The sequence below is a fragment of the Panicum hallii genome, chromosome 2, assembly GCF_002211085.1.
Source record: "Panicum hallii strain FIL2 chromosome 2, PHallii_v3.1, whole genome shotgun sequence".
In the NCBI taxonomy this organism is placed as follows: Eukaryota; Viridiplantae; Streptophyta; class Magnoliopsida; order Poales; family Poaceae; genus Panicum; species Panicum hallii.
In genome coordinates this window covers 45586886-45642493 of record NC_038043.1, presented here as the reverse complement: position 1 = coordinate 45642493, position 55608 = coordinate 45586886, and the positions used below count along the sequence as shown (strand labels likewise).

The 55608-nt window shown below is 47.5% G+C and overlaps 5 protein-coding genes across 12 annotated transcripts; 2 read left to right on the top strand and 3 right to left on the bottom strand.

Moving 5' to 3' along the window:
• Window positions 1-3362: 3362 nt before the first annotated feature.
• LOC112880535 (phosphatidylinositol 4-kinase gamma 7-like) lies at window positions 3363-7599 on the top strand. Of its 2 annotated transcripts, none has more exons than XM_025945198.1 (2): window positions 3363-3594; window positions 5023-7599. In XM_025945198.1, the coding sequence occupies exon 2, from the start codon at window positions 5213-5215 to the stop codon at window positions 7172-7174; it is 1962 nt and encodes a 653-aa protein (XP_025800983.1). In that variant the 5' UTR covers window positions 3363-3594; window positions 5023-5212; the 3' UTR covers window positions 7175-7599. The 2 variants fall into 2 exon arrangements, with proteins under 2 accessions (XP_025800983.1, XP_025800984.1); XM_025945199.1 differs by having other exon boundaries at window positions 3363-3816.
• A 1601-nt stretch (window positions 7600-9200) lies between these two features.
• Window positions 9201-10604, bottom strand: LOC112880537. Its single transcript, XM_025945202.1, has 4 exons — window positions 10462-10604; window positions 10203-10338; window positions 9764-9813; window positions 9201-9652 (listed from the first exon to the last, which is right to left on the bottom strand). Exons 1-4 carry the CDS (start codon window positions 10537-10539, stop codon window positions 9485-9487), a joined length of 432 nt encoding a protein of 143 aa, XP_025800987.1. The 5' UTR covers window positions 10540-10604; the 3' UTR covers window positions 9201-9484.
• An 8126-nt stretch (window positions 10605-18730) lies between these two features.
• LOC112880536 (transcription factor bHLH49-like) lies at window positions 18731-29331 on the bottom strand. Of its 7 annotated transcripts, none has more exons than XM_025945200.1 (9): window positions 24605-24759; window positions 23906-24457; window positions 21508-23831; window positions 21149-21370; window positions 20964-21029; window positions 20806-20874; window positions 20496-20567; window positions 20222-20398; window positions 18731-19490 (listed from the first exon to the last, which is right to left on the bottom strand). In XM_025945200.1, exons 3-9 carry the CDS (start codon window positions 22093-22095, stop codon window positions 19326-19328), a joined length of 1359 nt encoding a protein of 452 aa, XP_025800985.1. In that variant the 5' UTR covers window positions 22096-23831; window positions 23906-24457; window positions 24605-24759; the 3' UTR covers window positions 18731-19325. The 7 variants fall into 7 exon arrangements, 2 of the variants coding, with proteins under 2 accessions (XP_025800985.1, XP_025800986.1); XM_025945201.1 differs by having other exon boundaries at window positions 18731-19439; XR_003226356.1 differs by lacking the exons at window positions 18731-19490; window positions 20222-20398; window positions 20496-20567; ... (1 more) ...; window positions 20964-21029; window positions 21149-21370 and adding exons at window positions 26067-26133; window positions 27443-29331 and having other exon boundaries at window positions 23521-23831; window positions 24605-24914.
• Window positions 29332-36759: 7428 nt separating this feature from the next.
• On the top strand, window positions 36760-37700 carry LOC112879386 (bZIP transcription factor 2-like). Its single transcript, XM_025943628.1, has one exon. The coding sequence runs from the start codon at window positions 37070-37072 to the stop codon at window positions 37613-37615; it is 546 nt and encodes a 181-aa protein (XP_025799413.1). The 5' UTR covers window positions 36760-37069; the 3' UTR covers window positions 37616-37700.
• Window positions 37701-39416: 1716 nt separating this feature from the next.
• LOC112879385 lies at window positions 39417-43108 on the bottom strand. The gene is made up of 5 exons (XM_025943627.1): window positions 42917-43108; window positions 42713-42795; window positions 41324-41427; window positions 39967-40021; window positions 39417-39892 (listed from the first exon to the last, which is right to left on the bottom strand). Exons 1-5 carry the CDS (start codon window positions 43043-43045, stop codon window positions 39679-39681), a joined length of 585 nt encoding a protein of 194 aa, XP_025799412.1. The 5' UTR covers window positions 43046-43108; the 3' UTR covers window positions 39417-39678.
• Between the last annotated feature and the right edge of the window lie 12500 nt (window positions 43109-55608).

The following is a 55608-nucleotide window of genomic DNA, read 5'->3' as shown; positions in this document are numbered from 1 at the left end:
CCTCGCGATCGGATCCGGTGGTCGGCGTAATCCATCCACGTCAGCGTAACTTTAACCCTAGTTTCTTGGCTGTGGCATCTGCGGTCGGAGATTGCAGGGAGGACGCGGTGTTAATGGAGCGCCCGGTCGATGCGTGCAGTGGGCTTCACTGCCAGTACTCCGGAGTCGTGTGCCGTATGTAGAGGGCGTCACGGTCGTAGCGGTGCGCGAGGCAAGTGTCAGGCCAGGGTTAATTGGCCGCTACAGCGGCAGTCAGAGCGTGGGGGCGTGAGGACGTGGGCACGGCGACGAACCTTTCATGGCCCGCCGCGCGCATTGGTTCTTTGCCTCCTCTCGACCCGTCAGGATCCTTTGCTTCCTGCGTTGCTACCAGGCAACCGTACGCAGTATCAATTGCTAGCAGGTACTACCGTCCACCGGCGCTGTAGCCGGTTAAAATCCCGTGCTCGTGTGCCATGGCTGATATGGATGGAATGCTACATCTTCAGTGAGTGTTTAAGCCAGATTTCGGTCACCGGATTGGTGGCTACGGATTTCGCCAACATTGGCCAAATGAGAAGTTTGTAAGTTCAAATTTGGCATCCAACCAAGTGGTGGCCAAAATTGCAATCAAACCAAAACACACGATCTTGAAGTGCGTCTTTAAATATAAACTTGCACCAAAGCCCCTCTAGTATGGTTGCAAGGTAGCGGGGAGTCGGTAAAACCTGAAAAATTGTGTTGATCGGCTCCCACAGTTTTTAATTTATTTTCCTCCTTAAATGGTGGAGCTGCTTCGTCTTGCAACATACAATACTTTGGCAGTTGAAATGGGAGCTTTTTGGGCAATACCAAAGGGCACTTAGCAGAGCGTTTTCTATTCGTGTAGGAGCAGTGTGCTAATTAAGAATACGACGGGTTTTCACATAGCTTCGATGAATAGCAAATTCGATATATTATGACCTGTGATTACAGGCTTACGGGCCGTAACCATTTTTAGCAGCTTATAGAAGACTGTAAATTGTCGGGGCCAATAAAGAGTGAATTTGTTTTGGGACGAGACAACGATAGCATCAAACCTTATTTTCTGGTGGTTCAAACATGTCGCTTTGGTGGCAGTGGGGTGGGGCTGCGGCACTTCGATCTCCTGCCGGTCAATAACATGTTTGTTAGTGCCTCGCTACCTAGCCCTTCTTCCTTTCCTGCCAAGTGATTCTCTTGGCCCAAGCCTGATGAATAATGGTCGGGCAGGTAGCTCTGTCTCATCTTTCACGGACAGACATGCACGTTCTTTGCTCTAGGTCCACGAATAGAGATCGAACTTGTCTTTTATTTACTATACAATATACTTCTAACTTCTGCACCTACTCGAGTATATGCTAGTTGTACATATCATTTTTTTTCACAAAAAAAGGAAGTCATATATCAATATCTCGACCTCATTTCTTCTGACTGCATGGCGTCGCTAATTAGCAAACTAAAATAAGATCGCTTTATCTGCGCCAATTCTCGAGAAGAAGTCGTCCAGTCGTGTTAGCCACATCGCCGGCACTGGCGGGGGTGTCAACGCTCGAGTCTGGCCAGGTACTGTGGTCCATGCGTGTGCATGGCTGCATGCATCAAGCAGAAACGGACAGCTGAGAGCCTGAGAAGTGAGAACAGCTAGCCGCCTAACAGTGACGGGAATAGTCAATCACTCCACTAAACATCAGGTAAGTGCATCTGCATACTTGTTCAGAATATGACCAATATAATCGTCAGGCTGATTCAACAGGACAACAGGTGGTCAGGTCTCAGGTGCTCGTGCAGCTAGACTTTCGAACTCCAAGCTGATTAGATTAGAGGTCGATCGAACGGGTTAAGGGATGAAGGCACGCAAAAGTTTAAGGAAATGTCAGCATCATCCCACGATGTTTTGCCCCAAATTTACGCCAAATGTACTAGGCATCTGCACAGCCGTTTAGACTTCCCGGTCAATTTCAGCCACAAGCACACGTCAAAAAAAAGAAAAGCATCAGAGCTCACGAGCGGACCATGGAGTCATGGACTAGGGCGGCCAGATTTTTCCTGCCTCCTTCCCTGGCTCCTCCTCGACGATCGCGCGCCACCACGGGAGCGCACCCCGCGCTGCCGCCTCCGCGCCGGCAGCGCCCGGGGCTCTCGCGCGGCTCGGTCTCACCGCGCACCGCGGGTGAGCGGCCGGCGCCTGGGCGCACCCGCTGCCACGCGGGCCCCGCCCGCGGTGCGCTCACCGCCCTATCGCCCGGCGCCATGTGGAGGCCGTCGTACTGGGGATTCTAGAGCCTTCCGATCCCAAAGCAAACAGACGGAGTGATGGGCCCTTAATTAATTCACTTTGCTGTCCTTTCTCCCCTCTATAACTTTTATGTTCTCGAGAAATTATTCGCTGTCTTCTGCGCGCTAGGCATCAAAGTATCAGGGCTCGTTTTGCACAAAAGTACATCGATAATTTTTGTTTTCTGAACAGGGACTTGGAGTCACCTTTTCCATATGGGCCCTGGGTAATTAGCGATTTTCACTAGATAATAAATGCTGACCAATCGCCGTAGGATTAGGACTGTTCATAATGGCATTACCCAAAAGCGAAGCAAGGCTTTCTAGTCTCCTGATTCCAGCCACGTCTGCCATGTGTGATACTTTGTTAGCACTTTAGCTTTCAATTTATTTTAGTTAGCAAGTTTGTTACCAACTAGTTCGGCTGCTAAAAGTATAATAGCTTGCCACGCTTTAAATATGACTGCCAACTACGCCTAGCTCTCATAACTTAGTTGTTTTTGTTTTAGGAGCTAAGCAATATGTTCAGTTAGCTGTGCATGAATACATGACTAGCTCTATTTATTTATATATTGCTTTCGATTGGTGTTTAGAGAAAATATATAAAGTGGTGTCAACTCAAATTATTTCCAGAAAAGATGTTGACAAATTGGTAGAGTTTGAAGACATCATAATTCAAAGATACAACAACTAAGAATACAGGGTGGATTGAGCTAAACAATTAAAGCTTCTATATATCCTTATTTCACACTACACTATTTCCATTGTCAAATTTGTTTCTCTCATCTTGTGATATGGGCAAGCACAAAAGAAAAAAAAGAAGCTTTCAAATTTCCACACGAACCCAAAACTATCCGAATAAGCTAACCTCATCAATCTTGTCTTGTGCAATTTATGCAGCCAATTGCGCCAGCGATATACATTTTGGTACCATATTGTGCGAATCGCAATTTTCTTGTCGTGATTCCTGAAGACAAAGCGCAATTAGTACAGGTCTAGGAAATACCGGAACTTCGAGGGACTCACTCGAAAATGTGCGAGGCTATAAGATTGCGAGGAGGGGTCACGTTAACCGCGGTTATCTCATTAACCCGTCTCTTGGGTCTACGACGAGTTAAGCCCGGAGGGAAAAGGACAAATCACACAAAGAGCGGAAAAAAGGCACACAGATCGCGCCACCGTGGGACGCGTACGGCGCACCGCCCGGCCGCCGGATCTGCGCCGGCGACGCGACCGGACGTCGGATCTCCGCCGCCGCAGGAGGAGGGAGGCGGCGCTCTGGCCGTTCCTTGCTCGCGAGCGCTCGGATCCGTCCCGCCGGTGAGTACCTCACCTCACTCCTCGGCCTGTGATCTGACGGGAGCCAGAGCCGCAGCGGGCGGGGGGCTTGTGCGGGCTTGGGTAATCTCCGGATTTTGCGGAGCTGTCTGATCGAAATGAGAACCTGCGACTCCGAGTTGTTTCGTGTTGCTTCCATCTCGAGTCGATCCAGCGCGTGAGTGAAGACCGCCGGCGTCGTCTCAAAATTTTCATCGGTGAATGGTACAGGATTTCAAAATGCTCAGGAGGCGTGTTTTGGTTTTGTGATTTTTGGTGTTATTCAATTGGAAATGTGTGGGATTTGGGGCTAGCGTAATACCTGAGGAAACGTGTAGGATCTATGCGTAGTTCGTATTCTAAAGCCGTTTACTCGATGCTTTGTCGGGTTGATCATAAGGAGTGTGTAGATTCCAGTAAAATGGTATTTGGATTTGTGTGCTTAGGTCCTATTTTGTCTGTTTCCCGCTGGTGTGAAACTGTATGAGCTGTTTGAACAATTTGATCGGGTCAGCGAAGGGGGAATTTATTAAACTCTTGAGATCTTTTTATATCTGCGTGGGGAAATGATTTATTATGAGTATTTTGTGGAACAATCAATCGAACTGTGAATTTCTTACAGAGCTTCCCACCATTAGTTCATCCTAGTGCATTTCTGCTTGCATGCAAGTATGCAACTCAAATCTGCCTACACCCTGAAGCGATTGAGATCATTTTAGGTAGCTATTCCTCTTAATCACCTGTTTGTCTTACAGACCTACCATAGGGACATAGCCTTGTTTCTTTTACGTGATTCTCATGAGCTACTATCACCTTCTGTTCAAAAAGGGAAAAGTGATCTCAATCTATATTCAAATGGTCATTTTTCCTGATAAAGGCTAATTAAATGTTGTTTTTTCATTTTGGTGAAGAATAGGACAAGGATACAGTTGCGTTCTTATATGTGAGATGTTGAATGCCACTCAATTCATTCTACTGCCTCCCTGATATTGAGATCTAAGCTTACTGTCATTTTTAGTTAATGTTGTCATGGGCAAACCAAAATATTATTGATCAATATGTTCCTTTTAAGAAACTTGAAACCCAGATGCAAGGTTTCTACAAGTTCTCTGTAAAATCTGTCCTACTTGTTCTGATCAACAGCTGTAGTAGGTTTATCCCTCATAAACTTGTGAAACCATGCTACCTCTTGCTCTGTAAAAGAGTGTTACAACCTGTCAGCAAACATGATGGTAGAAAGAATATTGTTTAGGGGGGGTGTAATTGAGATGCTCTATCAGTATGTTACATGCTTGTTAATCCATTTGTATCAAAGTTTATCCCGCTGTTTTGTATTTCCTATCTTTGTCTTGAATCTTACATTTATCAATGCATGGAAGCTTGTTATGTGCAATATGTTGATTATCCATTTTTCTCTTTTTTAACTCTCAGGATACATATCAACCAACGGTTCAGTGATATCGAGCTTCTAGTTGATGCAAAGGTGGTGAAAACATCTTCTCTTCTCCAAGACTATCTGCAAGTTGCAAGAGTTTGTCCACGCCTTGCTGCTTATTTGCTTGCTTCTCTGGTGGAGTGCACGAGGAGTTAGCAGATAAAGGCGGCTCCTTTCAGCTCTTCTATGTCCAGGGACTTGGACTGTCCTGTTCAGACACAGATGGCTGTGGCAGTCCTAGATCGGAGCTTCAGCAGTGGTTATCCTGGAGGTAGCAGAACTGAGGGGAGGCAACCGAGCTGGAAGAGAGTCTTTGTCCAAACTGACAATGGTTCTGTCCTAGGCATCGAGTTGGAGAGGGGTGAAAATGTGCAAGCTGTGAAAAAGAAGCTGCAGATAGCCCTCAACGTGCCCACTGATGAGAGCTCTCTGACCTTTGGTGATCTGGTTCTGAGTAATGATCTTAGCAGCATTCGCAATGACTCGCCTTTGCTTCTCAAAAGGAATCAGATTCACCGAAGCAACTCCACACCTTGCCTCTCCCCTACTGGAAAGGATGTTTGGAAGCGAGACAGGAGTGGGCCTATTGAAATACTTGGCTGTTCAAGCCCTTCCTCTCGGATGAAGCAGCTTGCTAAGGATGTCATCAAAGCCATAAGGAATGGTGTTGACCCAGTAGCAGTTAACAGTGGGATGGGTGGTGCTTACTACTTCAAGAACATCTGGGGAGAGCGTGTTGCAATTGTCAAGCCAACTGATGAGGAACCATTTGCCCCAAACAACCCAAAAGGTTTTGTGGGGAAGGCACTGGGACAGCCAGGCCTCAAAAGATCTGTGCGGGTTGGTGAGACAGGTTTCCGAGAGGTTGCTGCTTACCTCCTCGATTATGATCACTTTGCAAATGTTCCTCCCACCATGCTGGTCATGATAACACACACCGTGTTCAATGTGAATGACTGTGTTGGGTGCAAAAGCAAAGTCTTCTGCAACAAGTCAGAAGCTGTGAGCAAGATTGCATCATTGCAGCAGTTCATTCCTCATGATTTTGATGCCAGTGACCATGGGACGTCAAGCTTCCCTGTATCTGCAGTGCATAGGATTGGCATACTTGACATTAGAATCTTCAACACTGATAGGCATGCTGGAAATCTTCTGGTCAGGAAGCTTGGTCCTGGGGCTGACAATTTTGGAGAGCAGACAGAACTCATTCCTATTGACCATGGTCTTTGTCTGCCAGAATGCCTAGAAGACCCTTACTTTGAGTGGATCCACTGGCCTCAGGCATCAGTTCCTTTCTCTGAGGAGGAGCTTGATTACATTGCAAGACTTGATCCTGTAAAAGACGCTGAAATGCTCCGGATGGAGCTACCCATGATACGTGAGGCGTGCATCAGAGTGCTGGTGCTGTCAACAATATTTCTCAAGGAAGCTGCAGCATTTGGCCTCTGCCTGTCTGAGATTGGAGAGATGATGAGCAGGCAGTTCACTGGAAAAGAAGAGGAACCAAGTGAGCTTGAGCTTCTCTGCATGGAAGCAAGGAAATGGGTCGAGGAAAGAGAGTTGTTTCTTCCTGATGAAGCCGGAGTTGAAGATGACGATGATGACTTCACCCAGTTCCCTCTTGACAGCGAGGATGATTCTGACGATGCCTTTGAATTACCAGCCTTCAGCAAGTTCAGGAGCATGAAGACAAGTTCCAGGAATCCACTGTCCAAGTTAGATGAGTGTGATGAGGAAGACGAAGAGGAGGACGAGGATGACGCCTACACTACCGGGGAGGATGCTTACACCTTGACCAGTCAATTACCCCAGAAGATTTCTTCTATGTCAAAGCTATCCTCGTCCATGAAGGGGCTTGGTTTCGTTGGGAAATCTAAATCCTACCATACAGGTGCCCCAAAGGGTAAAGTGGGTAAAACTAACTACCGTGGCAAAGCTAGTGAGCACCAGTCCGGGAGCAGGAGCGCCAATGAGCTGCTCCCGCCCAGCGCCAGTTTTGTGAAGGTGTCGGACATGGGCCCTAGAGAGTGGAGTGCGTTCCTCAACATGTTCCAGGAGCTGCTCCCAAGCGCCTTCCGTGCCCGGAAGCACACTGCTGGTGGCGGCCCGCGTCAGATGCCGAGGCTGGGCACGTCTTGCCAGTTTTGAAAGCAGTAGAAGAGAAGCTACCAAGGTAATGTAGTTGGTCGAGCTCTGGTTTGCAGCAGCAGTTGCAGCAGGCAGGTACTATATACCTTTAGGTTTATGGAGCCGGTAGAGGTGGTTCGAGAATAAGACCGTCCGTCCTTGGCATATGAGATGAGAGGCTGCAGGAGAGGGGCGTGTCTGTGCATAGCGTTTGACATATGGGATGCCTTGTTCTTTCCTTCTTTGTATGTATATAGTGCTCCTACTACCTCGCAACACCGGGCTCGATCTCGGCCCTTACCTGATGGTGGTGGTGGTGAGCGTGCCGGGGCGTCGCCTCGTGTGTCTCGGCTTTGCCGCTGTACCATTCTGGAGACGCTTACCAAGTTACCATGATATGAACTATGATATGGCTATATATATGCATAAATATCACCTGCTGTCTCCATCTGCAGTTTCTGTCTCTGTATTCCTCTTCATTGGAGCTTGCTTGTGTCCTAGACGTGCTGAAAATTACGTTGATACTTCGAAGGAATGATCTGGAACTTTGCTTCAGAGAGTGTCAAAAGAATGCCCACAGATCTGCGTCCCATGTGCTGCGCGTACTCCGCAGCTGCATGAATGGTCGATCACATCGGCGTGGGGCTCACCCGTTCACGTCGAACTCGCCTCAAGATATGGTTTATTAACATCCACTGATTTGACTAGTTAGTATAATCTTTTTTTGTGTTATGATATCCTGCAATATCTTGCCGCGAAAGGAGCCAATCTTCAGACTCGGTTCCCTGCTGCGACGTAAGCGCCTGGAGAGGAGTTCGAGCCCGGGGGCTGTTCCTGATGCCGCCAGCAGCATCGCCTGCGATCTGTGGGCTCCGGAGAGGGTGTCGTCGCACGTCTGGTCTGGTCTCGTCACCGGTGGTGCTATCTGTTATCCATAACATGATTGACCCTTGAACCTTTTTTATTGCCGTCGGGTTAGGTGGCCGGTCCGCATCACGGCTCAGTCAAAGCGCATGCTCTTTTTCCACGCCGAAAAAAGTGAGATAAAACTCGGAGCAGGAGAATGACCGGTCTGGTCTGGGGGCGGAGGACGAGACGACGACGTCCATCGCCGGCGGTGCCATCCATCTGCCGAGTCCAACGGCGACATGTGGCCCGTCGCCGTCGCTCGCCGATGGATCGATGGGTGTACGCGTACGCCGCTCTTGCCTCGACGGTGAGCGAGCGGTGAGCGGCTGGGGCGACAGCGAGATGGCGAGGCCGCCCGCCACTATCGCTGGCCCCGCCGCGTCACCGCAGGCTTATCCCGGCGGCAGCATGGGGCCCAAAGTGCAAAAAGCTCGCGTGGTCCGCTTCGCCACGGCAGCCATTGGCCCGGCACCGGCAGGCAAGCAGGCCGAAGATTCGGAAGCGTCGCCGTCGCCGCAGGCCCGCAGCTCCAGTTGCTAGTTGGGGTCGCCTCGCTGGGATGCCTCTTTGCTTTCCTGCAGAGCAGCGGCGGCGGCGGCACGGTGGGCGCATGTTGGCGTGTACTGTAGGGGAGACGCCACGAACTACATGATTCTTGCAATTGGTACATACTGATTCCCCTTTTTTGAGGGAGAGGAAGGTACAGACTGATTCAGGCAGCATGAAGAAAAGTTTTAGGCAAGCTCCAGAGCCCAAATTAAACTGCCAAGAATAAACTACCCACCTGAGGTGTCTCTGCCTCCACTGAAACTTATAATCTGTAGACCGCGGTTCAGGTCAAACTCTCTAAATTTTTTATTTTGGTGCCTCAACCTCAACTTTTTCTCTGAGAGCATGAGAGGTACTGGAGCCTTTAGAAAATCGGTATGAGGATCTAAAATATAGCACAAACCCAAATCTAGGCCCAATATGGATCGGCCATCATCCTTTTTACACCACCCTGTAAGATATGTAGTGGGCCGGTGCTTCGGCCCAAGAAGGCCGAAACATCATCTCTCACCGCAACTGAAAGTCTGGACAGAGCTCCATAACTGTTGCCTGTTGGCACACATCCTGCAAACCTGAACCTGATTCGTGATTACCTGAAGATCACCATCAGCCTCTATTGTCTGCAACTTCAGAAGTTCTGCTGAGAAATTACAGATGCTCTCGATCCAAGCACATTACAACCAAAACTGCCCGTTCCAGTGAACTCAGATGGGTCCACGAGTGCCAAGAACGGGCTACATGTGGCTTGTAGAGCGAGCTCCTAACTAGCTAAGCTAACCATTAGCTAATGGCTACTGTGGTTAGATGTATCTATAAAGCAAGAGGACCCAGCCTGTGTCATGCTTCAGGAGCTCTGCCCGAGATTTACAATACCTAGGGCTTCTTGGCGAGATCGTCCAGCGGAGCGTCGTTGTTGATGGGTCGGTGGTGACGGGCATCCAGCTTGAAGTTGTAATCCATGCCGAGGACCTCAGGGGCCTCGGCAGCCGTGTCGCCTTGCCTTGGTGCCGGAAACATGGCATGTCCCTTGCTCCTATTACCCTGAAAGATGATTGCAGACATAAGCAAACACAGCAGACAGTGGTCAGCAAATGTGTGCTGCAGTCCTGCAGAAAGGCATGAAACTCTGAACTGAGAGAGCAATGGCCTTACCGAGTCATGTACAGCTTCAGCAGCAGGTGCATCTGCCTCTTGATTTGCTCCTGCAACAACGAGAAAATGTTGCATTTCAGACCATTGTTCAATCCTCGAAGTTCATGCTATGCTTCTACACCTACTGGTGGTTTGCATTCAGAAAAGCAGCAACTACACTTGACTACGCAATGAGCAGTGATAGTAGAAGATTAGGTGACTAGTTGGAAGACATCGCTTATCAGAGGCTAGAAACCAAGGAGAAGTATTTGCCTGCTTCATTTTCAGTTATTCCTTGGTGGGTGAGTTCTCGGAGTGCGGTAATCGGCACTGAAGGGCACGAGGCCGGCAAATCTGTGCTTGCCGCCGCCGCTCTCACGCCCGGTACTCCCACCACTCAACCCGACAACAGTAACCTCTACAGTTTTCTCCTCTTCATGGACATGGAGAGTGTTTGCACCTGTGCTCTTGGCTCCCTCTCCTTCCACCACCTCATCGTTCTTGGCGGCATCTCCATGCCCAAGAGCTGCCATTATCTTCCGGCCTCTCAACCATTTCCGGCCCGTTAACAGTACCGCATTTTCCCCCAATCGTTCCTGCATTATTTCCGGGGGAAAAAGAAGTCAGAAACTGGCATTGAGAATATTTGTTCCTAGTTATTCTTACAGTTACAGCCTGCTGCTGCCATGAACTGAAGGTACCTGCAAAACTGTACTAACCTTGTGTGCTTCAGCGGCGGTGGCAGACAGCGCAGACAAAGAGAGCAGAAGCGCCAGAAGAACACCTGCGCGCCTCATCTTGCCACCCACACCCTTGCTCCTCAGCAGCTTCGCAACTTGCAGTCTTGCACGGAGCCGCTGATTCAGACCCAGAAGCAAAGGAAAGGAGGGGTTTAGGTGGCAGGTGCCGGGTTTTATAAAAGGAGCACGGAGCCAGCAGGCAGGCACAGTCACCCTGGCTCGCAGCTGCAGATGAACTGAACCCACAGTGATCGGCTGAGAACTGAACTCCGATGCTAGTCAAAGCGAGCCAGTGCGTATTCAAATGCCCGTTCTGACACGCCCTCCCTCTAGAAAACCAAACTGTCCTTGGTCGCTCGTGCCTTTCCGTTTTTCTTTAACCCGCGGCTCGTCTCGCGTCCCGCGCACCGATGCGGTGGTCCTCGCGCGCCGGTTGGCCTGCACATGGAGGATGTCAAAACGTGAGGCCGGGAGCTCAGCCGATCTCCGGCGCGCGCACGGCGGCACCGGCCGCCCACTCGGGCCGACCGTCGCGGGCTCCGATTCCCTCGCATTGAGGCGCCTGCCGATCCAGTGCGCGCATCTCTCGCCGCGACCGATGCGGGTGGAACGGGAGGAGCTTGCAGCTAGCTCCCCGGATGCGCCGTGGCGCGCTCGGCGAGGAGGAAGGAGGGGGAAGTGGAGGCATGAGCTGCGAGACGCACGCGTCGTCCTGCCGTGTCTTCGGATCGACGAACCTTGCGTCCACGGGGCGCGGTGAAAAACATCGGCAGTCTCGTCGCGTGAGAGATCCAGCTCCCTGTAGCGCAGTACTTTTTTTTTTTTGGGGCGCGTGCAGGGAGATCACTAGCTACGGTCTCGGATTCCTTCACAGATCCGTCACTGTGCTACGAGTTCTAATCAACACCAAGATCTGCGCTTAATTACTTGCACGACACGGAGTTAAACAAACAAGACGGCCGCTTTTGTTTACGCCTGTGTCCGTTCGACGTGGCGCCGCGCCATTGGTCCCGACCAAGGCCGGGCCCACCTTGCAGCGTGATCGATCCGGAGGTCCAAGTGGCGGCAGTGGATGTGGGGGGGGGGGGGGAGAGGAGAGGAGGAGGAGTAGATTATTAAAGCTGATCGGGGAGGTTTAGTTTGAGGTTACCCAAGTGGTGCGAGGCCACGTTACGTAACAGTCAAGATCGGTGGCCCTAGTAAGCAGTAATCTTTTAGGGCCTAATGCTTGTTTTTGTTTTGTTTTGGTCTCGGCTCAGCGCTGAGCGCTCCCCGGTCAAAGATCTGGCGCCAACTGCGTCGTCGTGCTGACCGGATTAAAAATGCGCGCGAGAGATCAGGCGAGGGTTAGCAGCCCGGGACACTGAACGTGGGGCCTGTCCGGAGCGCGGGCCCGCATGTCAGTGACGGAGTTAGCCATTGTTAGCTGTTTATCAGCAGATGACAGTGGGGCTGCTGGCTTTGCTGCTGCTCCAGCGCCTGAGCCCGGCTCCGGCGTCCCAGATCTTTGACTCAGAGCCGCACGGGCGGGCGGGTGCGCGCGGCAGCTGGAATTCTCGTGCGGAGGGTTGAGAGGGAGGCGCCAGCATGAACGTACGATCACAAGGGGCCACCGTTCTGTGCTGGCCTGCTTGTCGTCTGCTCGTGTCGCTCGGGCTCCGGCTCGAAACGTACCTGACTACTTGAACACCCCGGGCACTTCCGGAGCACGTGAGCGCGTTTCCCGATGACGCGCGCACGGTCTCGTTCGTTGTCAGACTGAAAGAGGCTGCGGGCGGCTAGGCAAAGGCAAGCGAAGACGGCGTCCGGGACGTGCGAAGCCTGCTGTTCGTGTCCGGTGCTGCGGCGGCGAGGCATCTGGCGGCGCGTCGGAACGGGGGCGGGAGGCGTCACGTCGAGGCGTGCTGCGCGCGCGGCCTTTTGTTGACGCAGCGCGCGCACGACGTCGTCACGGCGGCGAGATCGCCGCGCGCACGGGCGCAGGGGCGGGCGTGCGTGCGGCAGCGCCCGTGCCGGCGGCGTGCGGCAGGACCACCATGTCTGGCGTCTGGACTCTGGACCTCCGCGGGTCCGGGGTGTGAAGTCGCTATTGGCGCGAGTGGAATGCACGGGAGGGGGTGGAAGAGACCCGGCCGGAAGAAGAGGCTCTCTCTATTGGCGCGAGTGCAGGCGTGCAGGCCACCAGGACTAGGAGAGTTGCCGTGGGCGCGTCGCAGGCTTGGGCCATGTTGAGAAATGGAAATTTGCGGACCGGACCGGATGGGCTTGCATGGCCGACGGGGCGGTGGGCAACCTCCACTATTATTGGGCTGTGGTCTGTAGCCCGCCGGCGGGGAGGCGTAACTTCAGCTTCGTATTCAGCCCACATGAACGGGCCCGTATGACGACCATATGACCAGTATTCGGCCCATAAACTTCAGCTTAGCCAGTCCACCTCAACTGTCGCCTAACGACAATCGTGGCTCATAGAAAGACCGGTGGAAATGTACGTCCCACATGCACGTATTTTAAAAAATTTATTAAAAATAATTTGATTACATCGAACAACTACAGAAAGTAAAATTTTTATTAATACCGAGCAATTCACTCCACTTCAATATTCATACAGGAAATTTAAATATTATTCCATTACATACACACTACATATGATCCTAGATCATTTTATCCATAACAAATACTATTATCACGCAGCATATGCCTATCACGCGTTTCCAAGATATCTCTGTATATAATATTTTTCATACTCTTTTCAATGGGATCAATCTTCATGTTTCTTTTTGCAAGAATCCATGTTCTCTCGACAAACACGTCTTGAGAGAGTACAACTTCCATGCCTTGCCAAATCCCTTATTTTATGGTATCTTTTTCTTTCCTTCTCCCTTTTCTGCTCCTCTAGGTGAGCTCATCATTAATTGCTGATGTGTATCGTAAGTACCAAACGGTGCACCACACACGCACCATCTATCACAATTGCAATATTATTAGTTTGTAAAATGCAAATCATAGTATAGTACAAAAGATAAATGTATTGGAAAAAAAGTAGAAACCTTCGTTGCTCACAATGGTTGCACCAGCATAACATACATATCGATCTTTACTTCTCTTTCCGGGCACTCCGATTAGCCTTCTTCTTGTCCGTCATCCCTTTATATCCTTTATTTATTCGCCTTCTCTCTATCTTTATCAGACACTTTCTGAATTGCAAGAGTATTGCAAAATTAGCAACAATAACGCAAAAAGTTAGTACATTATAATGAGACTTACAAACAAGCAATAATATTGTCAAACTTATACGAGTTAAAAATAAGGTGCATGGGGCACTGGTATCCTCTATTACTGTCCTTGCAAAAGAATTATGGTGACGCAACCAACTATCACCAAGATCCTCTGTTCCACAAAAATTCGATGTACATGTTATATGCTAAATACCATCTTTTTTCTATAAGAAGTGACACACAAACTTGTGATAGGAGCCCTTGTTGTTCCAATGTCTACTGATGGCACGCCATTTATATGTAACGTACAAGATTTAAACAAGGTAATCATAAAGCATGCATAAGAACAAATTAACTACCCAATCTATTACAAATTAATACCTAATGTGTCTACAATAATGTTGCTTCTATTTGGTTGGTTGACAACAGAAGCCACACCAATAGGTAATACATTTTGAGTTAGCATCATCATCATTCCATCAGCCTCTCACCCATTATCCCTGGACGGTAGATGAAATACCGACCACCCCAAGGGCCCGACTGGACGGCACGGCGGCACCGTTGGCGGCGGCCACGCCGCCGAGGCCTCCAAGTGCTGGCGGCTGGCGCTCGAATAGTTCGCGACGTGTTCCGGCTTCGCGGTCCGCACCGGCGTGGTCGACGCCATCGCGGCGGCGCGTGCTGCCGGAGCTGCACGTACTCCACCCTGATGGCCGGGGGTCGATGGAACCACAGCACGAGCGCCGTCGCATCACCACCGGGTGACGCGCTTACGGGGGCCAGATCAGATTCCCAGCAAGCCCTGATTTTAATTCGAGAACGGCAACGAACCTCGGCCGGTGGCGAGGCTGCAGTACTGCACGCTCGATCTCTGAAACCGAGAAAAAAAAGCAACCCCTGATTGGGTTGACATGAACATCGATACTGTAAATATGACATGGTGAATGGATGGACACAATGGAGCCATCCCGTCACAAATTTCAGATTTCTGATTCTCCAATAATCCTTCCTTGGGTGCTGACCAGTCATGGACAGCGAACCTCCTTGAAGTTTTCATACAAATCACGGATCAATAGCACGGTTTTACTTTGTATCCTGTGGAAACTTTGGAAATGCAGGAACGCCAAAGTTTTCATGCATGAGAATGAGTCGAATCTTCAGATATCAATAGCACGGGTTGGTCTCGTTCTTGTTGAGCCGCAGGATGTTCACCGAGACAGATGGAACACGACAGCGCCGTGGATTAGGGAGGACGAGGCTTCCTGGCCATTCAGAACTGGGGGACGACGATCGAGCTAGGGGCGGCAAGCGCAACGAGGTGGCAGTGGCACCTCCGGCGAGCGGATTGATGACTCCGGCCGCAGAGTCATCGTGGAAGACTCCGATGGCTAGGGCGGCGATTCATGGGCGGCGCCGCTGCCACCGCGGCGCACAAGAGCTCAGCCCGTCGTGGAGGGGAACCGCAGGAGATGCGTCGCGTACTCACGATCGCGCGGGGAAGGCGGAGAGGCCTCCCTACTCACAGCTATCCGCGCCGATCTCGGCCACACAAGCCCGATCTGACGTCCGAGATAGGCCCAGGGGTGGACGGTATTTCATGTACCGTCCACCCTGGACGGTAGATGAAACACCAACCACCCCTAGATCCCGACTAGGCGGCACCATTGGCGACGGCCACGCCGCCGAGGCCTCCACCGCCAGCTCTCCCACGAACGAGATGGTCCGCAACGTGTTCCACCTTCCCAGGGAGCACTGCTGTCTTCATCCACGTGCCGGTCGCCGTTGCGGCGTCGAGGTTCGACGCCAAAACACGGCCGGCGACGACGGCGAGGTGCAGCGCTTGCCGGTGGAGCTACGTACTCTCCCGGATGGACAGGCTCGATGCCACAGCAGCATGAGCGCCGCCGGAGCACCACGTAAGGTGTGCTTTCGGTTACCCGGCGCGCTCGCGGTGACGTACCGACGCGCGAGGAGTTGGAGGAGAGGTGTCGTCGCGCGCGCCGATGACTGGCATGACCAGGCCGGCATCCTTAGCTTCTGTTCCCCCTCATGATCAAGAACAAACTCTGTCAGTCAAAAGTCAAAACATCCCAGAGCAAGTCTTATCTTCAATGCGAGAACTCCGAACCTCTCGGCCATGTCCTATCTTTGCACTCCCATTTGAAACTGAACATACATACCCATAAAAACTGGCTGTAGATTCTCGAAATCAGTTCGTTCTAAATAAGAACAGGTTGTAGCGACGCAAAGTACTCAAGCTTTGCTTGTTCTCTTTTCCCTCTCACTACGAAGTAGGCATGCCCGGCGGTCTCACCACTGCGCTGCCTGCGAACGCCCGTGCGTCAATACTCAATTGTGAAGCTGCATGCTCTCTGAAGTCTGAACCGAGGAAGACGCAAGTACTACTGGGTTGACAACTTGACACTGCATGAATACATGACTAGTACAAATATGACATGATGAATGGACTCGATGGAGCCATTCTTATTCCATCAGACCTGCCATGGTGTTCATCCATCAAACCAAAATACCCCGGCGAAGTATATAAGCGGATTACACATCGAACAGGACATTGTGTGCAACTCATTAATACCTTATTACTGCACGTCGCGGCATGAAACCAAGAACAAAGCAGCATCTTGATCAATCTACTGCATACCTAACTCAAGCTTCTGAAGCCTAGACTAACCGAGCCAATTGAGGCACCGCGCAAACTCGCTCCCCTCAAATTCAGATTGATCACCAGGGAGAACGCAAAACAGTCAACAGATGCAGTGCAGATCCTTGAGGCCCGCCGGGAGCTTCAAGTACCGTACCGGCGGCCACGCAATTTCTGCCGCTGCCGCCGACGCACCCGGCCGGCCGGTTCTGCGGCACAGACCCGGGGCGCGGTGTGCTCCTGCGATGCCCGCCGAGCACCAGCAAGACGATGCTCGCCGATCGAGGACGTAACCCACCATACCTGTATTATGTGCCAGCTAGATGGCACACTCGTCGACCATCTTTACCGACGAGCGCGGCGGCGAGGTTCGACGAGGCGCCGCCTGCTGCCCAGATGGATGGACGGGCACGGCCAAGCCCACGATCAGTCTCTACTCTCTAAACTCCATGCCCGGCACTTATTTCTGGCTGCCTGGCTGGCAGCTTCCGGCTCCGCCTCCGTCGCCGTCGGCCATTCTTGGGGCAGCTTCCTTTCTGGGTGGCCCCGCGCGCGGCTCATGTGAGCTTTGCGCATCAACGCTGCAACGGCGCGTCGTCGAGGCCTCGAGGGGAACAGAACGCGGGCGGCCCATTGCGAGGGGAAGACGAAAAGGGCCCTCGCTGCCCGTTATCCAAGTCTACCTGGACCGCACAACTGCGATCCGATGGCTGGGAGAGGCGTAGGAGGCGGACGATATTTCTTTTCATTTACGGTCCACCCCGGGACGTCAAACGAAACACCGTCCGCTCCTGGTTCAGCCGGCCGGCACCATTGACGGCAGCCACGCCGTCCTGGCCTCCACCGCCAGCTCTCCTTGGCTCTTGAAGGTGCGAGGGCGTGTTATGTACTTCTGGAGCGCCAGGGAGGAGGCGGCGCCATCTGTCTGCTTCGTCGTGGACAGGAGGGCGCCGTCGCGGCACCGCGGTTCGGCGCGCCACGCCGCCGGCACGGGCACCGACCGCGATGCGCGAGCTGCGGAGCTCGTCGCTCTGATGGGATGCGTTCAACGGCTAAGGGGGTGGAAAATGTGCTCGCGCGTCGCCGTAGAGACGAATTTCCTCGTCGCGCTGCGGTGCTGCAGGGGTTGGGCGGCTGCCTGCGCTGGACCGGAGACTGGACTGGTTGAGCTCTCGCTGACCCCCGAAAGGCGGCACAAGCAGGTCGTGTTGCAGGCGTGCGCGGCGGGGATGATCCTGGACGGGCAAGCCTGGACCGGGAGAGGCCGCCGTCGCCTCGTCGAACCGAGATCACCGCGGTGCGTGCTCCGATCCGTGGCCGGTGCGCGAGAACTTGGAGGTCGCCATGGATATTTGGACCGGACGCGGGCTCTGCCCGCGCTGCAATCGCTGGTTTGCACGGGCGCGGCGTCAGCTGTTCGAATTCTTTGAAAAGAAAACCATGCAAGGTTTACTTGAAAGCTGAGATCAGTTGGTCCCAAATACGAAAGAGTTTGAGCGGAAGCGCATGCCGGAGGAGAAGAGGCCGCACGGCGCGACGAGCCACGGGTGGAGGGGCGCCGGCGCCGACGACTGTCACGGCCCGGACCTTGGGCCAGTATTAGGATCTGTGTCTTGGGTTTATCTGTGGGCCTGCTTGCTCTTTTCCATGTATGTTGGGCTTTAGAGTGAGTTGGTCCATGTCGAGCATGTTACATGGGGGTGTTCCTCCGCAGCCCAGCCGCTCTGCAGTCGGCCCGGGCGGGGGCGTACCCAGCGGAAACGTGCCGAATCCCACCGGCAGCAAGGATCGGAATGCGCGACGAGCCCACGCTCAGACGCTTGTCCGATCCGGCGTCGCGGTCGCCGGAGGCCGCACCCGCGAACCCACGAGCGGGCTGGCCGCACGCGGGCGGAATCGCGCCAGCGTACGGCCTCGCGCGCAGGGGTTCCGGCACGGCACGCCTCGGGCGGATACAAGGGGCAGCGCCTAGCCTTGTCCTGGAACCGTACGTGGCGACACCGGCAGAATATGTCCGAGCCGCATGTCTTGTCGCCCGCGTCAGGTTGTCCGCATCGGAGGCAGCCGTGGAGTGAGCAGAAGTTTCACCGTGCGTGACCAGTCACAAGTTTGTTTTCAGGCCATGGCTAGCCGCAAGTTGGGGTGAAAAATGATTCTGCTCGGTACGGGTTCCGACGGAATGAGCTCATCTCTTACGAGACTGGGAGTTGAAAGATCTTTGTCCTAGCCGTGACACGGCACACATTCTTCTCCCTACAGCTCATCTACCGTGCACCTACCATTTGCCCCAATCTGTGATGGCAGATCTTTTTTTTGAAAAACTATCTGCGATGAAAGATCTTCTCACCACAAGAGGGAACATCTGACACTGTAGTAGTGTAGTACATGCATAATTTGTCAAATGTTTTGATCTTTTTTAACATAAAAAACATCGCCCCCATTTAGGAGTGTTTGAGCATCCAAGCAAAAGCAACCGAACGAACGAACACAACCAAAGCCCTTCGCATTACATCCTGCACACACACACACCCCTCACACACAGAGCAGCAGCAGCAGCAGCGCTTCATCTGCTCGCTACAAACACAGCCACTGCTCCGGCACTGTGCGCCATGAATGGGCGGGCGCTACCACCCCAGGCAGAAGCAGAATTTCCAGCCCTCCAGCCCGGCAGCGTCACAGAGAGAGAGAGAGAGATTCCCCATCCGCTCTGTCACCCCTCCCAATCGCTGGCTGCTTCCCTCCGTGGGGGCTCTTTTCAGTTCTGAACACAATAAAAACCCGGCCGTGGCGACGCAGTCGAAGGCAGCTCCTGTAGCAACGCGATGAGCTGGCGCTGCGGCCAGCCAGCGCTGCTGCGGCAGCAGCAGGGGCCAGTTCATGTGTGCGCCCTGCTGCCCCCCTGCGCTCCTGCATGTTCGTCGATCAGATGGAAAAGCCTTGCTCGTATGTGCACTGGGCCAGCCTGTTGGTCACATTTGGAACCCGTCCTGCGACGGCCTGATGCTCAAGTCCGGCGGCCCCAGGGGCGACGGGTACCCCATCTGCGCGACGTCGCTGAATGACCCATTCAATGCGTGGGGCATCTGCTCCAGGAATCGGAAACGGAAATTTAGGGTGTGTTCGTTTCCCTGCCTCTAAATTTTAGAGGAGTCACATCAAAGAGAATCTTGTCATTTAGAAGTATTAAATAAAGTCTAATTACAAAACTAATTGCAGAACCCCAGGTCTAATTCGCGAGACGAATCTAATGAGGTATATTAATCCATGATTAGTGGATAATTACTGTAGCATCACTGTGGCAAATTATGGATTATTTAGGCTCATTAAATTTGTCTCGCGAATTAACACCCATCTGTCAAAAAAAATTTATAAAAAGATTTTATTTAATACTTCTAAATGATAAGATTCTCTTTGATGTGATGGGTCTAAAATTTAGAGGGGAGGAAACGAACACCCCCTTAGTCAGCCTGCTGCTTGGATGAACAACTTGTGATGAGTGTTATTACTGGTTCGAATTGCATGTATCGTATTTCCTAGGATTTTGGTGTCACAAGTTTGCTCAAGAATACTAGAATGGATGAGCATTTGGATAGAAGAGCCTATGCGTTTGAGGAATCTATGGATTGTCTGTCTGCTACAAAGAATGCACTGTATGTAGGTGCTGAGCTAGTTTATTGAATATTAATTAAAGGGTTGTTGACTGTCAAGTGCAATCTTTGGGGAAAATTTATGTTGCTACATGATAGATTAAGGAGCTATATGTCAACTGCTAGCTGAATACTAAAGTGAGTACGGTTGTCTGTGTTGAGAATTTAACAAAAAGGATATAGTATGATGTGTGCAATTGTTTTGAGAAGATGCTAACCTGAGATCCGTCTTTTGCATTTAGCTGTGCCTGAATGATTCTCCTGAAAACGTCTGGATTGGCCATGCCAGCAGCGCCCCCCTGAATGAGGCCTGGTTGCGATAGCTGTAGTTGTGGGTGCATCATCTCGGGGGAGAATCCGAGGGAAGATGAAGGGACACCAGGGAAGCGAAGAAGCTGAAGATAGGAAGAAGGAAAAAAAATCTGGCTCTGTTACATTCTTATTTGTATAATTAATTAACAAAGGAGGATGAGATTGCAAGAAGCATCATACATCTTTCGACAGAAGCCCTTCTATGTTGAGGTCAAGCCTTGGGTTTACTGTCGCCAACTTCATCGATAAGAACTGTGAAATAAAGATGAGCTCGATCAGTATTTTTTTCTGCATGCCATCAGTAAGCAATCGCAGTTACAGGAAATATTACTCATAGTCAGGTCTCAGTATCTAGCGATTACTTTTGTTCAAAAAAAGAAATATCTAGCGATTACTGCGTTTTCAGTGACCTCTGCTCATAGCCAAATCCTTAATGAATTCAGACAAAGTTGCGAAGATTTTGACATATTGGGGGGATGTTAATTATCACCTCGACTTGTCTTTGCAGGGACTGAACATAGTTGATGATCTCGTCAAGCATTACCGCCTTTCCAGTGACCTGAATTCAGTTCATGAAACATAAAGTTGTTAGAATTGTTATGAAAAATATACAGTAACACACAACTTCGTTTCCCCAGAAAAACTTACTTTACTGCAACCGGGAACAAGGTCCTGCAGAAGTTTCATCCTCTCGCTAATCTTCTCCCTTCTCAACTGCAGAAAAGATGCAGCCACCAGAATTTTCAGAACCAGCCATGTCAATTTCAGAGTGCATCCAAAGTTGCAGACTAAACGGTAAAAACTGGGACGCCACTCGGCGATCGAATCCGTACCCTTTCTGCAAGGCTGTGGCTGTTGGTCGCCTGTCCGCGCCGAGCCCGGACATGAATGTAGTCTTCCTTCTGGGACTCGGAGGTCTCTTTCGCTCCCTTCCCTTTCGACTTGCCGGTGGTTGTTGCCGGGCTGCTCTCCTCGCCTTTGTCCTTGCTCTGCACGCTCTCGTTCGCCGAATCCGCAGGCAGGTTGGAGGACTGAACCTGATCGCCTCCCATCACCTTTCATCAGACAGAAACACAGAGATGCATCCATCCATTTAACATCTAGTTCGTGTACAAGTTAACTTGGCTACTCGACAGACTTCTCAAATGACGCTGGGAATGTTTCGGACACGAGCAGCAAGAACGGTGCTCACCTCGTTAGGCCTTCTCCTCTTCTTGGAGTCCGACGTCCCTTTGGACGAGCAGTCCCCGCCGGCCGCCTCCGAGCTCGGCATCGCGTCGTGGCCGTTCCTGCCGAGCTCCGGCTCGCCCTTCTCGTTGCCGTCCTTCCTATGGTGATCCAAGAGCGCCTCCGAGGAGCCACTGAACGCGCTGTTCATGTTCTGATCAGCCGCACCGAAGCCGGCGCCGGCGCCCATCACCCCGCCGCCGCCGCCGCCGAAGCAGGACGCCCGCGCGGCGCGCTCGATGAAGCCGGAGTCCACGGGGAAATGGCCGAGGCCCTGCGGGAGGAACCCGGGCACCGGCGCCAAGAAGCCGCCGCCGCCCCGCGCGGCGGACATGGCGCCGCCGACGTCGGAGAGCGCCATGGCCTGGGACGTGGACGCCCACAGGCCGGCGGACGCGAAGGAGGAGTCCATCATGTGGCCCTGCTGCTGCTGCGCCGGCGGGCACGCGAAGGCGGCGGCGCTGAATTGGGTCTGCCACTCCACCGGGATGCCGGCGCCGGCGGAGGACGCGTTGCCCTCCATCCCTTTCTCGCAGCTCTCGTTCATGTCCATCGGCCACGATCTTTGACCGCGCAGAAGGGGGAGCGAGTAGAGTGCCCGAGCAGCTAGCACTGAACTCACCGAAGGTCAATGGACGAATGGGAGACGAGAAAGGCTAGAGAAGAAGAGCTAGCTCCTCCATTGGCCAGCGAGCGGCATAGGCAGGCAATATGATAGCCGGGGCAAGCACGCAAGCAAGAAGCTCTCGTCACGGCCTATGGCAGGAAAAGGAAAGATGCCCAGCCACTGGAGATTCTGATGCTATCTGTTCCGGCGAGGAGGCATAGGAAGAAGAGCTACGAAAGAGGGGAGGGCCTAGACTATATTAGAGAGAGAGAGAGAGAGAGAGAGAGAGAGAGAGAGAGAAGGGTTGTAGGCAAAGGCTTGTCAGATTTATAGGGCTACTAGCAGTTGTTCACTAGCACTTGTAGTTTCAGCAGTAGTGGGTACTGGGCAGCACACGAGCCACAGCCCACAGCCCCAAGGATGTTGATCACAGCGGCAGGCAAGAGGCAAGGCGATGTTGCAGCTGCAGGCAGGAACCGCTTTACTCCTTCCTCCTAATCACCACCACCATGGCCATGGTGTTGTTTAACCCTTGATGGAGCTTATTTTTAAGTGCCCCTGGCGGCCTCGCCTTTATCTTTGTTAACAGCTCTTTAATCATGCTGTTTACCTTTGCTTTTGTTTACTTACTCCATACTACACGCACACACACAGTCAGAGTCACAGAGAGCAAGCGTAAAGAGGAAGGGGAGCTGAGCTGAGCTGAGCCGATCGAGAGCTCTTCACAGCTAGCGTACTGTAGCAACGAGGAGCAGAGCATTGCCATGCCATCCCGGCCGGCATCCCTGACAGTGCCAACCCTCACGGGCATTTGTTTATGGGCGCCAACCGCTCGCTTTCCTCAAGGCGCCTGGCTGTAAATTATGCCACCCGAATCATTATTTGACTGTTGCAAGTTTTTTATGCCCGGAACGACGATTTATTTACACGCCCTCCGTGATCGGCATGATTAGTTTTGTTGAAGAAAATGGTGGTCAACATTAGCAGGGGGGTGCCGATCGAGGCATTAGCTACTTGCGTTACCCCAACAGCAAAGCAAACCTACTTTCATTGCAACCATACAAAACTCCCACCCCTTTCGTTCCCATTTTCCCCACTAATCTAATCTTCAGGTAATTCAGGCCTCTCCCTCCCTCTCTCTCTAACAGTTGGTTATGAATTTCAGTTACAAACAAGAAGAGATTAGTAATAAACCAACAGGAAATTGTGTTCTTTAGATTAGTGCAAGCTTGAAGCAGCTGCTGAAGGAGATGCGGTCCAAGGGTTCAGATTCTCCTAATCTCAATCTTTCTTTGCGGCAAATAAACAAGTTAAAACTATTCGTTAGCCTCGGGGGGCGCGCGAGCGAGCTCGAATCTAGCTTTAGATTAGTTAAAGCCCAGCCCACCCATGCAATACTTTTATTCACTCCAAACACGCTTTTGCCCCCCTCATTAAGCTTTTAAATTTAGGGTTTCTAAAAGAAAGCATCAGGAAGAAATCTACCACCATGCAAGCTCACTAACACTGCAAGAAGTGGCCTGCAAGTTACTCGTTATTCCCTGCCCGCTTTACCTTTCTTTCAGCACCATCACAGCTGCAGCTGCAGGCTGCAGCAGCCTCGTCCTCCTCCCCATCTCCCCAGCGGCCTTTTCCTCCTCCTGCGGCCTACCATTAGTGGCGCCCTCGCTAAGCTGCTCGCTCTTAAAGCTGTAGCAGAGAAAGCAAACGAAACCGAATCTTGGGAGAAATTTAAACTAAGGACTGCAAAGGATACGACTTCAAACTCCCCGGAAGAAAGAAGATGGACTGGACCACAGGCCGGCTACGTGGATAACAAGTCTTAGTAGATTCCTAGCCACGGCCAGCAGCTATCCAGCCAGCCAGCCAACCAGCTTTCTTGACCTCGCCGGGAAGAAGACCGTAGCCTGCCCGGTAGTGGATCGCCCTAGCCTTCGCGAGCCACGACCCGTTGCCGCGCTCCCTTTGCACGGCCCCGTGCACGGCAGCGGCGGCCGGCCTCGGCGCGGCGCATTCACCCGTGCCGCTCCGGGGCGGGCTCGGCTCGTGCAGTCATTGAGGGATGGGGAAATGGACCCGACCATCCGCCAGATTATCTCCTCGCGCATCATTATGCTCGCCAGAAAGGTTGCCACAGATCTGTGTCTTCTTTCCCAATCATTGCCGTGCATATTCATGTGTGCCATATGCTCGGGCGTTCGCATCACATCGCCTGCAGCGGAAACCGGATAATGCGAGGGCAGGCCAGGATGATATCAGCTCGCTGCTCAGAGCTTGCTGGACGCTGGCAACAAGAGCTGAGGACGAGCTGAAAAATATAACAGAGAGTGAGAGCATCACCTATCCTTTTATTTTCCCTTCACTAACTCTTCATCAGGAGTAAAGAAGAAAAATAATAGTTAAAGGAAACCCAATATTCATATTGATGAGACTTCTTGTGCTGTTAGGGTCCTACCTGTCGGCACCGGGCCATCAGGGGCTAGTGAGGTCAGAGGATTCCTGCAAACAAAACAGCTCCAAGAAATAGCAGCCAAAGGACTCAAAGTAAACAAATGGAGCAATGCCTGCATGGGATTAGCTGGCAATCGTCTCTTTTGGGGTAGTAAGTCTAAAGGTAAAAAAACACAACCCATGTTATATGAAGATAAGATTTTCGACATCGGATTCGTTCATCCCGCAGACCCTGCTCCCCGTGTAGACTGTCCTCATGCTTAACAGCTTCAGAGAGGTTCCTTTTCTTCGCGGCAATACACTGCACTGGTACCCTTCAAAACTTGGGAATCATCAGAACCAGCATCCCGACAAATGATTCGGGGTTTTGAATCAGAATATAAACAGTAATAATCTAAGATCCAGAGGAGAACAGAAAGGGTTCTGATAGGGACAGTCTAAGCTTCTTCAAAGTAAAACAGAATGATCAGACCAAATCCACCACGCCTACCATAATTTGTACACGCTTCAAAAGTTTGTGCATGCAGTTACTAGAGAGATGCATTGATAAGCAAAGAACGCAAAAGCAGTCCTAATGGGATCATTACCAAGAATGAATGATGAGAGTTGAACATGGATGATTCGATTGCAGTACAAGCTAGCCCATAATATCTGAACATCACGAGTACACACACCGTGTGCTAATTCAACATTCGATTCCCATGTGCATAGGGTACAGGATCTCTAATTGTGCTTAGGAAAGCGTATGCCACACCTTTCTGAAAACCATAAACAAAGCACAGTTCGTGGCAAAGCCAGCTGCACGCGAGATGCAAGTGAGTATATTTTTGGTAAAGGTCTATGTTAGGTGTAACCTTGGGGGTTATGATCATACGAACAGAGACTCGGAAATTACTCATTATAATAAACCCTAATAATGCATTATGTCGTACGCTAATGGTCTTATTATACTCCTAGAGTAGTGATTAGAGCTGTAAGCTAGAGATTAAACCGCAAAATACATATCTGGGGAACACTAAAAAACTATCCCCGAGAGCGGAAATGAAGTAATAGAGTTGATAAGGGCAGCAGCCTGCTTATTTTGTCAAGGCCAAGCTGTTAATGATTGGCATGGAGCTAGAGCAACTTGACTGTATATCATATAACATTATGTGCGTGTGCATCTGTGTATGCGTCCGTGTGTTTGTTGCCTTGTGTGTGAAGAAAAAAAAAATTCACAGACATAATGTACCAGATCTGGATACCCACTACGGCAGTCTATGCTTCCTTTTTTTTTGTGCCTATTTCAATGTATCAAATAACTAGAGTGCAAATTTCCCAGTGGAACAAGTACTGTTGTCCATAATAATTCACGTAGAACTACCAAGTTTGCTTGGCCTTCTCTAATAAGTCTAGAGATATTTTTTATGAATGGAACAGGGTTACTTATTAGATTTAAATTTATGGCCCTCTGGGTTCATTGCTACCTCTAAAGCAGTAGCAAACGTCAAATATATTAGGATTACAAATTTCCTTCCTCCTGACGATTCGACCCTGAAAAGAATAGCACATATGTTCAAATTTGACAGCATCCATGCTTGCAAATGCCTGATAAGCATGCATTTGCATAAAAGGTATCCATTCATCTTTATGTTCAAAGGCCCCTACATCCACCAGGCAGTAATAACAGCAGCACGATGGAAGTGATTACTCTGCCCAACATTGTTGATCTTTGTCCTTATCACAAATAACAGTCTTTACTTTTGCTTAACTTAATAACTGCTACAATTTCTTCTGCAGAACGCTTTGTGTCTCTTTTGAAATCAACAACAGGGCAGCAAGTGAAATATTGAACATGCAGTACTGGAGGTAATTGCCATCCCAGAAATATCTAGAACATAGTCATTATAAAAACATTTCTAGCACATGAATTTCACAGTTAAGGAAGAAGAAAACAGCAAGTCCATTGTATCTAGGAACCGGGACTTTGCAAAAGCAGGTGAAAGGTGTAACCGATGGGACAGCTAATCTCACTTTGCTCCAGCCCTTTATTGTGATCTATAACTCAATTTCAAAAAATTTGACCAAGCTTAACATGCATACAAACCAAGTAGGCACCAAGAAATATTTTAAGGCACTGGACCATGCATACCTATATTAAATGGCATAATAATGCTATGCAACCTCCTGTACAGAGTCGATGTAGTGGTAATGAGTGGTGATAATGTGCAAATAAAGATTTATGTGCAAAAGTAGAAATGTACCAATCAGGTACATGAACCTTATGTGCGATAAGAAAAATGAGAAAAGCTAACTGATTCATTGAAAGTCTAGATGTACAAATAAGGTTGCCCTCAGTGCCAGACAGAAACTAAAATGAACCAGACTGCCTCAAAAGGAAAGCCACAGGCCTAGTTGGCCCTATCGCCTCTCCTATGTGTTTCTCTTTCACAACTGAACTGTGTAATGACAGTAGTACAGTAGGAAAAATAGCATTAAGTATGTATCAGGTAATTGATGGTTCCTAGTCCCTACCATATGAAAGAAGCTAAATTTATCTGAATTTAATGACACTTTTGCGTAGGACATACATCTCAGGTTCATGTTCAATTTTGAATCATGCTGACTGAAAAGGACAATAATTAGGTTTCAAGTTGCTGAGACACAAGAGATGTCAATCATGCTGTTGGTTCAAGGGTACCATAGTATTCAATAGACATGCAATAAAGTCATGAGGTTCATGGCACATTAAGAATTCTTCTCGAATGGACAGTAATAACCACTGACAACAGTTGTCTCATATACTATACATTTCAGTGTAATAAGTAAAAAGAAAGGAGCATCATTGCAATCAAAATATTACCAGTAATCCCTGCAAGAACAAGAGCCTTCTCTGAAATGATGAAATCGATTTGCATCCCTAACAATTATGCTCCTCCTGTAAATCTTGCTTAGAAGTTTTATGGCATGATGACAATCTCCGCAGATCCGGAGGTTATTTACTACCCTAATAGGCGTGCCAGGAGCAGTGCTGATGAGCCCAAAGGCTATCGCAAGCTTCTCACTATGAAGAGCTAGTGAGCTCTCTTTCACATCTTCATCATCGATATCTAGCAGCACTTGTGAAGTGTCAGGAGTATATCCTGTATTTTTAAGCCGTTGACAAATCTCACTTAGCATCTTATATATATCCCTCTTACCGGAGTGGCTTTTATCTCCGGAAATGAACTCATGAATTACACCATTAAGTTCCACTGAGCTGCTCCCAGGGATCTTCAGCACGCCATGATCCAACATAAGCTTCCTCACCTTATGCACTCCTCCCCAGTTGCCATCTAGTGCATATATGTTGGATAGCAACACATACCCTGCATGATCATTGGGGGCAGCCTCAATAAGCCTCTGGCCAGCCTTTTTTCCCAGCTCTAAGTTCTTGTGAGTTCTACAAGCACCCAGTAGTGCCTTCAACATAGAAGCATCTGGCTCCATCGGCATTATCTGAATTATCTCCTCAGCTTTCTCAAACATACCTGCACGGGAGAACAGATCCACCATGCAACCATAATGTGCAATGTCGGGCTCAATACCATAAACTCTGGACATTCTCTCAAAATACCGTATACCTTCATCCACTAACCCCCCATGGCTACAAGCATTGAGTATACTGTTGAAAGTAATCTTGTTAGGCACCAATCCTTTTGACTCCATCCTGGTGAAGAGCTCCAGAGCTCTCGTGCTGCAACCATTCGCTGTGAAACCAGCTAACATTGCATTCCAAGTATCCAAGCTCATCTTTACTGCAGCGTTCTCAAACACATAAACTGCACCCTCAATAAACCCACATTTTGAGTACATGTTTATCAACGCCGAGCTCAATTTCTCGTCAACTTCAACCCCTTTCCTGATGACATATGCATGTGCCCAGAGCCCCAAAGCAAGTGCCCCCAAGTAGGCAGTTGCTGAGACAACGCTCACTAATGTCACCCTATCAGGCTGGCACTCCTGTCTCGCCAGCATCTCCCGGAACACCGCGATTGCCTCGTCGTACTCCCCATTGGCGACGCACCATGAAAGGACTGTGTTCCAAGAGACGCTGTCCCGGGACGGCATCCTGGCAAAGAAATCGTGGAGCGCGTCCGCGTCCCCACCCTCCTGCGCGTACCCACGCAGCAGACAGTTCCAGGCGAACATGTCGTTGTCTGTCCCGCCGTCGAACACCCTGCGCGCGTGGGGGAGCATCCCGCACACTGCGTAGGCGTGGACGAGCCTGCCGCGCACGCGGCGGTGGGAGGCGAGGACGCCGCGCTTGGCGGCGTGCGCGTGCAGCTGCGCGGCCGCGGCACGGTCCCTCCCGCCCGCGCAGGACGCGAGCGCGAGCGCGTACGCGGCGGGGTCCGGATCGGCGCCCGAGCGGAGCAGGTGGTCGAATAGGCGGAGCGCGAGGTGCGGGTTGAGCCGCATGCGCGCGGCGTACGACGCGGACGCCGCCGAGGCGTGGGAGGCGGCGGCCTGGGCTTCCGCGTCGCATGGCGGCGGCGGCGGCGGCGGTTGTGCTTGCGGCTGCGGTTTCTTCGTGGTGGGGGCGAGCGTGGTGGAGGTGAGGAAGAAGGGGACAGTTGGGGGAGGCATTTGGACAGCGGAGTGTGTGTGGAGCAGGAGCGCGTGTCGCGCGGGGACGGAGTCGCGGCCGGCCGGCGAGGGGGCGCACGAGGAGGCCGCCGTGCGTCGCGCAGCGGATGAGGTGAAACTTGAAAGTGGCCAGGTGGGATTCTGTCGTTCCGGCCCAGATCACCTTGTTGAGGCCCAAATTCTGTTTGAATTCATCCAGCCGCGTTGGACTCAGCTCTCAGGTCCAGAAAAATAGGTCCAATGAGAGAAACAGACTGGATCCGGCGGCATTAGCAAGCCCCAACCTTTCAATTCTCAACTCAAGAAAAAAAAGAACTTCTCACGTATGGAGAGTTTATTTGAAGACCATGTGGAGAACCTTTTAAAATTGCTGACATGGCAGGGTTATTGCTGACATTAGCAAAATTTATGAAGAGTTTCATCCCCATAATACTCCTCTAGCTCGATTATCAAATTTCCAGTCTTGATAACTGTGCAATAAAATTATACGCCGAGTCCGTTCTCAGAGCTCCACGTGAAGAATTTTTTGTATAGCCAAAGAATGGAACATGAGTAGGGTGTTGTGGGTACGCACGGAACATGGTTGGAGCGAAGAAATTTCACATGAGAGGTCGAGAACCCTTTTATTTATTCATGCTGGAATCAAGAAAACAAACTCCGTTGCAAGAACAGAGCCGAAGAGTTGCAGACTCCAGAAGTTAGGTACTGGCGGCCACTCCACGTAGACATATACAATGTCAAGCATGAGTAAACGAGTCATCCATCGACGGGGAGCCACCACATCACATGATCTCTTCCTTCCTGTAGTAGACACGTGCTTCTAGCTGCGGGTTTAGGACGACAAAATTAAGGGACACCATAATGGCGACGCTCAAGCTCAACACTCAGCAATCCAATGCAACCACGCATGAACTACCCTTTGGAGCTTGGACTCTGGACCATTCAGGCGCCCTTTTCGATCTCCCCACGGTTTTTCACGGCTTTTCAACCCATCCGCCTACTTTCTCGTCACGCACTTGTGTTCGGCACTCACTATTCTCCACGCCAAGCAAATCAAAGCGAAGCTAAACCCAACCCACAAACAAATCAAGCCCCGCGCTGGCCAGAATTGGGGAGGAAATTGAAACTAAACCAGCCGGAACCCCGCGCGAGAGGGCGGCGGCCCCCGCGCCGCGTAGGATCGGAGGCGCCTCGCTGCGCGACACCTGAAAGCGTCGCGCGCCGGCGTCACGCGGCGGCCGCGCGCCCCAAAGGCGACGGCGACGGCGACGGCCCCGCGTCAGCAGCTCGACAGCGAGTCATCTCGGCGCGACGACGGCGACCCGGCCGCTCCTCTAATCGCCGTGACAGCGACGTATATATTGGGTCGTCCTTGCCGTTTGATTAGTAAGCGCTGCGCCTGGGCCGGCTTAACTTGTCGCCTAAGGACACAAAACGCACGTACTAATAACATTGATCATCAAAGCTTTAAAAGTTTGGCAGCACAAATTTTATGACGGCATCTGTTTGGATCATCTAGGGTTAAAGTTTAGTCTGTGACTAAAAATTAGGATCATTTGGTCTCTAGCTAGATGAAGTGGCAGCAGAAGGTTCTCCCCCTGCCCTAATGGCCCTCGTTATCCTCGTCATCCGCATTGCTGCTGCTAGTGCGTCACGACCTTAGTTGTGAGCTTAATTAATCGAAAGCAGATGCGTCAGCAGACTTTAACATGCGTGCCAAAGTTTGTCCGCATCATCTCGGGCCTGGGGGAGACCCAGCTTTAATTTTGCGTGCCGTTGTTTTGGCCTAATCTTAGGCGTCAAGGTTTTTGTTGACACCGGTAGAGACTCCCTTTTTCGTGGCAGCAACCAATCTTACCAGCCCGTGTAACATTCTGCGTCGGCATTTTTGTCAGCAGCAACCAACAAGTCTGTAACTTTCACTGATCATGCCTATTCCATTCTCTGCCAATTCCTTTGCAAATAAGCGCAAGACTTTTGTTCCTTTTCCCTCGGTGCAAGTTAAAGCCGTGTTTGCGCCTCTAGTTTGCCTTTTCAAAATAAAAATTTGATCAGGGTCTTGGTTTTGAAATGTATCTCCTGAAAACATCTTGCAAGAAGATTCTATCTAGTCACGTCTTTGTGCTGTAATTGCTTGATTAATCAATCAACTGAGATACGCTTGCTTGTGCGCGCGCGAGAGAGAAAGAGATATTAGGGCTTATCCACCGCAGCCCAATGAGTGGGGCGTTCACTGGGGTTAAAATATAGGAGTAATACTCAGCACAATTTGGAGGCATCTAAACTGGCAATAATAATCTAAGGGTTCGTGAGTAGAGTTGTGCTTTACGCCAAGAAAGAGATGTTCATGCGCGAGTGCGCACCGCTTCTAGAGATCGAAAAAGGCTAATGATGAACAAGCACAACTTGCGCATGAGTATGCCGTATGTATGCGCATGGTGAAACATTCTTCTTTTCCTCTGCCATTGCATTGGTGCCAGAGAGTGTTCTATGAAACCCGGCAACCACGATGTCACGGATTCACCGATAAACTTTTTGAAAAATCCCCAATATAACAAAGGAAAACGTAGGGATTCAAGCATCCAACAAAACTTCTTAGTTCCAGCACATCCCTACGAGCTACGGAGCACTCGTCCTCGTGGTGGTGGTCGTCGTCGTCACCCCAGTAATAAAATGATGGAATCGGAGACCCAAAATTTTGGTGCCCGTACGCGACCTCTTTCTTGCGTGTGGTGGGGTGGCACGCTGACATGGAGGAGCCTCGCATCAGAGGATCATCCCGACCCTGGTGGCACGCGTGCGCCACCGGTAGCCAATAGGGGATTAGGGGGCCGAAAGGAGAGACCCGTTTGCTTCGGCCACTGCTAGCTCTCCGGTTGGGTTGGGTCGTCGAAAGGCGCAGACGCGCGCGGCGCAGGACGCGACGGCCCGCGTCGCCATCGGCCGGCCGCGGGTGGGCGAGGCGCACGGCCGCGGCGACGTTTCGCGCCGCGGTTGGCGGGCGCCGCGCGCGCAGGTGGCCGGTGCTCCTCCGTGGCCGGCACCGGTTCGGCCGCGGGGGCGTGGCGCTGCCGGCCCCCGGTTACGCGACCCCAGCGGTGGCGAATCCGGCCGGCGTCAAGTCCACCAGGCGCACCGTACCGGACGGGACGTGCGGGATTGGACCTGCGTGCCATTTCGACGTCCCGTGCATTTGCCTTCCTGTTCCCGATTGGATGGATCTTCGGTGTGTGCCACTGGCACGGCCGGTGACTGACGAATCAACGCTACGCTACCGTGTGCTGGCGATGGCAGGAATGAGTTTCGGATTACTTTTCAGGGGACTGTTTGTACCTATTTTATGCAAGTTTCTTGATGACCATAGTACATTATAATATTTATGATGACGAAATTATTCAGTAGCATATACATAAGATTATTACGCATGAAATTATTCAGCCATCATTGAATTGTTTATTACTTTCCGTTTTTTGAAAGCCATCGCTGGATTCTCGCTAGATATCTTCAGATTTTTCCTTGAGAAAAAAAAAATACGTCTACGCATCCTTACTCGGAGGAACAGGAAGTGTTGAAATTGTCAGACCACAGACCGCCCGCCGTTGGTTGTAACTTGTGGCCAATGCCGGTGACATCTCCCGTCCAGTGATGAGTTCCATCTCCTCTCTGAACTCAGCGTACCACTTTGCCGCCGATGCCTGTGATTTGACTGCCCCATTGCTGCTCCATATTGCAGGTTTTAGGTCGCGGATCGTGTGCCTTTTTCATTCTGGATCTTGTGCTTAATCCCTGCTTATCCAGCGTATGCGCTAGCCGAAAAGCGAATGGTTTTCCTACTGATCGGTCCTGGTCATGAACAGTTCAGCCTCCATGTATTCCCAACTGTTGTTTGGTCGTGCACTCGTCCATGGAAACTGTATCGGCACATGTGGATCGAGCATAGGATTTAGCAAAAAAAGAAAAGAAAGGAGCTTGCTTGTGTTCGTCGCATCCAAAACCCCACGAGCACATGACGTGGGTGTTATACATAGCAGCACCATAGCACGAGCAGATTTGAGGCCTAGTAGTGGGTTGGAGGCAGTAGCCGTGGAGCTTTTTCTTGTGAGCGGGCATGTTGCATGTGCTCCCAACTCGGATCACTATGGGCTATGGAGACCATTGTTTAAGAACAGGGTGATTTGGGATAGCGATCCCCTGCACTATGCCGTTTGAGAGAAACGAAGTATCACGCGCCCGGAATGGTGTTGTTGAAATTTATTATTTCTTTAGTTATCCACTTCGTTTCTGACTCATATCCTATGTTTATGCACATTGGGCTTGCCTAAATTTTCTTAATTAAGTATAACAAACTACAGTATTATTAAGGACATGTCCTGGATCCATGATTGGACTTTATGTTGTCATTTGAACAGCAAACCTCATTTTCGTGAACAGAAATTTCCCCCTTTTTTTCTAAAAAAAGAATAATTTTCTTTTCAAAGAGAGGGAAACGAAAGTAGGGGCTCTCTTTAGAGAAATCAAAAGCAGAGCTTATCATGCAAGATTTTCAATAATGTGGCCCTAACATGGCGCAGGCAAGGTATTAGCTAAATGAACCAACCATACAAGAACACACGACGCAGCAGCAGTAGCAGTACAATGGACTCTCGACTCCCAACATATCATTTCGAGCTGATGAGGAGAGCTCACTTTTCTCTTTCTTTCCCTCGTGGTCAGCTAAAGCTTTGTTCCGAAGGAGATGGCAAGCAATTGCGCCTCTCCTCAAAGCAAGCTGTATGCATATATATCTACAGTACCAATTTTTGTGGATAACATTAATCCCATCTTTTCGGAAATGATAGGGGAAGAAATGAATAAGAGCAATAAATCCCATCAATATTCTCTCCGACGGCGTGACAATCAGACATCCTCACATAGGAGTGCATAACATACGAGCATGATGACAAGCTCATTGTGTCGAAAAAGTACAATGTTAAGAAGCACCTCCAGCTAGGTCGACTCCCTTTTCTTTCTCCGTAAGGTATAGAATCAGGAGTAGAACTCTACAAAGCCACAAGTAATAGTCTGTGATAAGAACTAGAAGCTGTTCCATAACCAGAAAGTGCTGCCTTTCTTACTGTGTCTGCCGGCCGGCCACCACCTTCTTTTCGCTACAATTATAAAATGCAAACCCATTCTAGTTATCTCCATTTCACGGTGTCCGACTTCCTCCCAGGTCCAATCACGAGCTTTTTATCCACAAACCTGCATCTAATTCTTCGAATGCACGATCAGAATCCCATTCACCTGAGGCTTCTCTTCCCAGGAATGCCTAGTCAATAGACGGCCCCATTTTTGGCAAGCAAAAACATGAACGGCTCGGGTCACGTGTCCTTGCCTCACACCGACTCGGAGCACAGATTCTGCCACCGCCTTGTTGCGTCGATGTCAAACGCACAACTCGACTCCTAAGAACACATCTGGCATACAAAGCCAAGACTCAGAGAATAATCCCAGGAGGGGACAAGGCTCCAACCAAGCACAAAGCCCGAAACATCGACGAAGGTATTTTTCGACCGTGCCTCACGCAGGATCGAGAGAGATATTCGGTGACATCGTGAGAGAACATCATCAGATAGAATAGAATAAAGCAAGATCACAAGAGGGGCAGATGGCACGAACTGACCGCGAGGCACTGTTAACTGTCGTGTGCTTGATCTATCTTCAACAAATATCTCTGCTTCGTTTTCTCTTCTTTATAGACGAAATTGGCACAATCCCGTGCCGGTTCGTTTAAATAAAGAACAAAAGATCTCCGCTCTGCGATGGAACACGAGTTGGAGATGTTAGGGAAACATACAGCATACGCTGGTGGCTTGCCTTGAGTTCTTGGCTGTCATCCCCTTCACCTTTAGCTTGATGCACCCACAAAAAAAAAAGTATGTCACTGTTTGGGTTCACAAAAGGTCAGATCTCCCAGCCACATGATCGTATATACACAGAATGCAAAAAAACGAAAACGACGCATTTGACAGGGGCATCACAAGAGGCAGGAACTAAAGTTGGCTAGCAAGTGCTTTATATATGATTTAATTTGTTCTTGGTGGTTGTGGCCTCGTGGGTTAGTGTCCGACTAGTGCTGCCACTCTACTGATAGAATGGACGCGCAAGTAACCCGTCTCAATCGCTAGGCGGGGGCCCTGCTTTTGCAAAAGCTGCGGCTGGCTCCGATGGCGTCAGCCGTCGATCCGATTGGCAGTCGTTACTGCTTCGAATAATGCAACAGTATTCCAGCTTTTTGGACAACGGGAAATGGAGATGCCGATGCATGCATATCGACAATGCTGAAAGCTTATTGCTTTGGGCACAAGAGCTGGTGAATTTGGTATGTCTCAAAACCAGTCTAAAAGGGCTATGCTCTAGCTGTATCACTAGTCACTAGCTAAATATTTCAAGGAAATTCAAAAGTGAAATACAGGCATTTGCTGAACTTTCGAGTTTTATGTTGTCTCCAACATGTGATTTCGTTTATTTTTCTTTGTTGTTAAATAAAGGTTTCACAGGGCTTCCCCTCCAGTTTCAGTTGATGATCCTATATAGTTGGTCAGATAGAGATTTGTAGGGGGACCTTCCTCCTGTTTTCTTTTTCCAAAGAAAAGGAAAACTAAAAGAGGATGAGGAGCAGAGCTGAAAGGCATGTTTGCGGCACCCTCTTTGTCTATTTTGGTTACATGGTTCATCTATTCATTTATGGTTTCGAGTAGTCAATTTGCAATTGTTTTTCTGCAAATTGTACCACTCATGGAGGGTGAGCAATATGTCTTAGTCAGAAAGCCCAAGGTGGTTGGGGTGTATACCCACGCCACCAAAAAAAAACTGACCTAAGTAAGGGCTAAGGCTCAGATCCTCAACTTATAACATGCAGATTTGGCTATTTTGAAAAGCCGCAATATGATCTCTCATATTAATTACTACGATACCAGCATCTAAATTGTTAAAGAAAAGTGCTACAGTGAAAAAGGAACGAGGTATCAATCCATCCTCTTAGCTGTCGAACTCCCATGGTAGTTATGTAAAGTTGTTACTAATCAAAGGCTCAAAAGCACTTGCAAGATGTGATCAAACTCATGGATGTCGGACTTGCACGGTGCATACTAGCAGATGTAAAAACTATACACGATACGCATAGCCGATCTGCTTCATAATATAGCTAGTGGCCTAACAATGTCAACCTGTTTATTGCCACAGTGCCTCTCAGTAGGTAAAGCTACATATCTATCCATACATCCAGCAGGTTCATGCTACACTCTAACCAGGTGAAAGAATTTTTATCTATAGACCAATTTGTTTGACGCCAGAGGCCAAAGGCCGAGCATCTTGGGGGAGAATACATTACATGCATGTAGCAAAAAGCAAGGTTTGGCACGGATGAACTGGAATAATTTTTACCCTTAGACAAGACTACTCACGCAAGTCAAGTCATGGATGCACACGAGAGGGTAAATAAACTCGCAGTGTAATGTTCTCTTGAAAAGCAAGGCTACCAAGAGGAGTACAGGGGTTAAGTGGCATGCTGTTTGGATATTGCTGCGCATAAAAGGCCAAAGCTCGCTCCTCATGGCCATGTACCAAATCAATAAACTAAAGCTACCAAATTCTACAAAAAGGAAGGAGGCGAGAGAAGGTGGCTTCTCTCTCTAGTCTTAGGCAAGCCAAACTACCATTGCTACGCTATAAAAGGCACTCACCAACCAAGTGCCTCCTCCGCTCACCCAGAGCAAAATCCATCAAGAGGCCAAGCCAAACCACAGGCCGGATTAGCCACATCGATCCCACTCCTACCTCGCTCTTGAAGATCTCCACTGAGCACACAAGTGAAGCAGCCATGCTGCACCAGCACCATTACCATGGAGGAGTAGCCACGGCCAACCTTCACTGCCTCACATCTCCGAACCCAGCATTCCACGCTCACTGCCACAGCAACATGATCGCCATGCCGTCCACTCCCTTCCACTTCCCGCCTTCTACCTTTGAACCTATCCACGAAGCACCGGCTGTCGTCGGCAACAGTCCAGCCGGCTCTGGTAGTGCTGATGATGCCTACGGCGGCCGCATGGTGATGGCAGAGGACGAGCGGAGGCGGCGGAGGATGGTCTCCAACCGGGAGTCCGCCAGGCGGTCGCGCATGCGCAAGCAGCGGCAGCTCACCGAACTGTGGGCGCAGGTCGTTCACCTCCGTGGCACCAACCGTCGCCTCCTCGACGAGCTGAACCAAGCAATGAGGGGCTGCAGTGACATGTGCTGCGAGAACGCCCAGCTCGAGAAAGAGAAGGCCGAGCTCAGTACCAAGCTCGAGCGCCTCATGCAAGCACAGAACACCACCACGCCAAGCTTCTCGTCAGAGCCGCGAGATGACACGGCTACTGAATAAATTCATTCTTATCTTCACATTTTAGCTACGATGATTGTTATTAGTATACCAAATAAAATATGTTTTGAGGTGGTTTATTTGGCCTTTTTTTTTGCCTTTTTAGTGTCTACGGGTATATTCTAACTACCTATTATGACATCTTTTTGTCAAGCTGGCTAAGATAAATTTGGATCAGTTGTACTAACAAGTTGCTATCAAAAGTACAGAAACAACACAGCACATAGATGAAAAAACAAGAAATTGCCGAAAAACCATCAAAGGATAAGAAGCCTCACGATTGGTTTCTTCCAAACGAATGATGCTTTCCACTGAAAATGATGTGGTGAGTGGGGTTGCCAGCTGTTGTAAACTTGGTTTCTTCAGTGCTTCTTTGGTAGTATTTCAGAAGTTGTATTTTCGAAAGGAAAAAGATAAGAAAAGATAGCTTTGGTTCATTCACAAACCAAGCAATAAAATCAATTCTTTTCAGATGCCTATTGAACTTAATTCTCTCGAAGATGAACAAATAAATATGTGAACGTGCGTCCTTGATTTAACTTCGAATCGAAATTTGATACATAAACATGAAAATGTTGTCTGAAAGAGCAAAATCAGATGTAAATATATTTTGTTTAGTTGTTCCAATAGAACATTTTCTTTTTCAAAGGATGGTACTGAAACAGACTTAATCATGAAACAAATAGCCAGTAAAAACTTGAACAACCAGAGGGATAGACATACCTTCGATTTCGTCTTAAAGAAGACTACCTCAGCTTCGAAACCGGGCTGGTTACAAGGTTTTGATTGACCCCGGAGTTCATCATTTTGCCACGAGAAGCCTTGGCAAAGGAATAGCTAGTAATTAACATAGTGGATTAAAAAATCAAGAAAAATGCACGAGCTAACATATCGAATTCACTGAACCCACAGGTAAACAGGTAACATGAACATCTCAAATGAGGATATAAATCATTCTGGAATCTAGATGCTTACACATGTTCTTTCAATGCCAAATTTGGACATAGAAACCACTTAAGATACATGTACACTAGTTCAAATATAATTTTAGAAATGCTGAATCTACTTTTGATTTCACTTGGAAATAACGTAATGCGGTAACATGGCAATAATATACCAGGTTCATTACCTTTCAGTAATGTGGGTGTCAAATTAATGTCGATGAAAATAGCACAAAGAAACTGATATAAGGATGCATCTGCAACAGGCAAGTGTGCCATCAAATCATGCTATCTAAGCTTGCGTGAGCATTTGAATAAAAAATGCAAAGGCAGACCACTGTGAGTTGCTCACATCACCAGGGCCAACATCGTGTTTAGAAAGCAAGAGTCTTGATACATACTTACACAAGCTGGCAGGCAAGGCCGACAAAAATAGAAAACCTCTGTAGGGTTGGCGATGCAGCTTTCCCTATAACAGGACAAGAACTGGAAAGTACTACAGCACTTCAACAAGCTCTCAAAAGAGCCAACATTCAGATACAACCTGTGTATTTGGGCAAATATATGAAAATGAATGTGCTTGAAAGAGTACTGGAACCAGATGACACTGCCTACAATTGTTAGCCCGGGGCAATGAGAAAATTGGGGACAAAAAGATACAAACATGGAAGATATGAACATTAACAAGATAAATATACTCATAATAGAAAGAATTACTGTCAAGTGTCAATAGCAGGCCATGGCCATCAGCATGCTTTCCAGAGTTATAGAATCGCCATGTGAAAAAGGTAGCTTCGTATTTCCATCCACTTGGGTATCGCCGCACAAAATTAAATTAAGTCACATAATGACATTCAGAGTAGTAAAGAAAATTTGATTTTTAGATTTGAGCAACCAGTTAATGGTTCACTAGGTATAGTCTATAATACATCAATTTGGATATCAAGAATACAACACTATTCCTTGCTACAGGTTCAACAAACTGAATTTAGATCAGGTTACAAACATTTTTGGAGTCAATTTTCTTTCATGATAGCTTACATACTTCAGGTTGCATACCCTCAGACTACAGAGGAACAGCAGACAACCCGATTTGACCGATTTGACTACTGTTAATGCATCAAGTCAAGTCTTCTTGGATTGCTGTCTCTTTCCAGGCGTTAGATTGTTTTCTGTGGCCAAAGCACTAGCATTATTTTTTGGTGAGACATCACCTGCTAGTGGAGAGCTGTTCTTGGCAGAGGAATCTGCTGCTGAAGATGGAGAATTTCCCTTCTCATGGCTGTTCTTGTCCCGACAAAAAAACTCTGGGTTTGCAAATGATCTTGTACATGGCCACCTAAGGAAAAAAAGATTTGGATGCTTGCTATACTGAAACCTGAAATGATTACTGAGTGCACACATGAAACATACCTGCTTGACTGAATTATTTCACCTTCAACAATGGTTTCTGCTTCAAAGATGTTCCCTATTAACATGATAAAGAACAGAACATTTATAAAAGACCTATGAAAAGAGAGCTAGGGCTGAGTCAAACTTATAATCAATCAAAATGAAATTTTGTTAAGCCACGGGGAACAGTCTCCAACTAGAAAACACATGGGAAACAAGGAGACTAACTATCAATCAAGGAAACAGTAATGAGAAAATCCTTACAAACAGAGACATTTAACAATACACTGCATTTGAAATACAAAGAGTTTTCAGGTTTTTTGCAGAGGCTTCTAGAATATTTGCACCAGAATTGGCATGCACAGGACCATCTGCAAATTGAGCAGAAAGATATGCTAGCAATGTCCATTCAGTAAAGTTGCCTTTTCCCGTCCTTTCCTTTTCTCCTCAGAGAATCCCATTTCTCTAGGAGTTCGCTAGTGGAAGACAGTAAAGTAAATTGAAATTCAGAAACGAAAATGGCAGCTCATTAGAAATTGTAAACATAAAGTACATTCTTATTGTTAATAGTTTCCAATACTGTGCTCCAATAAACATAGATTTGTAGTGCTTCAAGATGTTGATTAAATGAATTATTAACACAAAAGGTTCATACAGAAAAGATAGCCATATATCAATATCAGGTCTACTCAGTGCTGACTAACAAATAATTTGCATGGCCACGTTTGATGTAGCAATGGATCATTTTCCATAAGGAGTGACAAGCTAAGCACACACATCAACTATAAGCAACTTCAGGGGCAACATATACGTAAGGCTATCATGTTGTTGATACCTTCTTACTAGCACGGGAAGATGCAGTAGCAAGTTAGTTCTTCATTTTCAGGCAGCTAAACAGCAAATCTAAGACTAGCTTGAGCTGATGGTGAAAAGAGAAAAACTAGTTTTTTAGTTTAGCATCTGAAAGGAATTGTGATGATCCTAAATTGGATCACATTCAGATTCGGCTAAGCTCAAATAGAACGTAGACTTGAGTACATAGAGCTATCACATTAGAACTGACGATAAATAGGTTTAAGGAGTTCCCAATTTGTAAGAGAGTAATGTCCTTGACTTGCATATTGCAACTAATATGTCAGAGAACTGAGTCGTGGACTCCATTAAAAAATATGAAGAGTGTCACCCTAACTTTCGCTCATTCTGCTTATGTACACAAAACATTTCTGAGAGAAGTATAACACATTTTTCATTTGATGGCAGAGCTGCTACAGCCAGACAAAACGGCCTGCTTGTCTGTGATGAAACGAATTAAAAAACTGGGTGCACTAGATATTAGGTGACTCTAGATACTGCAAGAAGCTGAACAGTGCATCAGTACCTCCATCGAAAGCCTTTTTAGAGAAGAACTTGGCCCTCAAGCGGGCTGCTAGTATTGCTTGATATCGGTTGATCTTCTGTTCATGCTCTTGGATTACTGCTTCTCTGCACATGTCAAATACGATGCTTGAATTTTACTGCAACCTAGAAAGCTTCACACAGTGACAACATGCAGAATCTAAAGTTCAAAGCAAGGAGTAGCTTTTCTCTGTCAATCATGGGACTGCAGGATTAAGATGTTCTAATTTCTACTTCCTCCAAATCGCGAATGTATGTAAGTTATAATGGTCTTTGTTCTATACTTGTAAGGACCAATTAGGCCCTTCAAAATATAAGCGTATTTAACAGTAAAGAAAAAAAATCTAAGGTTTGAGGTCCTCAACCAAAAGGTAATTAGTGAAACAATTCAGAGGGCACCTTAAAAAGTCAAAAATGTCCAAACCTGCTTGTCAATCATGGGATTTTGATACATAAGTGGATAGAGAGACCTAAACTCTACAAGGTAGAACTGTAGAAGACATGACACTACAGATGAAAAAGAATCAATGTATAAGGACCAAACCTAACTTTTGTGTCATCAACTAGAGGACAGACATTTATCTTTTCTTCTTCTTCTCCCGGAGAACTACATATGCTGAGGAGAATCACAAAATTTGGAGAGTATTGTGCAAATGGTAGCCTTAAGACCTTGACACATTGTCTGAAAAGGTTAAACTAACATTATTCTTTTCGCCCATTAGTTTTACATGACTATCAACGACATATAGCCTAATCATGTCCTGTTCACATCACTGTCACACATGAAGAGATACTCGCCTGGGCACCATACCAGAACCACAACAACCCCCACAGGTTTTTGCAAATTAGTATATTTTTTGCCGAATTTTGCTTACAAACAAATATATTAAAGTCCTAAAATATTAGTGATGTTGTGCCAAAAGGGTTTCGGTTCTGGCTCCACCACAGCACCAGTCCTTGTTCACAAGGCAAAACCACAAATGGGGTGACTGATGTGGTACTCCTTTTTCTTTTTGGAGAAAAGGGTAGCTTCATTCATCAAAGGTTGTGATTACACTCCTGCTCAAGCAGCTCTTGACTGATGTGGTACTCCTGATTCTGGTATATATAACACTAATATACTGCGTATTGTTATAGGGTTACAGTAACAGGGTAACAATTCCATCTCATACATGCACTCGTAACACACATCTACCTCTATGGCTCTATCGACTATACAACAACGCGTTCACAGATTCTAATTCTACTCCATTTAGTCCTATGGGTGCACGCATAAAACAATGTAACCGTAAGTGAAGCAGCGTTTCTATCGAGAATTACGCAAAGACAGAGCATGCATTGCTGGAACAGAGGCAAGGGAGATCGCAATTACGAGTCATCATCCCGCGCCAAGTGGGGCTTGGCCTCCTCCTCCTGCTGCTGCGGGACAGCCGCGTCGGCAGCGTTTCCTCCCTCCTGCACGCACCAGTCAGGAGCTCAGCTTGGAGGGGGTCAGGGAGCAGAGCTGAACCTGAAGAGACAGAGGCAACGAGCCAAGAGCGAGCGATGGAGGAAAAAAATGGGATTGTGGGGGAACCTTGACTAGGTGCTGCTCCGACGTCGGGGCGGGGTTGGCGGCGGCGGTAGCAGCAGCAGCTGCTGCTGCTGCTTCTGGCGGCGGAGCGGGGGCGGTACCAGCGGTGCGCGGCCACGGGGAGGAAGCCATCGGTTACGCAGTGATGCGGACGCCGGTCTGCCGGGAGGCCGGCGCTGAGAAATTTGCTGGTGAATCGATGGAGAGTGCGAGGGGTGCCTGCCGGTATCTGGGTTTTATTTTGGGCGCACATGCTGCGCACGGTACCCTCCCATCTGAAATTAAAAATTTGAGAAGCCAGATTTAAATTTACTATTGGAATTTATGGGCTTGGCCTATTTTTTCTTATAAAAAAATTAAAAGCGCAGGGAGTTAGCTTTATCCCGTATGCATATTTAAGGAGGATCTCAACCGACTTAAATGCTTGTGAAGCTGCTAAGAGGAGATTGGTGAGCCACGCACGCGCACTCGCTCGCCTCGCTGAACCGAGGCCGTGGGCACGGCACGCTATAAAATATTGGTAGTTACTTCTGAAAATTAACCTTAACAGTATCAGTGATTTATAGCACCAGTAAGACAGTCATCAATGTGCCTCCAGCGCTGGACCCACCTCTACTCCTCCTTTTTATTGGGTTCACAGTAAAATTTGTGTTAACTTTGAACACGTGCATATGTTTTGTTTCACTCACCATAGTCATAAAATTATTAATTATATGTGTAATTTCCGAATTAAAATAAGCCTGAAAATGCCTATTTTTCTAACAATCTAAAAACCTGAATTCGCCGCGACTACTCACGTCGTTAGTACGGCAATCACGGTGGAGCGCCAGGAGGAAGGCCATGCCTTCGGTGTGCAGTGGCCTTCATCAGCGAAGTCCTTTCTGAACCAAGATTTATTACCCGACAATTTAGAAACTATTCTATGGTATAGTCATCACTTTCAAGAAGGTTCGCCATTATTTCGACGCATACAACATCTTGGTGGTCATTGATTTCCCATTGGCGGATATCCTCCACAATCGGAATGCCACCGGACGCATCTTCAAATGGGCAGTGGAACTGGAGGCTCTCACCCTCGACTTCAAGCCTCGGACGGCCATCAAGTCGCATGCACTAATCGATTTTATGGCGGAGTGACGAGAAAACCAAGTGGAAGTCCCAGCAAACCAGTCAGAGCATTGGGTCATGTATTTCGATGGCTCACTCAAACTCGGTGGCGATGACAGAGAGCACTTTTCATCAGTCCAAGAGGAGAATAACTCAAGTACGTGTTCCAGATACTATTCGAGGTCTCTAACAACGAAGCCGAGTATGAAGCGCTATTGCACGGTCTATGTTTGGCAGTCTCTCTGGGCATCAAGCGACTGCTAGTATACAGTGACTTCTTGTTGGTGGTCCAACAAGTCAACAAAGAGTGGGACGTCAACAAGGACACCATGGACGCGTACGTTGCGGAGATACGCAAGCTCGAGAACAAGTTTTCAGGGCTGGAAATCCATCATGTTATTCGCGACAACATGAGAGCGGATGTATTCTCGAAACGGGGTTCTAATCGAGCTAATATCCCACCGGAAGTTTTCGTACATGAGTTGCATCAACCTTCCATCAAGATATCAGATTCAAGTTCCATCGCTCAGAGTCCAAAGGAACCCGACCAAGAGGTCTTGATGATCGAGGTTGACTGGCGGGTGACCTTCATCAACTATATCCAGGAGCGTAAACAACCCCCTCGCGTCGACCCAAAAGGCGCTGAGGCTACACGCATCTTGAGGCGCAGTCAAGGGTACGTTCTAGTCAGGGATAACTTGTACAAGCGTGGATCAGCGTCAAGCATACTCATAAAGTGTATCGGCACGGAGGAGGGCGGAGAAATACTCCAAGAGACCATGCTGCTTCTCGCGCATTAATCAGCAAGGCTTTTAGATCTGGTTTCTACTGGCCGACTGATTTGGCAGACGCCGAAGCACTCGTTCGCCGGTGCATAAACTGCCCGTTTTTAAGCAAACAGCCACATGTCCCAACTCAAAACATCAACACCATACCACCTTCATGGCCATTTGCATGCTGGGGCCTGGACATGATAGGCCCTCTGACCACTACGCCGGGTGGTTTTACTCACGTGTTGGTGGCCATCGATAAGTTTACCAAGTGGATCGAGTACAAGCAAATAACAACGCTTTCTGCAGATCAAGTGGTTAGCGTTATGTGCGATATCTTGCACCGTTTTGGTTTCCCCAACACCATCATCACGGACCTGGGATCCAATTTTCACTCGCATCAGTTTTGGGATTTCTGTGAACGCAGCTCCATTGAAGTCAAGTACGTTTCAGTGGCTCACCCGCGGGCTAACGGCTAGATTAAGCGCGCCAACGGCTTGATTCTTGATGGCTTGAAGAAACGACTCTACGACGAGAACAACAAATTTCTAGTACAACTCCGTTTTACTGGTTTACGACTGGTATTACGTGCAAGTTTGCTAAAGGGGTCTCGCTCTCATACTTCTAGTAACAGATTACTAGTTTCCGACTAGTATCCTATGTTACTGAAGGGGCCTCGCTCCTATAATTTCAGTACAACTCCATTTTACTGGTTTACGACTGGTATTACACACAAGTTTGCTGAAGGTGTCTTGCTCCCATACTTTCAGTAACAGATTACTATCCTATGTTACTGAAGGGGCCTCGCTCCTATAGTACAACTCTATTATACTGGTTTACGACTGGTATTACACGCAAGTTTGCTAAAGCGGCCTCACTCCCATACTTCCATTAATAGATTAATAGTTCACATACTTTCATTAACAGATTAATAGTTTCCAACTAGTATCCTACGTTACTGAAGGGCCTCGCTCCTAGGACAAGGCGTTTACTAGCTTGCGACTAGTTTTACGCGTGTTCGACTACTTCGACTACTAATCTCGCCTACATATCTAGTTAGACTCGATTCCGACTAGTTGGTTTCATCGACAGTATAAGATCCAGTAGCAACTTGGCCAATTTCTAAGCTAGGGGGCTGACGCCACCCACTACTGAGCTTATACTATGCGACTCATTTAGCTCTCAGGCTCGGGGGCTGGATGAGATAGGGCAACTAGCGTGTTTTCAGTGACAGCTCTCACATTTTCAGGCTGGACGCTGTAAAACTATTCGGAAGATCCCAATTTAAGAGGCTTTTGAAGATTTATCTCGGAAAGATAATTATTAACCATTATTTCTAGGATTCTATTCCGCTATAAGGGGTTTTTCAAATTATTAACTCAGAGATCTTATCTAGCCATTGAATCAGGGAACAAGATCTGATTTGATCGGTCATTTAGGATGTTTTTTGAAGAAATTATTTGTTTAACCATTTTTTCACGGAATTCTTCCCGAAAAAAGCGATTTTCGAATTTCTAGACCAATTTGCCCATCTTTACCATCAAATCTTTATCATCATATATTACATGCCACGATTCTTTAGAATCCTTTTATTACAAACCTTGGGAATTTGGATTCAAGGCTCAGGGGCTGCGGGACACGTGTGAAAGCATCTAGGCCCCTAATTCGTGTTTTGGTAATTAATGACAACGGTTTGTGGATTAACAATTCTTTTTGACAAAATGAGTATAGGTTGATCCACAGATGAATGAGAGTTATTTGCGAACATGTGGATCTTTGGAGACGATGAGAAAAGTTTGGGCTCAAGGCAAAGGTATAAAATAGGGTCCTTTGAATTTTACCGGTCACAAGGTGCTTAGTGGATGATAAGTGACCGGATTTGTTGGATAGATAGCCGTACTATCAAGAGGGGTCATGTACTTGTGCTTGACAGGTCTCTAGTGCCATTTTGCTCAAAATATCTAAGTGCATGCATAAGGGCTAACTTCGTTTTGTCGGATTTTGAAAAAGAACAAGTTTGAGAGCTGACTGCTCAAAAGCGGACGGTCCGCACCATGGGAGCGGACGGTCCGCTACCGTTACTGATGGATAGTGGGAGTGTCTTGTGGCCGGCGGACGGTCCGGCCACCTTGGGCGGACGGTCCGCCACTCTAACTCTCTTGTTTCCTGAAGAGGGTGTTCTCTGGTCTGTCTTGTGGCCCGGTCCGCGGACGGTCCGCCTCTGGGGGGCGGACGGTCCGCTGGACTCGCGATATGTTGAACCAGAAACCTTGCAGTCTCTGTCTGTTTTTCTAGAATGAACCGCGGACGGTCCGCTCCTTGCGCGCGGACGGTCCGCTGGCTGATTTAAGGATTGTTCCAGAGACTGCCATGTCTCTGGAGTGGTGGAACTCCTAACTGCGGACGGTCCGCTGGTTAGTCGGCGGACGGTCCGCCAGGGCTGTAACGGCTAGTTCTGACACGCATTTAATGCACGTTGACTCTCTGGCTTATAACGGCGGACGGTCCGGTTTTTGAAACCGGACGGTCCGCGATCTCGCAGAAAAGACTGTAACGGCTAGTTTTTGATGGGATGTCTATATATACCCAATGCCCGGCCTTTGGGTCTCTCTCTTGGCCTTTTGGACTGCATTCTTGACTCTCTAGAGCTAAGACATCCCTCTCTCTCACACACTTGCTAAGGATTTGCATTTTTGAGAGTGAGAGTGCTTCCTAGTGCATTGCATTTAGAGTTTGAGCTTTGTGGCAGTAGGGAATCTTCAAGCAAGGATCATTGGCTTGTTACTCTTGGGAGTTGCCGCTCCCTAGACGGCTTGGAGAAGGTGATTTCGTGGAGCTTCTTGAAGGAGATTGTTGAGAATCCCCGATTTCGGTTGTGAGAGGTTTTGTGCTCACCTTGCCGGAGTGGTGAAGAGCAACTCTAGTGAAATCGAGGTGTGGAGCGGTTCCTTGCTTCTAGCCGGCTCAAGATCAAGAGGTTCTTGATAGAGGAGCGGTTAATTCTTGGAATCCACCTCAACGTGGATTAGGGGTGACCGGCAAGTCATCGACACCACGGGATAAATTTGTGTGTCAAGCTTGGTTATCTCTCTTGCTCATTTTTATCTTTGTTTTACTTTGAGCAATTTAATTTATTAGAGCTTGAATTGTATCTTGTCACCCTAGGTTGCAAATCTTTTAGAGATAGTAGTAGCATGACATAGGACTCTCTTGTGTTACTAATTAAATTTTTTTTAGTGTTGTGAGTTTTAGTTTTAAACCGCCTATTCACCCCCCCTCTAGTCGGTGTTCTTGATCCTACAAGTGGTACCAGAGCTAAGTACTCCATTAATTGCGGATTTAACCATCTTGGAGTAGAACAATGACTAGTGATAATAGAATTCATGTTGGGAAGCCACCGTTCTTTGATGGGAATAATTATGATTATTGGAAGACTAGGATGTCGGCTCATATCAAAGCCATGAGTAGAAAGCTATGGAGAGTGGTAAATGATGGATATGTCATTTTGGACTCAAAAAATTTGACACCCCTAGAAGAAGAAAATGAGATACTAAATGATCAAGGGGTCAATGTGCTCTTTAGTGCCCTTGGTGTGACCGAATTTAATAGAGTCAAGAGTCTCACAAATGCACATGACATATGGGAAAAGCTCATGGAAATTCATGAGGGCACATCAAGTGTGAAGGAGGCCAAATTATATTTGCTTAAGGGCAATTTTAGTGAATTTACCATGAAGAAGGATGAGAGTATAGCCGAGATGTTCAACCGGCTAAATGACATTGTGAATGACCTCAAGGGACTTGGATTTGAGGTACCGGATGCGGATTTCAACCACAAATTTCTTAGATGTCTTCCGGAAAGATATGACACAATTGTGACCTTGCTTGTAAGGTCAAATGTGAAAACCGCAACTCCCACACAAATATTGGGAGAAATTCTCACCCATGACATGTTCAAGAAATCTGAAGATGAAGCTCATGGGGGAGAAATTGATATGAAAAAGAAAAGTGTGGCATTCAAAGCTCAAGATAGCAAAAAGGAAGAAGAAAGTGAGTGTCAAGAAGAATAATCGGATGAAGAGATGGCTCTCTTTGTCAAGAGATTCAATAGAATGATGAACAAAAAGAACTTTGGCAAGAAAGGTCAATCATCAAGAAAAAATCCTTTTGTGGACAAGACATGCTTCCAATGTGGTGAAATGGGTCATATTAGTGTCAATTGTCCAAACAAGAAAAATGACAAGAAGGACAAGAAAAATGATGAAAAGAAGAAGATGAAGTTCATCAAGAAGAAAAAGAATGGTCAAGCTTATTTTGTTGAGTGGGATTCCGATGCAAGCTCCGATGATGATGATGATGATGATGACAAGCCATCCAAGGGAGTTGCCGGGATCGCCATCAAGGAGGCTCCATCACTCTTCTCCACACCACATTGTCTTATGGCAAAGGGTGGTGCAAAGGTACAACAAGATGATGAACTTGATGAACTTTCATATGATGATCTTGTTGAAATGCTAAATGATGCCGATGAATTCATGACTAAAGAAAAGGCCAAGTTAAAGGAATTGAAGTTGAAGTTTACTTCTCTTCAACATTCCTATGAGGAGCTAAAGACTTCACATGAGAATCTCAAAGAAACTCATGAGAAGCTTGAGGAAGCTCACAATGCCCTACTTAATCATGAAAGAAAAGCAACATTGAGCATTGGTGTGAGTTGTGACTTAATTGATGATAAACCTTGCGATTCTAGTTCAACTAGTTCCTCTTGCACCAAAATTGATGACTCATCTTGCAATGAATCTCTTATTATGGAAAATGATTTGTTAAAGAAAGAGGTTACTTGCTTGACTAATGATTTGAGAAAGTGCTATGATAGTAGAGCCATGTTTAATCATTGTTGGGCAAGTCAAAAGTTCACTTTGAACAAGCAAGGGGTTGGATATATTTCTAAGAAAGGGAAGAAGGCTTTTGTGCATACCAAAACCACTTTTGTGAAGAGTAGTGGTAAGTCATATTGTGAAAAATGCAAGAAGGTTGGTCATGTTGAGAAAAATTGCACCAACATGAAAGTCATATCCTTTGATTCTAGTTACATTCTTATGAGAAATTCAAATGGCAATGTTAGTGCAAAATTTGTTGGAATACCTATAGATGGTGCTAAAAAGAATGCCATTTGGGTGCCAAAAGTCTTGGTCACTAACGTTCAAGGACCCAAAAAAGTTTGGGTACCTAAAAGAGTTGTCTCTTTGTTGTAGGTAAATTACAAGTCCGGAGGAAGACATTGGGTGCTTGATAGTGGATGCACTCAACACATGACCGGAGATCCAATGATGTTCTCCTCTCTAAATGAGAATGTGGATGGCTATAGTGATATCATCTTTGGTGACAATAGCCGAGGCAAAGTCAAAGGTGTTGGTACGATTTCAATCTCAAGTGATCATTCTCTTTCAAATGTTTTATTGGTGGATTCTCTCAAGTTTAATCTCTTAGCGGTCACTCAACTTTGTGATTTTGGATATAAGTGTAGTTTTACTAAAGATGATGTTGTAGTGACTAGCTTGGATGGACTAAATCACATCTTTACGGGGTTTAGATATGAGGATGTATATCTTGTGGATTTTGCTACTAAAGAGGCAAACTTGTCTACATGTTTGTTCACTCAATCATCTTTGGGTTGGTTATGGCATAGAAGACTTGGTCATGTTGGCATGAAACAACTCAACCGTCTCATAAAGCATGATTTAGTAGTTGGCTTGAAGAATGTAAAGCTTGAGAAAGATAAATTATGTAGTGCATGTCAAGCCGGAAAGCAAGTTGCAAATGGTCATCCCTCTAAGAGTGTCATGTCAACCGAAAGACCATTGGAATTATTGCATATTGATTTATTTGATCCTACAACATATAGAAGTATTGGTGGAAATTGCTATTGTCTTGTTGTAGTGGATGATTACTCAAGATATACTTGGGTTTTCTTTCTTCATGACAAAGCCGATACTTATGATATATTCAAGAAATTCTTGACAAGGGCCGAAAATGAATTTGAACTCAAGGTGAAGAAAGTAAGGAGTGATAACGGAAGTGAATTTAAAAATACAAGAGTTGAAGAATGGTGTGATGAGAAAGGAATCAAACATGAATTTTCAACCAAATATACTCCGGAACAAAATGGTCTTGTTGAGCGGAAAAATAGAACCTTGATTGATATGGCAAGATCAATGCTCTCCGAATACAATGTTTCCGATAGTTTTTGGGCCGAAGCTATCAACACGGCATGTCATGCATCTAATAGATTGTATTGCCATAGATTCCATATGAGTTGCTCATTGGAAGGAAACCAAATATATCATATTTTAGAGTATTTGGTTGCAAATGCTATATTCTCAAGAAGGGAACTCGGTTATCAAAGTTCCAAAGCAAATGTGATGAGGGTTTTCTTCTCGGGTATTCATCTTGTAGCAAGGCTTATCGGGTCTACAATAAAACGCATGGCATTGTTGAAGAAGCATATGATGTTGAATTTGATGAAACAAATGGGTCTCATAGTGAACAAGAAAATTTTGATGATGTGAGAAGTGATGGCTTAAGAAATGCTATGAAAAATATGTCAATTGGTGATGTTAGACCAAGAGAAGAAGATGAAGGTGATGATGGCCAATCTATCTCTATTAGAGTTAATCCTTCAACTTCTATCTCAAATGATCAAGCACAACAAGTTGTACAAGATTCTAGTAACGATAATTCTCAAGTACAAGATCAAGTTGGTTCATCAAGTGTACCTTCTTCATCAACTCAAGAACCCTTCGCTCTTCAAAGAACTCATCATATTCTTGCAAAGGATCACCCCGTGGATCAAATTATGGGTGATATTAGTAAGGGTGTCCAAACTCGATCTCGCATTGCTTCATTTTGTGAACATTATTCTTTTGTATCTTTTCTTGAACCTAACCGTGTAGATGATGCTTTGAGAGATCCGGATTGGGTGAATGCTATGCATGAAGAGTTGAATAACTTCACCCGGAATCAAGTTTGGGACCTAATTGAGAGGCCTAGAAATTATAATGTCATTGGCACTAAATGGGTTTTTAGAAACAAGTAAAATGAAGATGGAGTGGTTGTGAGAAACAAAGCAAGATTGGTGGCTCAAGGCTTCACTCAAGTCGAAGGTTTGGATTTTGGTGAAACTTTTGCTCCCGTTGCTAGACTAGAAGCTATTAGAATCTTGTTAGCTTATGCTTGCTCTCACAACATAAAACTTTTTCAAATGGATGTGAAAAGTGCTTTCTTAAATGGCAAAATTAGTGAACTTGTTTTTGTTGAGCAACCTCCCGGTTTTGAAGATCCCAAGAAGCCAAATCATGTATATAAGCTCTCTAAAGCTCTTTATGGTTTGAAGCAAGCTCCACGAGCTTGGTATGAAAGATTGAGAGACTTTCTTATTTCCAAGGGATTCAAAATTGGTAAGGTTGACACTACCTTGTTCACTAAAACCATTGGTAAGGATTTGTTTGTTTGTCAAATTTATGTTGATGACATTATCTTTGGTTCAACTAACCCAAGTTTTTGTGAAGAATTTGGTGAAATGATGTCTAGGGAATTTGAGATGTCCATGATCGGTGAATTGAGTTTCTTTCTTGGACTTCAAATCAAGCAACTCAAGAAAGGCACCTTTGTGTGTCAATCAAAATATGTGAAAGATATCTTGAAGAAATTTGGTATGGAAGATGCAAAACCAATCAAGACCCCTATGGCCACAAATGGGCATCTCGACCTAGATGAGGGAGGTAATCCGGTTGATCAAAAGCTTTACCGTTCTATGATTGGTAGTTTACTTTATTTGACCGCATCTAGGCCCGACATCATGTTTAGTGTTTGCATGTGTGCACGATTTCAAGCCGCACCTAGAGAATGTCATTTGACCGCCGTCAAAAGGATTTTGAGATACTTGAAATATACTCCTAATATTGGTTTATGGTATCCCAAGGGTGCTCACTTTGATTTGGTTGGATTCTCGGATTCGGACTATGCGGGGTGCAAGGTTGATAGGAAGAGCACTTCCGGTGGTTGTCAATTTCTTGGAAGGTCTCTTGTCTCTTGGTCTTCAAAGAAACAAAATTCCGTGGCTCTTTCAACCGCGGAAGCGGAATATATTTCGGCCGGAAGTTGTTGTGCACAATTGTTATGGATGAAGCAAACTCTTCTTGACTATGGTGTGAATTTTGGTGAAATTCTCTTGTTGTGTGATAACGAAAGTGCCGTGAAGATTGCTACTAACCCGGTTCAACATTGAAGAACCAAACATATTGATATCCGTCATCATTTTCTTAGAGATCATGTAAACAAGGGTGATATCAAGATTAATGGTATTGGCACGGATGATCAATTAGCCGATATATTTACTAAGCCCTTGGATGAATCTCGGTTTTGCAAGTTAAGAAATGAGTTAAACATCATTGACTTCTCAAATGTGGCTTGAAAGCTAGCACATGTGACATATGGTTCTTCCATGTTTTCCTTGTTTCAATTTTCTGAATTTTTGATGGATTTTTGAGCCGTTTATGACTTTTCATTATTTCACTCGATTTATTTTTGAATTCTTGTTATCACTTGCTCATATGAGAGTTTGGAAGGTTTTCATGCAAGATTTGAGATTTTTTGATTTTTATATGAGCAATGATCCCATATTGAAGTTGGAATTGTGCAAATTGGCTGAATTCTGAACAGATTGAAATTTGGTTCAGCGGACGGTCCGCGGGTAAGAGGCGGACGGTCCGCGATTTATGAGGTTAATTCAACAGAGACACTGCAACTTGTTCTGGGCTGCAGAAGTTATGAAGCGGACGGTCCGCTTGTAATTGGCGGACGGTCCGCAGGTCAAGTGAACTGATCAACAGAGAGCCTGCAATGTTATTTTGGGGCGCAATGTTACCAAGCGGACGGTCCGCGTGTAAGGAGCGGACGGTCCGCGAGCCATCTGGATTGGTCCCCAGACGCTCTGCAGAACTGATGACAGCAGTAAAATTTGGAAGCGGACGGTCCGCCTGGAAACCGCGGACGGTCCGCCACTTGACAGAAAGCTGGGGCCGACCAGGGTTGCTTTATATTGGGCTGTCTCTTTCTCTCCTCTCCCCAACCCGAGACATACTCTCCAAAAGCCCTCTCTCTTTCTCTCTCAAGCACGTGGGGAAGACCTCAAGGTCAAGGATTTTTGGCGTGATTCGCGGACAGTCCGAGCACATCCCCGGACTCTTATCAACATTCTTCATCATGTCCTCTCGGTATTTCAATGAATCCCTAACTCTTGTTCTTGGATTTACTCATTGGAAAGACTTAGGGTTAGTGGCTCCGATCTATTTTTGGGCCATGGATTCTTGCAAATAGTTGGGGCATTTTGTTTCTAGTGATGAGGAGATGGTGTAGTATTAATCTGGTTGGTGGATTTGAATCTAAACTCAAATTGTGGATGGATCAAATTATGAGGCGACTGCTGTGGTCATGCGCTGAACAGATGCGTCGCGGACGGTCCGCGTGTAAGAGGCGGACGGTCCGCTGATAGTAGGCGGACGGTCCGCTGGTATCACGCGGACGGTCCGCCGGTGGCAAATTTTTTCAGCAAGTATCAGAACTAACCTGTATACTTATGGATTGGATATCTTATTTTGTAATTGTTCTTATGGTCAATTCTTGATCTCAGGCCACCTCGGAAAATCTTCAAAGCTTTCACTTCAAAAATCAAGAAGGTTGGAACATCCAAGAGGCAAAGGGATGGTGATAATTCCGATGATTCGGACTATGCTCCTAACCCTAGTGACATGGCTGCTGCATCCTCCGTGGGTGGTGTTGGTGATGATTCTTCAGAGGAGGATCTTGAGGATTTTGAAGATGATGTTACTGTCTTGATGGGGCTAGATCTTCCTAGCCGACAGTGGACTGCTGAGAGCTATGCTAGTGCTAGAGCAGTGAACCAGTTCGAAATGCCTTGTGACACCAACATCCTCTTTTTCAGAACCAAGGTACAACAAGATGCTTACTTCGGTCATTTGGTTAAAAAGACTGTGTTCAAACATCAAACCATTGACCTGGGATATATGAGATCACATCCTGTCATGACTGATCTAGTCGACAGATTTGAGGAAATGGGGTTAGCAAATTTTCTGCAACATAGATGTGATTGGAATGAAACAGTCATACGCCAGTTCTATGCCACCGTAGAAATTGATATGGTAGCTGGCAAGTTTTGGTGGACCACTGGGAAAAGAACATATTTTGCCACATTTGCCCAGTTTGCTGCAGCAAATCAGTTGGACTATGATTTCATCACCAGTGAGCAAAGCATGAATGTAGTCTTGGAAAATCCTCTAGATGAGAATGACTACCCCATATACTATGAGTCTGCACATCTTGGTATTGCCAGAAGCTTTGGAGGAACTCAGGGTATGAGGCATCATCCTGCAGTGATCAATAAAATTGCAAGAGTCACATTCATGCCTAAGAGTGGCAACAAGGACAAGGTTAGAGGGCTCTATTGGAATGTGATCTCTCATGTCATGAATGGAAATAGAATTGATGTCATTGCCCTCATCATGGATCAGCTTGCAGATTTAAAGCTCAATATGGAGATGAACTTATATTTTGCTCCATACGTTATGTCCATCATCAAGGAAACGAACTCTTTTCGAGGCATTTGTGAGTGCAAGCATACTCCTTTCAGGCCCTACAAGAACGATCATGCCTTTCTTATGAGGCCGTTGACTCCTTTCCCTGGAGATGCTGAAGCACAGGGGCATGATGGTGATGACGATAGTGACGATGATGCTTACAT

Excerpts from the sequence above, each read along its gene's own strand:
- LOC112880535 (XM_025945198.1), top strand. The coding sequence starts at position 5,213 with ATGTCCAGGGACTTGGACTGTCCTGTTCAGACACAGATGGCTGTGGCA.
- LOC112880537 (XM_025945202.1), bottom strand. The coding sequence starts at position 10,539 with ATGAGGCGCGCAGGTGTTCTTCTGGCGCTTCTGCTCTCTTTGTCTGCG. Across the intron at positions 9,814-10,202 it reads AGAGGGAGCCAAGAGCACAG|GAGCAAATCAAGAGGCAGAT; the intron begins GTGCAAACACTC and ends TCGTTGTTGCAG. Across the intron at positions 9,653-9,763 it reads CTGAAGCTGTACATGACTCG|GGTAATAGGAGCAAGGGACA; the intron begins GTAAGGCCATTG and ends ATCATCTTTCAG.
- LOC112880536 (XM_025945200.1), bottom strand. The coding sequence starts at position 22,095 with ATGGACATGAACGAGAGCTGCGAGAAAGGGATGGAGGGCAACGCGTCC. Across the intron at positions 21,371-21,507 it reads AGAGGAGAAGGCCTAACGAG|GTGATGGGAGGCGATCAGGT; the intron begins GTGAGCACCGTT and ends GTCTGATGAAAG. Across the intron at positions 20,399-20,495 it reads AAGGGCTTCTGTCGAAAGAT|CTTCTTCGCTTCCCTGGTGT; the intron begins GTATGATGCTTC and ends TCCTATCTTCAG.
- LOC112879386 (XM_025943628.1), top strand. The coding sequence starts at position 37,070 with ATGCTGCACCAGCACCATTACCATGGAGGAGTAGCCACGGCCAACCTT.
- LOC112879385 (XM_025943627.1), bottom strand. The coding sequence starts at position 43,045 with ATGGCTTCCTCCCCGTGGCCGCGCACCGCTGGTACCGCCCCCGCTCCG. Across the intron at positions 41,428-42,712 it reads TTGGCGCGGGATGATGACTC|AGAAGCAGTAATCCAAGAGC; the intron begins GTAATTGCGATC and ends TGACATGTGCAG. Across the intron at positions 40,022-41,323 it reads TAAAAAGGCTTTCGATGGAG|GGAACATCTTTGAAGCAGAA; the intron begins GTACTGATGCAC and ends TCATGTTAATAG.